Genomic DNA, 72089 nt, shown 5'->3' on the forward strand with positions numbered 1-72089 from the left:
GAGGCTGGTACAATTGCAACATTTAAGAGGCATTTGGATGTGTATATGAATAGGAAGGGTTTGGAGGGATATGGGCCGGGTGCTGGCAGGTGAGACTAGATTGGGTTGGGATATCTGGTCGGCATGGACGGGTTGGACCGAAGGGTCTGTTTCTCTGCTGTACATCTCTATGACTCTATGACTCTAACAGAGTGATAAATATTTGGTAGTAGCTGGGAATGTTGGGAAGGTGCCACAAAGGTTTATGGAATTCTTCATTTGCTAAATAAAATAATGTTTATTGTGTCAGACTTCCCTCTTGTAAGATGTTGCTTTGAGCATTGGAGCAGATTCAATAACTTTCCAAAGAGATTTGGGAAAATACTTAAGGTGGAGATCCTTGCAGCACAACAGGAAAAGAGGATGGAATGAGTGGGACCATTCTTTCAAAGAGTTGGCACAGAGCGTAACAGCCTCGTCTGTGCTGGATTATTCTGTGAAAATTAACCTGGAGACAGTGAGTAGAGAGAAGGATTGCTTTATTTTACTCACATGTGACTCACTGTGCTGCCGGCTAATGCTATCCTCCTTCAAATGGTTAGAGACAAAAAAAATCAGCAGATGCTGGAATCCAAGGTAGACAAGCAGGAGGCTGGGGGGAACACAGCAAGCCAGGCAGCATCAGGAGGGACAGGCAGGAGGCTGGGGGAACACAGCAAGGCAGGCAGCATCAGGAGGGACAGGCAGGAGGCTGGGGGAACACAGCAAGGCAGGTAGCATCAGGAGAGACAGGCAGGAGGCTGGGGGAACACAGCAAGCCAGGCAGCATCAGGAGGGACAGGCAGGAGGCTGGGGGAACACAGCAAGGCAGGTAGCATCAGGAGGGACAGGCAGGAGGCTGGGGGAACCCAGCAAGGCAGGCAGCGTCAGGAGGGACAGGCAGGAGGCTGGGGGAGCCCAGCAAGCCAGGCAGCGTCAGGAGGGACAGGCAGGAGGCTGGGGGAACACAGCAAGCCAGGCAGCATCAGGCGATGGAGAAGTTGATGTTTTGAGTGTAACCCTTCTTCAGGATTGGGGGGTGGGTGTAGGGGGGACCTGCAGTTAAAGGGGATGGGGACGGGCAGGGTGGTGAAGTGGGGGTCTCCTTCAAACAGTGAAGTGTGGGACTGGAGCCAGATTTTCTACATTTTCCAAGCTATCACTTGCAGAGATAATATATTGCAAACGTGTACTTTCAGACTCAGCAAGACGGTTTCTATCTGTTCCGATTTAAAAGTGCACAGGTGAATCTCTAGTTAATGCCCACCTCCTGCATACAATTGAGCACCAATTAACACATAATAAATCATTCAAAACACATTTAACAAGTATCATACATTAAAGCATCCTCCGCACCAGGGATGTACTGGGTGGCGTGGGCGGAGGCTGGGTGCTGTTGCAGGAATTGGCCAGCAGGGCGGTGGTGAATGTCCAACTTGCAGCCAATACCATCCATTGCCAGAAAATGGCGGTGCTTGGACCTGAAGTCGCACGCCAGATGCAGGAGGCTGAGCTGTGCGGTAGAATCCCGTCCGCACGTATTCCCGCTCGGCCTAATTTTCACATTGGCCCCAAGATCCTGAACCTCCCTCAAGCCCCACAGCCTGGGCTGCCTCCTGAATGAGTGCTGGGCGTCTTTCTCCTCAAAAAGAGGTGGTTTTAGTACCGGCTTCTTCAGTGAACCACCCACCTTGGCTCTTACATTGACCGCCCAGGCATGCCTTTTGGTCTTGAATTACCCCTGGGATGGGGGGGAAGGGGGGCAGGGAGTCCCAGTGGGCCTGCCCCTCTTCCGCAGTTAGATTCGTGCCCGAGGGTCCTTGGAGAGGGAGCACTCGGTGTCCATCAATGCTCTAGATGCTTTTAAGGAGACGTGGGGATACAGCAACTTTTTCACACAGCGGGTGGTTTCTGTGTGGAATAAGCTGCCGAAAGAACTGGTGGAAGGAAGCACATTACAACATTGGGAGGACATTTGGGCAGGTACATGAACAGGAAAGCAGTAGAGGGGCATAGGCCAAACGCAGGCAAAATGGGACTAGTTTAGCTTGGGGAATTTGGCTGGCATAAACGAATTGAACCGAAGGGTCTGTTTCTGTGCTGTATGAGTCTATCACTCTATAACTCCATTTTGATTTAATCCTCTCTTGCTCTCCCTCCACGCCCCCTCACCTTTGATGGCTTCCATTGTCCAAAATGGACTTGGCGTGTAAATATTCAGCTGGCTACATGGATGTATTACTGGGGGTGGATTGTAGTTTAAAATAAAAACAAATAAATAATCATGGTGATTTTGGTGATGGGGAGGGCATTCATTTGTGTATGATAACACTTCTGTGTAGAGAAAAAAAATAGGAAAAACAAACACCCTTCAGGTCAATGGGATCCAATAAACTTCCTCTTGAGAACGGACACTTCCCTTTCCGATTGGGAACTCAGTGAAAGCTGACGTCCCCTCCCATCTCCCCAGTGTTTGTTGACTATTCACAAGGAACCAGTCTGACAGAATCCACCACCACACCACACCCCCCTCCCCCACAGCCCTCCACTGGATGAGAAAAGCTCCACCTACGCTTAAGACATTCAAATTAAGACGTCAGTGCAGATTCAATAACTTTCCAAAGAAAGTTGGGAAAATACTTAAAATGGAAGTCCTTGCTGTACAACAAGAAAAGAGAGTGGGATGAGTAGGACCGACTGCCATTCCTTCATCCTGGGCAATGCAGTCATTCTCTACCTTCAATATTCACTCCCTTCATAACCAAGGCACTGTAATAGTGTGCAGTAACTCACTAAACATCCTCAGACAGCATCTTCCAAACCCACAACCACTCCCAGCTAGAAAGACAATGGCAGCAGTTACATGGGAACATTACCACCTGCCAGTTCACCCCAAGTCCCTCACCGTCCTGACTTGGAATAAACTGTCATTTCTTCACTGTCCCTGCGTCAAAGTCCCTAACAGCTTTGCAAATGCACCAACATCCCAACACCTGCAGCGGTTTAAGAAAGCAGCTCACTATCTCCACTGTAATCAGAGTTAGGTCATGAAGGATAGCCCATATCCTGCAAATGTACGTATGAAAAAAACACAGAATGGGAATGACACAGTTGTTTAAGAACAAGTTGCATCCTACAGGTCAATAGGGAATTGCTGACTGAGTGTGAGGCTCCCCTCCCCTGCCCCTGGGAGATGGGGAGAGGTTGTTGAACCTGCACAGTATTTGGAAAAACAGCTTGAGCAATGCAAACACTCCAATTGCTGAGACAGTGCTGCCCCCTCCTGGTTGCACCATGTAATTCCCCCCGACTGACAGTGTAACCCTCCCCAGACTGACGGTGTAAATCCCCCAGACTGACAGTGTAACCCTCCACATACTGACAGTGTAACTCCCTCAGACTGACAGTGTAATCTTCCCCAAACTGACAGTGTAACTCCCCCAGACTGACAGTGTAAATCCCCTGAGACTGACAATGTAACTCACCGTGAGACTGACAGTGTAGCTCCCTCAGACTGACAGTGTAACCCTCCCAGACTGACAGTGTAACTCCCCCAGACTGACAGTGTAAATCCCCTGAGACTGACAGTGTAACTCACCGTGAGACTGACAGTGTAGCTCCCTCAGATTGACAGTGTAACACCCCCAGACTGACAGTGTAACTCCCCTAGACTGACAGTGCAATTCCCCCCCAAGAATGACAGTGTAAATCCCCCAGCCTGACAGTGTAACTCCCCCCCGAGACTGACAGTGTAAATCCCCCAGCCTGACAGTGTAACTCGTCCCCAGACTGACAGTGTAACTCCCTGAGACTGACAGTGTAACTCCCCCAGACTGACAGTGTAACCCCCTGAGACTGACAGTGTAACGCTCCCCACAGACTGACAGTGTAACTCCCTCTGAGACTGACAGTGTAACTCCCTGAGACTGACAGTGTAACTCCCCCAGACTGACAGTGTAACCTCCTGAGACTGACAGTGTAACTCCCCACAGTCTGACAGTGTAACTCCCCACAGACTGACAGTGTAACTCCCTGAGACTGAGAGTGTAACCCCACCCCCACCCCTGAGACTAACAATGTAACTCGCCCCCCCAGACTGACAGTGTAGCCCCCCCAGACTGACAGTATAACCCTCACCGACTGACAGTGTAACCCCCCGAGACTGAGAGTGTAACCCCACCCCCACCCCTGAGACTAACAATGTAACTCGCCCCCCCAGACTGACAGTGTAACCCTCCTCAGACTGACAGTGTAACTCCCACAGACTGACAGTGTAACCCCCCACAGACTGACAGTGTAACTCCCCCAGACTGACAGTGTAACCCCCCACAGACTGACAGTGTAACGCTCCCCACAGACTGACAGTGTAACCCCCCACAGACTGACAGTGTAACGCTCCCCACAGACTGACAGTGTAACCCCCCACAGACTGACAGTGTATCTCCTCCCCAGACTGACAATGTAACTCCCCCAAACTGACAGTGTAACCCCCACAGACTGACAGTGTAACCTCCCCGAGACTGACAGTGTAACCCCCCCAGACTGACAGTGTAACTCCCCCAGACTGACAGTGGAAACCGCACCCCCCCCACCCCCGAGACTGACAGTGTAACCCCCCCAGACTGACAGTGTAACTCCCCCAGACTGACAGTGTAACCCCCACAGACTGACAGTGTAACCCCCCCCCGAGACTGACAGTGTAACCCCCCAAGACTCACAGTGTAATTCCCCCAGACTGACAGTGGAAACCGCACCCCTCCCCCGAGACTGACAGTGTTAACCACCCTGACACTGACAGTATAACTCCCCCCCCCCAAGACTGACAGTGTAACTCCCCCAGACTGACAGTGTAACCCCCTACTGAGACTCACAGTGTAACTCCCCCAGACTGACAGTGTAACTCCCACAGACTGACAGTGTAACTGCCCCAGACTGACAGTGTAACCCCCTCCCGAGACTGACAGTGTAACTCCCCACAGACTGACTTTGCGACTCCACTTTCAAGGAGCTATGAACCTGCACTCCAAGGTCTCTTTGTTCAGCAACATCCCCTAGGACCTTACCATTAAATGTATAAATCTTGCTAAAATTTGCTTTACCAAAATGCAGCACCTCGCATTTAACTAAATTAAACTCCATCTGCCACTTCTCAACCCATTGGCCCATCTGATCAAGATCTTACAATCTGAGGTAACCCTCTTCGCTGTCCACTACACCTCCAATTTTGGTGTCATCTGCAAACTTAGTAACTGTACCTCTTATGCTCACATCCAAATTATTTATATAAATGATGAAAAGTAGAGGACCCAGCACTGATCCTTGTGGCACTCCACTGGTCACAGGCCTCCAGTCTGAAAAACAATCCTCTATCACCACCCTCTGTCTTCTACCTTTGAGCCAGTTCTGTATCCAAATGGCTAGTTCTCCCTGTATTCCGTGAGATTTAACCTTGCTAATCAGTCACCCATGGGGACCCTTCTAGAACACCTTACTGAAGTCCATATAGATCACATTTACTGCTCTGCCCTCATCAATCCTCTTTGTTACTTCTTCAAACAACTCAATCAAATTTGTGAGACATGATTTCTCACACACAAAGCCATGTTGACTATCCCTAATCAGTCCTTGCCTTCCCAAATACATGTACATCCTGTCCCTCAGGATTCCCTCCAACTTGCCCACCACCGACGTCAGGTTCACTGGCCTATAGTTCCATGGCTTGTCCTTACCACCCTTCTTAAACAGTGGCACCACATTATCCAACCTCCAGTCTTCCGGCAACTCACCTGTGACTATCGATGATATAAATATCTCAGCAAGAGGCGCAGCTATCACTTCCAAAGCTTCCCACTGAGTTCTAGGATCCTGGCAATTTATCCACTTCTATGCGTTTCAAGACGTCCAGCACTTCTTCCTCAGTAATATGGACATTTTTCAAGATGTCACCACCTATATCCCTAAATTCTATATCTTCTATGTCCTTTTCCACAGTAAACACTGATGCAAAATACTCATTCAGTACCTCTCCCATCTCCTGTGGTTCCTCACAAAAGTCGCCTTGCTGATCTTTGAGGGGCCCTATTCTCTCCCTAGATACCCTTTTGTCCTTAATGTATTTGTAAAAACTGTTTGGATTCGCCTTAATTCTATTTGCCAAAGCTATCTCATGTCCCCGTTTTGTCCTCCTGATTTCCCTCTTAGGTATATTCCTATTGTCTTTATCCTGTTCTAAGGATTCATTTGATCTATCCAGTCTGTATCTGAAATATGCTTCCTTCTTTTTCATAACCAAACCCTCAATTTCTTTAGTCATCCAGCATTCCCTATACCCACCAGCCTTCCCTTTCACCCTGACAGGAATATACTTTCTCTGGATTCTTGTTATCTCATTTCTGAAGGCTTCCCATTTTCCAGCCGTCCCTTTACCTGCGAACATCTGGCCCCAATCAGCTTTCAGAGGTTCTTGCCTAATACCGTCAAAATTGGCCTTTCTCCAGTTTAGAACTTCAACTTTTAGATCTGGTCTATCCTTTTCCATCACTAGTTTAAAACAAATAGAATTATGGTCACTGGCCCCAAAGTGCTCCCCACTGACACCTCAGTCACCTGCCCTGCCTTATTTCCCAAGAGTAGGTCAAGTTTTGCATCTTCTCTAGTAGGTACATCCACATATTGAATTGGAAGATTTTTTTGTACGCACTTAACAAATTCCTCTTCATCTAAACCCTTAACATTATGGCAGTCTTAATCTATGTTTGGAAATTAAAATCCCTACCATAACCACCCTATTATTCTTACAGATTACCAAGATCTCCTTACAAATCTGTTTCTCAATTTCCCTCTGACTATTTGGGGGTCTATAATACAATCCCAATAAGTGACCACCCCTTTCTTATTTCTCAGTTCAACCCAAATAACTTCCCTGGATGTATTTCTGGGAATATCCTGCCTTAGCACAGCTGTAATGCTATCCCTTATTAAAAATGCCACTCCCCCTCCTCTCTTACCTCCCTTTCTATCCTTCCTGTAGATTTGTATCCTGGAACATTGAGCTGCCAGACCTGTCCATCCCTGAGCCATGTTTCTGTAATTGCTATGATATCCCAGTCTCATGTTCCTAACCTTGCCCTGAGTTCATCTGCCTTCCCTGTTAGGCCCCTTGCATTGAAATAAATGCACTTTAATTTATTAGTCCTACCTTGTTCTCTGCCTTGACTGTTTGACTCTCTTCATTTTTCAACTGTATCAGTCTCAGATTGATCACTTTCTTCACAATCTTCCTGGGTTCCACCCCCCCCACCTTAACAATTTAAATCCTCCTGAGCAGCTCTAGCAAATTTCCCTGCCAGTATATTAGTCCCCTTCCAATTTATGTGCAATCCGTCCTTCTTGTACAGATCACTTCTACCCCAAAAGAGATTCCAACGATCCAAAAATGTGAATCCTTCTCCCATACACCAATTCCTCAGCCATGCATTCATCTGCTCTATCCTCCTTTTCCTACCCACACTAGCTCGTAGCACTGGGAGTAATCCAGATATTACTACTCGTGAGGATCACCTTTTTAAATTCCTGCCTAATTCTCTATATTATCCCTTCAGAATCTCAACCATTTGACTTCCTATGTTGTTGGTTCTAATAGGTACAATGACCTCCTGCTGGTCCCTCTACCCCTTGAGAACATTCTGCACCAGTCTGGTGTTACCCTGTGATGGTCACAGTCGGTGTTCCCATATGATGGTCACTGTCAGTGTTACTCTGTGATGGTCACAGTCAGTGTTACCCTGTAATGGTCACAGTCGGTGTTCCCATATGATGGTCACTGTCGGTGTTCCCATGTGATGTCCACTGTCGGTGTTACCCTGTGATGGTCACTGCCGGTGTTACTCTGTGATGGTCACTGTCGGTGTTACTCTGTGATGGTCACTGTCGGTGTTCCCATGTGATGTTCACTGTCGGTGTTACCCTGTGATGGTTACTGCCGGTGCTACTCTGTGATGGTCACAGTGGGTGTTACCCTGCGATGGTCACTGTCGGTTTTACTCTGTGATGGTCACAGTCAATGTTACCCTGTGATAGTCTCTGTCGGTGTTACTCTGCGATGGTCACAGTCCGTCTTACCCTGCGATAGTCACAGTTGGTGTTACCATGGGATGGTCACTGTCAGTGTTACTCTGCAATGGTCACGGTCGGTGTTACCCTGTGATGGTCACTGCCGGTGTTACTCTGTGATGGTCACAGTGGGTGTTACTCTGTGATGGTCACAGTCGGCGTTACCATGTGATGGTCAGAGTCAGTGTTACCCTGTGATGGTCACTATCTGTGCTACAGTGTGATGGTCACTGTCGGTGTGACTCTGTGATGGTCACTGTCGGTGTTACCCTATGATGGTCAGAGTCAGTGTTACCCTGTGATGGTCATTATCGGTGTTACACTGTGATGGTCACTATCGGTGTTACCCTGTGATGCTCACAGTCGGTGTTCCTCTGTGATGGTCACAGTCGGTGTTACCATGCGATGGTCACTGTTGGTGTTACTCTGTAATGGTCGTAGTTGGTGTAACTCTGCGATGGTCACTGTCGGTGTTACCCTGTGATGGTCACTGTCAGTGTTACTCTGTGATGGTCACAGTTGGTGTTACCACGGGATGGTCACTGTTGGTGTTACCCTATGATGGTCACAGTCGGTGTTACCCTGTGATGGTCACAGTTGGTGTTACTCTGTGATGGTCACAGTCGGCGTTACCATGTGATGGTCAGAGTCAGTGTTACCCTGTGATGGTCACTATCTGTGCTACAGTGTGATGGTCACTGTCGGTGTGACTCTGTGATGGTCACTGTCGGTGTTACCGTATGATGGTCAGAGTCAGTGTTACCCTGTGATGGTCACTATCGGTGTTACCCTGTGATGGTCACAGTCAGTGTTACCCTGTGATGCTCACAGTCGGTGGTACTCTGTGATGGTCACAGTCGGTGTTACCATGCGATGGTCACTGTTGGTGTTACTCTGTAATGGTCGTAGTCGGTGTAACTCTGCGATGGTCACTGTCGGTGTTACCCTGTGATGGTCACTGTCAGTGTTACTCTGTGATGGTCACAGTTGGTGTTACCATGGGATGGTCACTGTTGGTGTTACCCTATGATGGTCACAGTCGGTGTTACTCTGCGATGGTCACAGTCAGTGTTACCCTGTGATGGTCACAGTTGGTGTTACTCTGTGATGGTCACAGTCGGCGTTACCATGTGATGGTCAGAGTCAGTGTTACCCTGTGATGGTCACTATCTGTGCTACAGTGTGATGGTCACTGTCGGTGTGACTCTGTGATGGTCACTGTCGGTGTTACCCTATGATGGTCAGAGTCAGTGTTACCCTGTGATGGTCATTATCGGTGTTACACTGTGATGGTCACTATCGGTGTTACCCTGTGATGCTCACAGTCGGTGTTACTCTGTGATGGTCACAGTCGGTGTTACCATGCGATGGTCACTGTTGGTGTTACTCTGTAATGGTCGTAGTCGGTGTAACTCTGCGATGGTCACTGTCGGTGTTACCCTGTGATGGTCACTGTCAGTGTTACTCTGTGATGGTCACAGTTGGTGTTACCATGGGATGGTCACTGTTGGTGTTATCCTATGATGGTCACAGTCGGTGTTACTCTGCGATGGTCACAGTCAGTGTTACCCTGTGATGGTCACAGTTGGTGTTACTCTGTGATGGTCACAGTCGGTGTTACCATGTGACAGCCACTATAGGTGTTGCCCTGAGGATTGGCATTGGTGAAGCAATGGCAGAAGGGCATCACAGTAACATCAACGAGGTAGGCCCAGCAGCGAGAGATGGGACTGTGTGAGTTCTGTGGGTCCAGTGCAGGCAGTGCTGGCTCCTGGAGATCAGGCAATTTTGATGTTGGTTGAGTTTCGTGTGGATGGTGCTGGTGGAGGGAAGATGGCACAGGTATCATCCAGTCATACACCATGGAAACTATGGTGATAAGCTGCCTCGGGACTAACGGACTCTCTTTAAGCTTGATCTTTTTAAAAAATTTATTCTTAAATTAACCAAAATAACATTGAATCCTAGTGACAAATGAAAGCTTTTCACTGTATTTTATTGTATTTTACTGTAAAATACAGGTGACAATAAAATTATCCATTCATTCAAAATTATTCATTCTCTGTTTAAAAAAGGGGGGAGAGATAAAGCAGGGAATTATCGACCCAGTTTCTAACATCCGTAGTGGGACAAATGTTAAAGTCTGTTAAAGGGTGGCACTGTGGCTCAGTGGTTAGCACTGCTCCCTCACAGCACCAGGGTTCCCCTTTCGATTCCAGCCTCAGGTGACTGTCTGTGTAGAGTTTGCACATTCTCCCAGTGTCTGTGTGGGTTTCCTCCCACAGTCCAAAAGATGTGCGTGCAGGCTAGCTGAATTGCCCATGTTAAACTGCCCATAATGTTAGGTGCATTAGTGAGAGGGAAATGGGTCTGGATGGGTTATTCTTTGGAGGGCTGGTGTGGACTTGTTGGGCTGAAAGGTCTGTTTCCACACTGTAGGGAATCTTTAAAAAAAATGACTTAATAGCAGAGCACTTGGAAAACAGTGACAGGTTCAGACATCGTCAGCATGCTTGACAAATCTACAGGACATTTTTCAGGATGTAGCAATCAGAATTGATAAGAGGGAACCAGTGGCTGTGGTTTACCTCCAGGAGACTTTCAATAAGATGCAATAAGCAGGAAGTGGCCTACAGTCGACCACATTTGCACTGCTTTCCAAAGGATCCTAATAGATCATCTACCTTTGTTCAGTGTTCACACATTATCACCAGATCTCTCAGTTCTGAGTGTATGAAAGTCAATTAATGTCAATCCCAAATATACTGAACGACGGAGCATTCACCACTTTCTGTGGTCAAGAATTCCAGAACACTTGTAAGGAAATGATTTCACTTTTTAATCAGTAATGAATGACTGTCTCCTTACCCTGAGACAGTTAGCTCAAGAATGTGATTTGAAAGTAGTTCTGGGATTTACACATTAATGAATGAAATCTGCAAGCCATTCTAAAAAGGTGACTAAACAGCAATATAAGTTTGTTCAAATTTTTTTTATCAGTTGCAGACATGACACTGTGATCTTTTGCTATAAGTTCTGCATCTTATGATTCTGCTCCACAACCACCTGATGAAGGAGCAGCGCGCCGAGAGCTAGTGCTTCCAAATAAACCTGTTGGACTATAGCCTGGTGTTGTGAGATTTTTAACTTTGTCCACCCTAGTCCAATACCAGCGCCTCCACCTCCTTGGTCAGCGTGAGACCTTGGAAAGGCGAGGCAAAAACAGGCATTTCAGGGAGTGTGTGTGTATTTACGGGGGGGGAGGGGGAAGAGTCCCTGGGGAGTTTGTGTGTGTGTGTGTGTGTGTGTGTGTGTGTATTTACAGGGGGGTCCCTGGGGAGTGTGTGTGTGTGTGTGTGTGTGCATTTACAGGGGGTGTCCCTGGGAAGTGTGTGTATTTACAGGGGGGTCCATGGGGAGTGTGTATGTATTTATAGGTGGGTCCCGGGGGTGTGTGTGCTTGTATTTACAGGGGGGACCCTGGAGAGTCTGTATGTATTACAGGAGGGGTCCCTGGAGAGTGTGTGTTTGTATTTACAGGGGGTCCCTGGGGAGTGTGTGTGTATTTACTGGGAGGTCCAGGGGGTGGAGGGTATATTTACAGGGGGTCCCTGGGGAGTATGTGCATATTTACAGGGGGTCCCTGGGGAGTGTCTGTGTATTTATAGGGGGTCCCTGGGGAGTGTGTGTGTATTTACAGGGAGGTCCAGGGGGTGGGGGTATATTTACAAGGGGGTCCCTGGGGAGTATGCGCGTATTTACAGGGGGGTCCCTGGGAAGTGTGTATGTTTTACAAGGGTTCCGGGGGGTGGGAGGTATATTTAAGGGGGGGGGGTCCCTGGGGAGTGTGACAGTATGATTCATCGCCCACACATTGATGAATATTCCACCCTACTCTATAATTCGTCCTTCCGCGGTCTAATGTAACTGACAGACAAACCATTGCCGTTTCCGTCTCCTAGTCCCACCTTTTATGTCTTTCACTCAGGCAGCTGCTGGTGGAGATTGGTGCAGAGGGGCCCTGAACTGGTTCCTGGTCTCTTGTTGACTGAGAGATTATTGGTGCAATGCTAACAGAGGGAGGGAAGAGTGACAAAAAAAGTCAGGGGTGGAGCACTGGCTAAAATCGAAAGTCGTTTTGCCCCGAGTTTATGAAATTTGCCAAATGTGCTGTGACTGTGTTGGGTCCTTGGGGAAGTGATTGAGTGAAGATGCAGGGTGTGACGGATGAGCTGACCTGCTGTATCTGTTATGAGATGTTCCAGGAGCCGGTAATGTTGGAATGTATGCACCATTTCTGTAAGAAATGCATCCTGCAATTCTGGAGAAACTCCCAGCACAGCTTCAGCTGCCCCCAGTGTCGCCGCCGCTTCAGCTCCAGGAGTTTCCGCAGCAACTACCTGGTGGCCGGGGTGGTGGAGAGGCTCCGGGGGGCCAGCACCCAGGATGTCCGCCTCCGGTTACAGGTGAGCGGCTTCCCCCGGGGGGGACCGGCAGGTGATCTACAGGTGCGCACTCCTCAACCCCGCGCCCATTCGGCCCCGAGCCAATTGCACTCGGTCTGAGAGGCTCTTCCTCCCCCCCCCCCCCCCCCTTCACCACCTCCTCCTCCCCCCCTTCACCTCCTCCTCCCCCCCTTCACCTCCTCCCTCTTCTTCCCCCCCACTCTCTTCCCCCCCACTCTTTTCCCCCCCACTCTCTTCCCCCCCACTCTCTTCTCCCCCCCACTCTCTTCTCCCCCCCACTCTCTTCTCCCCCCCACTCTCTTCTCCCCCCCACTCTCTTCTCCCCCCCACTCTCTTCCCCCCCCACTCTCTTCTCCACCCCCACTCTCTTCTCCCCCCCCACTCTCTTCTCCCCCCCACTCTCTTCTCCCCCCCACTCTCTTCTCCCCCCCCACTCTCTTCTCCCCCCCCACTCTCTTCTCCCCCCCACTCTCTTCTCCCCCCACTCTCTTCTCCCCCCCACTCTCTTCTTCCCCCCCCACTCTCTTCTTCCCCCCCACTCTCTTCTCCCCCCCACTCTCTTCTCCCCCCCACTCTCTTCTCCCCCCCACTCTCTTCTCCCCCCCACTCTCTTCTCCCCCCCACTCTCTTCTCCCCCCCCACTCTCTTCTCCCCCCCACTCTCTTCTCCCCCCCACTCTCTTCTCCCCCCCCACTCTCTTCTCCCCCCCCACTCTCTTCTCCCCCCCACTCTCTTCTCCCCCCCACTCTCTCTCTTCTACCCCCCCCACACACTCTCTCTTTTCCACCCCCACTCTCTGCATTCATCCTCCTTTCCTACCAGTTCTCTCACTCCTGTTCTCCCACCCTCTCTCACCCCCTTCATTCATTCACCCTTCCCCCCCCCGAGGCCAAAACGTTTCAGATCATTCCAGCATGCTATGTTTAAGGTGAAAGTTCTTCCTCAAATACCCCCTGAGACCTTGCCCGGAGACCCCAATCTGTGTCCCCTGGTCCTTGTATCATCCGCTCATTGGAACGATGTTTCTTTGTGTACCTCACTTCACTTAGCCTGCTGGACAACCTTTCCTCATTCTTGATGAAGGGCTTATGCCCGAAACGTAGAATCTCCTGTTCCTTGGATGCTGCATGACCTGCTGCGCTTTTCCAGCAACACATTTTCAGCTCTGATCTCCAGCATCTGCAGACCTCACTCTCTCCCCATCATCTTGCATGGGCTTGTTCAAATTTCCCAGCTGAAAATGTGTTGCTGGTTAAAGCACAGCAGGTCAGGCAGCATCCAAGGCTTATGCCCGAAACGTCGAATTTCCTGTTCCTTGGATGTTGCCTAACCTGCTGTGCTTTAACCAGCAACACATTTTCAGCTGTGATCTCCAGCATCTGCAGACCTCATTTTTTACCCTTGTTCAAATTTCCCTTTAAGCTTATACTAAATAAAAAAAAAACCGTAGATGCTGAAGATCTAAACAAACACTGTCACTGTTGGAGAAATCCAGCAGGTCTGGCAGCATCTCTGGAGAGAAAGCATCGTTAACATTTCAAATCCAGTGACTGTTCTTCAGAACTATCTCGCATCTGCACAAAACTATCACCCATTCCTGGAGCCATTCTGGTAAATCAGCTCTGCACCCTCTCGAGAATCTTTCAATCCTTCTAAATGAGCAGTGACTGGAGCTGGTCATCACACTCCAAGTGTGACCTACTTATGTTCAGTTTAACATCAGCCAAGTCAGAGAATTGTGGGGTCAAGCCCCGCTTTACAGTTAAAGCATAAGCCTGACTGAGGGAGTGCTGCACTGCAAGAGGTGCTGACCTTCAGGTGGGACTTTAATCAAATGCTCCATCTGGTAGGATGTAAATGAGAATAAATCTCCTGCAGTATTGCAGACATAGTGGCATCGTTCTGCAGTGTCACAATTCTGTCTTTTTTATGGAAGTATTGAAGGCCTGTTACAACTGATGTCCTGTTTCGATCCTTGTGCTTCAACCTGCTTTAATTAAGAAAAGAACAAATTAGCGTGTTGTTTGTGGGAGTGTGGTTGTTTTCCATCTGTGCAGAGTCAACAGGCCGGAAGGCCTTTTTCAGTGCTTTAGAGCTTTCTGACTTTGTCCTGATGTTCAAAAATTGACCTTTAGTGTTATTTACTTTGTGACAGTGACCGTATTTTAAAAGCATTGCCATGGTTATAAAGGGGTTTGAGTCATACAGAGGGTTGTGAAAGGCAAGTTCTCCCTTAAATTTTTAAACAAACTGACAGTTTGTGTCTCGATGCTTACTATTTTTGTGACTTTGACTGGGCGAGTGTTTGTTTGAGGGGGCGGGGATTTCTCCCGGTCTGGTGTTTTGTTCAATGCAAGCTCTCTGGAGATGTGCCATTCGGCTCGTTAAATGCAGTTCGCTGCTTCCCACTTTGGACTGCTGATTTATTTGCCTGTGATTGAACATTGTAAAATGATCACAGTCCTGTGGGGTGAATCTAGAACTAGGGGGCATAGTCGCAAAATTAAGGAGGAACAGATTTAGAACTGAGTTGAGGAGGAACTTCTTCACCCAGAGGGTTGAGAGTCTGTGGAGTCCCCTGCCCAGCTGAGGCTACTTTGAATGCTTTTAAGGCAAAGATAGCTAAATGTTTGAACAGTAAAGGAATTAAGGACTATAGGGAGCGGGCAGGTAAGTGGAGCTGAGCCCGTGAAAGGATCAGCCATGATATTGAATAGTGGGGCAGGCTGAAGGGGCTAGATGGTCTACCCCTGCGCCTGTTCCTTATGATCCTGAATCAGAATTCAGCTACGTTACATTTTCTGGTTTTAAAACCCTCAATTTTTTTAAGTGAGGAGGAACTGTATCAGGAGGATACAAATTGACCATTGGCAATAAAGACAGAGATAAAAGGTGGGTTTTTTAAAAAACCGCGCAATCTGAATGCACTGCCCGAAAGGGAAATGGAATCAAAGTCTAAAATAATATCCAACATAGAGTCAGCTCTTGGGGGCAGAAAATATCATTGGGGAGTGACACTTCTATATTATCTTCAAAAAGATAACACGTATACTGCGGAGCAGCCTCCTGCATAATACCATTCTTCAATTTGCAGAAATCCACTGCTTATTATATATGCTCCTTTGATTCAGTGATCAGGTACTTAGTTATTCGCATTGATCTGCATGACTTTGAATTAACAAAGGAGGTGCCTAGCTGTATGTAGGGGAACAAGGTGCAATTGTCCCTCAATGTCATCTCGTCTCTCCCATAGAAAGTCAACTCAAAGCTGAATATTCTGTACTGAAAGGCAGCAAGCTAACCAGTGTTCATGGGTTGGGGTTGTGTCAATTGCTTTTTTTCTTTTTAAAAGAAAGGTTATTTGGAGAATTTTTTTTGCCTCAAACCCACACATTGTGCAGATCTGGGCCAGCCTCACCTGATCTAGGAGAGCGCGGATGCTGAATGTGAATTCTGATTCCGGGACTGTCACTGATATCCTGGATGTGGGCTGGGGCTGGGGCTGATTAGGCCATGGATCTGGACTCGCTTGTAGACCAGACCGAGTTTGGATTGTAGATTTCCTTCCCTCAGACTAAAACCCCAGTGGGTTTTTACAATTGATGATTGTTGTCATGGTCACTCTTACTGAAACCAGTTTTCCATTCCAGAGTTACTGACTGAGTTTTTAAGCTGCCGTGGTGGGGTTTGAACCCATGTCCCCAGAGCTTTAGCCTGTGACTTACCAATCTGCTATCCCCAGTTAGTTTGAGAAGGAAATTCTTGCTCATTATACTATGATCAAGATACACTTGGGCTTATACTTTTGGTTTTCTTTAAGAACGAGCCTGGAGTCATTCACCTGGGATTCTGAGCAGTTTTCCTTGCTGGGTCTCTGTCTGGAGCAGGAGTTGGAGACTATACTGAGTAGTCTTGTTCCCTCAGGCAGAGGAGAGTTACCTACAGATCCTGTTGCTGGTAACTTGTGAATCCCACTGAAAATTCTGTGCATCTATGTGAGCACTTTGTAGATGCTTGACTAAGATTGCGTGGGCCTGTAGGTGTGAGTAGGTGCATATGCATCCCACATGGAAAGTGTCCTGCTCTATTAATTATTAGTGCCTGAGGGTGAATGACTTGTTCACAATTGTTATCTGGGCTTGTCTGTGTGACAGCCAGACCTCTTAAGAACATAAAACATTACAGCGCAGTATAGGTCCTTTGGCTGTCGATGTGGTTTCACAGTGTGATGCAAATCTGAAGCCCATCTAGCCCACACTATTCTATTCTCTTCCATGTGCCTATCCAATGAGCATTTAAATGCTTGTAATGGTCTACAACTATTCCATGCTCCTATTACTTTGTCCTATATCTATCGCCCCTCAATTTGAAGCTATGCCCAATTATGTTAGCCATCCCCATCCTAGGAAAAAGGCTCTTGCTGTCCACCCAATCTAACCCTCTGATTATGTGTCTCAATCAAGTCACCTCTCAACCTTCTTCTCTCTAACGAAAACAGCCTCAAATCCCTCAAACGTTCCTCGTAAGACCTTCACCCCCCCCCCCCCAACCCCCCCCTCCCCCATACCAGGCAACATCCTACTAAATCTCCTCCACATCCTTTCCAAAGCTTCCATATCCTTCCTATAATGTGGTGACCAGAACTGTACGCAACATTCCTGAGTGTGGCTGCACCGGAGTTTTGTACAGCAGCAGCATGACCTCATGGCTCCGTAATTCAATCCCTCTACCAATAAAAGCTAACACACTGTATGCCGCCTTAACTACCCCATTAACCTGGGTGGCAACTTTGAGGGATCTATGTACATGGACACCGAGATCTCTCAGGCATTTTCCACACTGTAGGGATTTAATGGTTTCTATGAGATTGCCTCCCATTGAGTGTACAGCACTGATACTGACCTCTTAGCTGACTCTAGTGGGAAAAAAACAACCAGTAAAGTGGAAGATTAAATAGCTAAAACTGGGTGAGTAAGCGCAAGCCTCCAAAATCCACTTGTTCTGTTTCTCTGCCTGTCTCTTTCTTTCTCTCTGCCACTTCCTGTAGCTGAAACAATTCTTTTGAGGCTAGTTTCAGTCATGAGTCACGTCATTTGTTGATGTATCATGGTTTAAAGCAACTGTCATCCGTCCTCCTGCTTTCTATATTACGCAGAGTGAGCTGAACAATTTAGTAACTTTGTCTTCCCAGAGCTTCTCGTGATCAGTGAATTGTGAAATAAGCAAATATTTCAACTCCTGCTGAAAATGTGTTGCTGGTTAAAGCGCAGCAGGTCAGGCAGCATCCAAGGAACAGGAAATTCGACGTTTCAGGCCAGGCCTGAAAATTCCTGATGAAGGGCTCTGGCCCGAAACGTCGAATTTCCTGTTCCTTGGATGCTGCCTGACCTGCTGCGCTTTAACCAGCAACACATTTTCAGCTCTGATCTCCAGCATCTGCAGACTTCACTTTTTACTCAAATATTTCAACTCCGCCTGCATATCAATCCCGTGCATCTGGGATGGGAGAATATGGAATTGCATTAACGGGAATGAAGCAGGTCAAAATGCCTTGTCCCTGTTCTGCCACCCTTGAAGTGGCTAGTCTTCAATAGTAATTCCACTCACCCAGAATGTCCTGTGATTCCCTTTAGTGTCGAGCAACCTAACAATCTTGGGCTTAAATATCGCCACTATCTGAGCATCTACAATCAAAGTCAAGAGTTACACAGAATTGCAACCTTCTGAGTGTAGAATGTTTTGCTTCTCTGTCCTAAATAGCTACCACCCTGAGTTGAGACTATGACCTCTGGATCTAGGTTCTCCAGCTAGTGAGAAAGAGAATCTACCCTTTCAAAGCTTTCCACAAAGATTCAATAAGTGCGGCACAGTGGTTAGCACTGCTGCCTCACAGCGCCAGGGGCCCAGGTTCGATTCCAGCCTTGGGTCGTTTGGAGTTTGCACGGTCTCCCCATGTCTTTGTGGGTTTCCTCCAGGTGCTCCCGTTTCCTCCCAAAGATGTGCACGTTAGGTGAATTGGCCATGCTAAATTGCCCAAAGTGTTCAGGAATGTGTAAGTTAGGTGCATTGGTTGGGGGTAAATGTAGGATAATATGGTAGGGGAATGGTTCTGGGTGGGTTGCTCTTTGGAGGGTTGGTATGGATTCGTTGGGCCAAAAGGCTATTTCCACATTGTAGGGGTTCTGTGATTTCGATGAGATTGCTTCCCATTGTGTACAGAACTGACACTGGCCATGTACTGTGATCTCTGACTGTTTTGTCCTGTCCAGTTGATGTAGAGAGGATGTTTCCTCATCAGCCAAAGAAGAATGAGAGGCCATAGTTCCAGGTTAAGGAGCGGCAGATTTAAAACCGATGAGAAATTACTTAATAAAAACTAAAGATCTGCAGATGCTATGAATCAGAAACAAAGACAGAAGTTGCTGGAAAAGCTCAGCAGGTCTAGCAGCATCTGTGAAGAGAAATCAAAGTTAACATTTCGAGCCTGGTGACCCTTCCTCAGAACTCCAGCATTCTGAGGAAGGGTCACCGGACCTGAAACATTAACTTTGATTTCTCTTCACAGGTGCTGCCAGACCTGCTGAACTTTTCCAGCAACTTCTGTCTTTTGTTTGAGAAATTACTTCTAATAGGGTGTGAATCTGTGAAATTTACTATCGCAAACTGCAGTGGGTGCTGGGACATTGCATAAATTTAAGGAGGAGATAGACTGACAGATTTTTTTTATTAGTAACGGGGTTAAAGGGTTACAGGGAGCAGATAGGGAAGTGAAGTTGATGCTGTAATGAGATCAGCCATGATCGTATTGAATAGCAGAATAGACATGAGGGACTGAGTGGCTAACTTCTGCTCCTAGTCCTTATGTCCTATATGGATGAGGCCATTCAGCCCCTTCAGAATTTTGTACTAGTCCATTTAGGTCATGCCTATTCTGAATTGGTGAGGCAACACCAACTCTTCTGGGCATCAGGAAGTTACAGTGCAAGGATTTCTTAAATGGATGCCTTTATAATCCTGATGAGCATGAGTTTAAATTGCGCCAGTGCAGTTTGAGAATTTTAATTCTTGATAAAGGTGGATTCAGTAAAAGAGTGCAATGCTGTTGGGTTGTTGTAAAAAACCTATCTGGTTCACTAAAATCTTAGAGGAAAGGGGATCTTCTGTCTTTACTTGGCTTTTGTTACTCCAGGACCACAACAACATGGTTGTTGTCATCGAAAGACTTGGACCAGACATTCAGTTGTGTAAAACCATTGCAGGAAGTGGTATAAAACATCCTGACAAAGTGGCATTGAGATCAGCATCAGAAAAGACACGTTCTGTAAATCCTCATCTCATGACATATGAGGACTGGTGCTACTTTTAAATAAAACGAGATGTGTTTATGGGATGTGTGTGGATCTTTCTTAAACTAACCAGGCAAAATCCTGACACTGTCCTCTTAATTGTAGACCTGTTGAGTGTCGGGCCAGGGACATGGTGGATATTGATTGGTACTTGCTGACCCTCATTTATATTGGAGCAATCTGAGAGAGGGGTTGGGGTCTCTTGTGGTGCAGTGATAGTGTCCTTGATTCTGGACCAGGAGGCATGGGTTCAAATCCCACCACCTCCAGGCATGTGAAAAAAAGTGTTTTTTTTTTAAATCCCCTGAAAGAGGAGTTGTTAGCTGCTAAATCAGTAATTCCACAGACATTGAGATAAGTACATGAATAGGAAAGTTTTGGAGGGATATGGGCCAGGAGCTGGTAGGTGAGTCTGGATTATTTGAGATTATGTTTGGCATAGATTTAGATTCCCTACAATGTGGAAACAGGCCATTCAACCAACAGGTCCACACCGACCCTCGGAAGAGTAACCCGCCCAGACCCATTCCCAGACTAATGCACCTAACACTATGGGCAATTTAGCATGGCTAGTTCACCTGACCTGCACATGTTGGACTGTGGGAGGAAACCGGAACACCTGGAGGAAACCCACGCAGATACGGGGAGAATGTGCAAACTCCACACAGACAGTTGCCCAAGGCAGGAATCGAACCCGGGTCCCTGGTGCTGTGAGGCAGCTGTGCTAACCACTGAGCCACCATGCCACTCATGGACTGGTTAGACAGAAATTTTGGTTTCCGTGCTGTGACCCTGTGAGTCTCTAAGAAGCAGGGAGGGTAGCAAAGGCATGTAATGTCCTCTGGATGGGAGAGATTGATTTCCACCGTCCAGAGTGATTCGTTAACATCACTACTGACTGATCTGGCTAAGTCCTGAAAGTTATAAGAGGGAGTGTGACAGATGGTGAGAGTTAACAAGTGGGGGAGAAAAACCTACTTGAACTCATTCTTGCCAGTCTGCCTGTCGCAGATGTGTCTGTCCATGTCAGTACCGATCCAGGTGACTAGGACACAGCCTGTATACAAGTGAGGCCCTGTCCTCAGGCTGGGATATTCTCCATTGTGTATTCTGTGGCAAGTGGGATGCATTGTACCAAGTGGAATGGATTCAGAACAGGTCTAGCAAGTCAACCCTGGACAGCTCAAACTGTGAGCCATCAGTAGCAGCAAAGTGTTGTTGAAGTCTAGTTTGTCTCTAGTGTTACCATAAAAGCAGGGCACGATCCCTACAGGACAGCACACCTTTGGCAGCACCTTCCAAAGCATAATGTAAAGGAACACAGGTGATAGGTGCTTGGGAATGCCACCATTTGGAATATTTCCTCCAAAACAATCACCAGCTTGACTTGGAATGATAGTGCCATTTCTTGACTGTCAATGGGTCAAAATCCTGACATTCCATCATTAACAGAACAGTGAGAATGCCGAAACCAAATGGACTGTAGCAGTTCAAGAAGTTGGCTACCCACTATCTCTTCAATGGCAATGGGGGATGAACAGTGCTGGCATATCCAGTGATTTTCCTACCATTGACAAAAAGGCCCTATACTCTTAGGCTCTGCTGTCAGCCAATGTCCAGAACAGATCTGCTGTTCATGTATCTCTGAAGCACAATGTCATGCTTGGAATCAAGAAGATCAGTTGACCTCCGTTCCGTAGCTGGCACTTCTGGAGTTCACCACCGGAGAGAGGAACTGAAAGTCTTGTCATCTCGAGAGAAACCGCACACAGAATAAAACTACCTCAAACTTTAACTAGTCATCAGCTTGACTACCATATGACTGAAGGTGAAGATGCACACTGGCAAATTGGATCAAGCAATTGAGAATGAGAAGTTGATTTGATCTGGAAGTGGAACCTGACCTCTTTATCCCAACTTGTACTCAGTCCCATTTGCTCACTAACTCCGTGCTTATTGACTTAGTGGATCCTTTTTGGCAAGGCCTTCATTTTAAAATTTTCGTCCTTGTCTTCAAACCTTTCCGCCGCCTTGTTCCTTCCTATATATGATCTCCTCCAGCCTTACAACGCATTGGGTTCTTTGAATTTCTCCAATTCTGGCTCCTAGCACATCCCAGATATTAATCGCTCTTCAGATGTCAAGGCACAAGGCTCTGGAATTCTCTCATTTAAAATGTTCTCCAGTTTCAGCTGCTTAGAATCTTCTTGCCCAAGTCTGGCCACCTCTCCACATATCTTCAAATGTTTAAAGTGGGAATGGACTGCCAATCAAGTGGGCTGCTTTAGTCCTGGATTGTTTTGAGCTTTTTGAGTCTTGTTGAAGTTGAACTCATCAAGGAAAATGAGGAATATTCCATCACACTCCTGGTTTATGTCTTGGAGATGGTGGGGAGACTCTTGGGGGGGGTCAGGGGGTGAGTTATCATTGCAGGGTTCCTGCTCTTGTAGCACAGTGTTTATATCACTGACCAGAAACGGAATTGGACTAATGTTAAGTCCCAGGATCTTGACTGGGGGCATGTTCAGTGTGGATAATAGCGTTGATTGTCAAGGGGAAATAGTTACGCTTTCTCTTGTTGGAGATGGTCATTGCTTGGTCCTGATGGGGTGTGAATATTACTTTTTCACGTAGTAATCCAGGCATCAAAGTTGTCCAGGTCTTGCTGCATGTGGGGTGGACTGTTTCACTATCTAAGGAGATGAAAAATGCTTTCCTATTTTAAATTGTAGTTAAGAGCCAAGTGTATCAGTGTGAATTTATAATAGTATTTCATGGTCAACTTGTGACTAACTATTAATTCTAGACTTAATCGTAATTCTGGATTATTTTATAGTGGAACTGTTTCTTGCCCACAAAATGGCCATTCCTCCAAATTAAATTAATCGCCACCGTGAATTTTCACAAATTGCGGTTGCTTTCACATAGTCATTCATTTTCTGCCACCTTTTGATTAAAAGGCATAAAGTTACTAAGTTAAAATATATTGAGGAACCTTATTGACAATAGACATAGGAGCAGAAGTGGGTCATGTAAAGCCACAGATGTACAGCAGGGAAACAGACCCTTCGGTCCAACCCGTCCATGCCGAGCAGATATCCCAACCCAATCTAGTCCTACTTGCCAGCACCTGGCCCCTATCCCTTCCTATCCATATACCCATCCAAATGCCTCTTAAATGTTGCAATTGTACCAGTCTCCACCACTTCCTCTGGCAGCTCATTCCATACACGTACCACCCTCTGCGTGAAAATGTTGCCCCTTAGGTCTCTTTTTTTATATCTTTCCCCTCTCACCCTAAACCTATGCCCTCTAGTTCTGGACTCCCCAACCCCAGGGAAAAGATCTTTGTCGATTTATCATCTATGCCCCTCATAATTTTATAAACCTCTATAAGGTCACCCCTCAACTTGCAACTCTGCAGAGAAAACATCCCTGGCCTGTTCAGCCCCTTCCGTTAGCTCAAATCCTCCAACCCTGGCAACATCCTTGTAAATCTTTACTGAACCCTTTCAAGTTTCACAACACCTTTCCAATAGGAAGGAGACTAGAATTACATATAATATTCCAAAAGTGGCCTAACCAATGTCCTGTACAACCACAATATGTCCTCCCAACCTCTGTACTCAATATCACATCTATTCTCCCATTCAGTCAGATCATGTCACAAATGATCATTCTCAACTCCACTTGCCTGCCCTTTCCTCCATAACCCCAATCCCCTGACTGAGCAAAGACCTGTTTATATCTCTGCCTTGAATATACTTAGTGACCGAGCCTCGGCAGTGAAGAATTCCATAGATTCACCACCCTCTGAGAGAAGAAATTCCTCCTCCTCTCTGTCCTAATTGGGTGACTTCTTATCCTGAGATTATGCCTCCGATCCTAGGCCCTCCTACAAGCAGAAACGACCTTTCAACATTTGACAAAGCCCGAAGAACGTTCATTTCAATAAGGTTATCTCTCATCCTTTTAAACTTTGAATACAAGCCCATCCTACCTAACTTCTCCTCATTTGACAGTTCCTTTGTGCCCAGTATAAAGCCTATGAACCATCTCTGGACTGTCTCCAGTGAGGTGTATCTTCCTTTACATAAGGGGCTCAACATTACGTTTGCCTTTACTAGTACCTGCTAAACCTTTGTCTTTTGTAATTTATGCAGCCGGACTGTCAAATCCAGCTATGCTGTGACTTTCTGCAGTCTTTCTTCAATTCAATAATATTCAGCTCCTTTATGCTTTCGTCCAAAGTAGCTGACCTCCAAATTTCCCACAATATAATCTACCTGCTGAGTATTTTTGTTCAACTTGTCTATCTCTCTCTGTAGACTATCTTCCTAACCTTCTCGCCTATTCTTGTAGCAGCTGCAAACTTGGTAATAATAACTTGGTTGAGGAAAGTGAATTTATTAATATATTGTAGACGCTTGGGACCCCAGCTCTGATCCCTGTGGCACTGCACTAGTTTAAGGTTGTCATTCTGAAAATGCCCCTTATCTCAACTCTGACCTCTAATAATTAGCCAATCCTCGATCCACGCCCCAACACCATTTGGTCCTTATCTTGCTAAGTAGCCTTGCTTGAAGTACCTAATTGGATGCCTTTATGAAGTCTAACTCCATTACATTTACCAGCTTCCCTGCATCTATCCTCGTCTATTCAAAGAATTCTAAATGTGTCAGGCGTGATTTCCCTTTGTGAAGCCAGATTGTCTCTGCTTGAACATGTGATGTATTTCTAAATGCTCTGCTATTACATCCTTTTACGGTGGATTCAAATAATTTTCCCAATTACACATTTTGAGCTAACTAGCCTATTGAGTTTTTATCATCCGTTTTTGAATAAAGGGTTTTAAAGACAGTTTTCCAGGACTCCAGAATCTAAGAGTTCCTAGCAGTGCATTTACCATCTCTATAGCTAACCCCTTTAAAATCGCAGAATGCAATCCATGAGATCTAGGGGCTGTATTGGCTTTAGCCCCATTGGTTTCCCTAGAGCTCTTTCTCTAATGATAGTTATTGCATTTATTTCCTCTCTCCCTTTTGCCACTTGATTGTGTATTTTTTGTCACATTATTTGTGCCTTCTACTGTGAAGATTAATGCAAACTATTTATTCAGGTCCTCTACCATTTACTGACTTCCCCCGCTTTGTTCTTGAAGGGGCCCATGCTCACATTGGTCTCTCCCTTTTTATATGTTTAAAGATATAGATTGCTCTCCATCTTGATATTGCTTGCAAGTTTACCCTCAGTGTTTATTTTCTCCCAGATCCAGTTCCCTCTGACTAATGCATCTAATACTATGGACAGTTTCCCATGGCCAGTTGACCTAACCTGCACATCTTTGTGACTGTGGGAGGAAACTGGAGCACCCAGAGGAAACACACGCAGACACGGGGAGAATGTGCAAACTCCACACAGACAGTCACCCCAGGCAGGAATTGAACCCGGGTCCCTGGCGCTGTGAGACAGCTGTGCTAACCACTGAACCACCGTGTCACCTCAGCACTAGTTTGTGGTGGATATGCAAGTGAAGTTTATTCTTCGTGGATGAGCTCTTCTCAAATGGGGCTGGGGATAATTGACAGCAGGAATTGGCCAAAAAGTGGAAACTCCATTCTAATCCTGTCCGCATTAGACCATTCCCATTCTCAGCACCTGGATGCTTGAGTCCAAAAGAGTTGTTTTTAAAGCCTTTCAATGTTACCTTTCAGAAACAACTGACTGATCTCCAGAAATGTCACCGGAACAAGAAAGACATGATTGTGAAGATGAAGAAAAGGGACGAGGAAAAGATTGTGGTAATCCAGGTAAACATCGGATGAATCCCGATGATCCTTCAGATCCTGGACTGAGCTTGTCGTGACGCAAGGGGTGAACTTATCCAGGGTCCAGAAAAGGGAAAAGAAATCGGGAAGTTATTGGAAAGAGCAGCTGGGTGTGGGGCTGAGTGGGCTATCCCATGAAAGGATGGGCTGAATGGGTGTTTTCAGACTCTGTCTTCTTTTGCAGAGGGAATCCGCTGAGCTCCAGCTAAGAGTGAGGAGTGACTTTGAGAGGATGCACCAGATCCTGTGGAAGGAGGAGAGCAGCCTGATGACTGAACTGCAACGGGACTCGGCGTCTGCTCTGGAGAAGCTGCAGAGACACATTGAGCAGCTGGACACAGGGCTAGGGGAATTGGAGCAGCTCATCAGCAGGACCCAGGATTGTCTGGAGCAGCTAAAGACCACTGTGCTGTTTGAGGTAATGGCTGGGTGGGGTGGAAGTAGGATTGGTGAGGAGAGGGGCCACTGAGATGTGACTGATTGGGTGTGAACAGAGGGAGAAAGTGAGGACTGCAGATGCTGGAGAGTCAGAGTCAGGAAGTGTGGCGCTGGAAAAGCACAGCAGGTCAGGCAGCATCTGAGAAGCAGGACAGTCGATGTTTCGGGTGCAAGCCATTCGTCAGGAATGTGAAAAGAAGGGTCTGAACTAACTTCCTCCTGAATATGGCTGGTGGAAAATCGGCTGTGGGAAGGGAAAAAGGATTAAATCTATTTGCTCTCACATTGAGCTGCAATGGGTGCAATCTCCAGGAACCTGAATAAAACAGGGACACTCAGATGGATAATAATGGCTACTGCCATAATGGGCTGCAGACTTTGAGAGTTTGATGTTGAAGGCATACTTCAAACTTGCAATCATTTTTTTTTTAAAAAGCGCTCGGTTGGCCAGACAGCTGGTTTGCGATGCACAGTGATGCCAACCGGCTGGATTCAATTCCCACACCGGCTGAGATGACCATGAAGGAATCTCCTCCTCGTCCTCCCCCCTCCATCCCCCCTCCCCTTGTCCTCTTCCGCCTCCCCCCTCGTCCCCTCTCCTCCTCCTCCTCCTCCTCCCCCCTCCCCCCTCGTCCCCTCTCCTCCTCCTCCTCCTCCCCCTCCCCCCTTGTCCCCTCTCCTCCTCCTCCCCCTCCCTCCTCGTCCCCTCTCCTCCTCCTCCCCTCTCCTCCTCCTCCCCCTCCCCCCTCGTCCCCTCTCCTCCTCCTCCCCCTCCCCCCTCGTCCCCTCGTCGTCCTCCTCCCCTCCCCCCTCGTCCCCTCGTCCTCCCCCTCCCCCCTCGTCCCCTCGTCCTCCTCCTCCCCCTCCCCCCTCGTCCCCTCGTCCTCCTCCTCCCCCTCCCCCCTCGTCCCCTCGTCCTCCCCCTCCCCCCTCGTCCCCTCGTCCCCTCGTCCCCCTCCCCCCTCGTCCCCTCTCCTCCCCCTCCCCATCCCTGAGGCGTGGTGGCCCTCAGGTTAAACCTGTTTGGGTTTGGCCTGTACCTTGGTTCTGTTCCTGTACCCAGCTGTTTGTGGGGTTGAGCTCAGCTGCTGAGGACTAACCGGCTCCTCTCACTTCCTTCGTTTGGAAACCACTGACTGTCTCACGTGACAGAATAGTTCGGCAGTGCCCTGTGAAATGAGAAATGGGGGGCTCATTTTTCTTTCTTATTGTGCTGTCAAAGTGCGCTGTAACGTTTTATATTTTGGGAATATTGCCCTGGAGGCCATGCGGCAGCCAGTGTGTGCACAGAGATCCCTCAACTTAATGGATCACCAGGTTATGTTTACCAGCCCGGTGAAGTTTGTTTGAGGGTTAATAATTGACCAGCTTAATAAATATTAACCCAGGATGTCAGCGAACATTCCCTCCTCGATTTCAAAATACACAATGCAGTAAATAAAAACCAAAAAGAACTGCGGATGCTATAAACCAGAAACAAAAACGGGAATTGTTGAAGAAGCTCAGTGGCACAATCAGTGGAGAGAAATCAGGTAATGTTTTGGCTCGATGAAGGTGTCCTCCAATCTCCATCAGAAGATGGCAGCTCTGACGATGCGGAGCTCCCTCTGTACTGCATTCAGAGTCTCTGTCACAGGGGCCTGCATGAGCCTGAGATTTCCTAACTTGGGGGATATGCTCCCTGGGGAGTTTTGAGCTATTGAGTCACCCTTCAGGTGGGTTTTAGCACGTTAAAATGAGGAGCCTGCTACTGCAGTGAGTTGTTTAAGACAAATAGCATGGATATCACCGAGGGACTGTCTGTGTGGAGTTTGCACGTTCTCCCCGTGTCTGCGTGGGTTTCCCCCGGGTGCTCCGGTTTCCTCCCACAGTCCAAAGATGTGCAGCTTAGGTGAATTGGCCATGCTAAATTGCCCCATAGCGTTCAGAGATGCATAGGCTAGGTGCATTAGTCTGGGGTAAACGTAGAGGAATAGGTTAGGGGGTGGGATACTTTTTTGGAGGGTCAGTGTGGACTTGTTGGGCCAAATGGTCTGTTTCCACACTGTAGAGATTCTGCGAATGCTGCAGAAAGACAGCGGAAGGACTAGAAAGTGCTGCTAATGTGGAAATTGGCTCCTGAGGCATAAATGCCAGTACAGACCTATTGGGTTGAATGACCTGTTGCTGTGCTGTAATACTGTATCACACCCAGCACTGGTGAAATCCTTGAATTAGTGATTCAGTATTATTTTACCCTGAGCCATGTGGCATTCCGAGGGTGTGGATAATGATGCCAGTTAGAGAGGAATATCACAGGAGGATTCAGCTGAATATAACCATCAAACTGCACCTAACTCTACCTCATTCTGTTCTCTTTCCACAGACCCATGGTTTAGCAGACAGGTACGTAAATGCATCTTTTTGTTTAACCGTCTCTCGGTGTGTTTTTGGTTGACGGCAGAGACTGTGTTGAGCTCCCCTTTCAGTTCATCCATTTGTCTAAATCTCTGCAGCTGTGTCCCAGCTTTGATGAAGTCCAATTCACTCGTCACTATGCCAGCCCTTATGCATACAGACCTCTGATGGCTCTAAACCTTGCTAATGGTTTTGGGTTTAAAACTCTCATCGTTGTTTTCACATCCCTCTGCCTTCCCCTTTCTCTGTTGTCACAAAGCTGATCCTTTTTTTTCTAAAAGCCGTTCTGTTTCTGAAGGATAAGGGCTGAATGGGCTACTCCTGCACCTATTGTCTATTGATACTGTGTCCTTGATGTTTGTTTTCGGGGGGGGGGGGGGGGGGGGGGGGGGGGGGGGGGAGTCACAAACCAGCTCCCAGTTCTGAGGTGACTACTTTGGTACAGAGATGAAAAAGGTTTTCAAGAGGCCTTTTTTTATATATGTAAACGAATGAGACTTCAGGCCAAAGTGGTCATGTTTTAGAAGTGACCTGTATAATGAAAGGGGAGCGGGCAGCTCTCTAGCTGAGCAGTACAGTTCAGATCTAGTTAGGAGTTTAGCAGTGTGGAAATAGGCTACAAATCTTTTTCTCTTTTCTCTTCTCTTTTCTCTTCTCTTTTCTCTTCTCTTTTCTCTTCTCTTCTCTTCTCTTTTCTCTTCTTCTCTTTTCTCTTCTCTTTTCTCTTCTCTTTTCTCTTCTCTTTTCTCTTCTCTTCTCACTGCCCTTCTAACTTCAACCTGTAAGCATTTGTTCCATTTTCGGAACAGCATAATTAAGTCTAGTTTGGATAGACTGAGTTCCGTAGGCGATCTTTAGTGTGTTCGTTGTGTAATTTTGTGAATATATTTTTCTGTTTTAAGACCTTGTAGACAACCTAGCTAACCTACTCCGGGTAATTTTCACTGTACACTTAGCAAAACAAATTGCAAAGTTATGGACTGGGCTGCCTGCTTAAGAATGTTTTAAATGGTCTGGCCTAGTCCATAACACAATAACAGCTCACCATGGGAGATCGCCGCACCCCTCCTACACTGTGCAACCCCCAATTTCCCCTGTTCCATCACTGTCAGCCGTCCTAAGACCCTTAGGATCCGGAATTCCGTTAGTTAAACCCTTCAGCTTTCGATTTGCCTCCATAAGATTCTTTTCAGAAACAAACTTCTTTGTCCGAGCACTTGGTCATCACTTCTAATACCTCAAGTGACGAGGTTGATAATACTTCTGTGAGAGATCTTTTGGGCATTTCACTGCCTGATCGGCACTATGTAAATATAACTTACTAATCGTTGTGTTGTGACTTGTGTCAAACGAGTGACTCTGTTTCTCTCATTGTTTGCCCTTTTGTCTTTAAAACCCTTTCTGTGTCCCGGCTGTTTCTCACTGGGTGGGCGTTCTTCTTCCTCTCCAATTCCTGAATTCCTGTTGTCTCTTACTTTGCTCTGCGTGCTCCCTAAGCCCTCACCCACCTCCCCCAGCGTTAGGTAGCTGTCCTGACTGACTTTCTCATTTCCCCCCCCCCTCTCTCCACACAGTGTGCACATCGAGAATGAGCCTGATGTTAGTGGTCACCTTCGTAATGCCCGTTACACTGGGCCCCTTCAGTACATCGTGTGGAAGAAGATGTACAAATCCTTGGAATCAGGTAACGGCAGAATCTCCATCAAACATGGGCTCTTTCAGTCAGGCTGTGTATCTCCAATGCTTTGTGCCGAGGGTAACCTAATCGCTGAATACAAGGTTTTCTGGGGTTTTTTTAAAATTAATTCGCACCAGCAGCTCCTCAACTCCGTGCTCCCAATCAGGAACGTACTCGCCCCCATCCTCTCCAAAACCCACACCCACTCCACGAGCACATGGGGAAAGTTTTCACACTGTCCCATCAAACACTCCCAGGGCAGGTACATCCTGGGGTTAGATACTGAGGGAAGCTCCCTCTGCCCTTGACCCAGTGTTAGTGTCCCTAGCCCTGGACCAGGAGGCCCTTGTTCAAGTCTTACCTGCTCCAGACATGTGTAATAACGTTTTTCAACAGGTTGATTAGAAAAGGGTAAAATTTTTTAAAAACCTGAATTTAAAGTTTCCTCAACACTGTCCCCAGACCTGGTACATCGTGGGGTTAGACCTCTATACTGTCCCCATCAAATACTCTCTATGGTTAGCACTGCTGCCTTACAGCGTCAGGGACCCAGGTTTGACTCAAGCTTCCATACTGTCTGTGTGGAGTTTGCATGTTCTCCCTGTATCTGTGTGAGTTTCCTCCGGGTGCTCTGGTTTCCTCCCACAGTCCAAAGATGTGCAGGCTAGCTGGATTGGCCAGGCAAAATTGACCAGAGTGTCCAGGGATGTGCAGGTGGATTGGCCTGGGGAAATGCAAGGTTACAGGGATAAGGTAACGGGGATGGGTCTGGGTGGGATGCTCTTTGGAGGATTGATGTGGAATCAGTGGCCCGTTTCCACACTGCAGGGGGTCTATGATTCTCGTCTTTGATTCTAAGTCCAGTTGGATAGAGCTCCCTCTGCACTTTTAATCCAAAAGTAAACCTCACTCTACACTGTCCTCATTAACCACTTGCAGGACAGGGACAGGAACTCTGGAGTCAGTACAAAAATGAGGAGATTTTCTAAAACGAAGGCATTGACAGACCGTGAGTCAGTGTAAAGTTGAGAGTGGGACGAATCACAGCAGAATCATTATGGTTCCTTTTCTGAGAGATGAGCAGTTTCTCTTTTGAGGTCCTGACTTGTTTTGCCATGAGAAAGCTGTTTATAACTTGACATAAAATTCCAGGAGTTCCCTCGACCTTGGCACCTTTACGATATTATGCCCTGTTTCTAGGTTTGCCCATTTTTATTATCCTAAGAGGCTCTAATACATTTAATCGTGTTGTTTATTAATATTTGAGTTTCTAATAATGGAGCAATTTTATCTATTACATTCTTGTTTAGTAGCTTACTGATTTTTTAGCCTAATGTCAAATATTGTTTTATAATTACTGCTGTGAAGAGTCTTAAGTTTTGTTAGATTAAAGGTGCTGTGTAAGTGCATATTCAGTTGGGTTTCCTCTGTATCTTTTATGTTTTAGTGAATGAATATTTGTCACATGATTTCAAAATGGTCCTTTATTTTCTTTGTCAGCTCCAACCCGATTGACCTTTGACCCAAACACGGCTCACCCTAACCTGGTGCTGTCTGAGGATCTGCTCAGTGTCCGCGAGGTCGATGAGCAGCAGCCTGTGCCCAATAATCCCGAACGATTCGATAAGTGCGTCAATGTCCTGAGCGCTCAAAGCTTCTCCAGTGGGAGGCACTACTGGGAGGTGGGAGTGGCCGGAAAGACCAAGTGGGACCTGGGTATTGCCAAGGAGTCAGTGGATCGCAAGGTTGTGGTCAAGATCGCACCTTCTAATGGCTACTGGACCCTCCGCCTGAGGGACAGCAAGACGTACTGGGCTGGCACGTTGCCATGGAAACGGCTGCCCATCCAGAAGAAGCTGAAGCGTATCGGCGTGTTCCTGGATTTTGATGATGGCCGCCTCTCGTTCTACGATGCTGAGGACATGTCTCATCTCCTGACCTTCCGCCAGACCTTCTCCGAGAGGGTCTTTGCCTTCTTTAGTACCTGCTTCAGTGACGGTGGGCTCAACTCTGAGCCCCTCCAACTCTGCAGTGGCAGCCTGTGAAAAGGGGCTAGGATAGGAGGGGAGAGGGGCCTGTCCTGGGGGAAGGGGGTGTTAGAATGCAGTGGCCGTTCCCTGCAATATGAACAGTGAAGCTGTGATCTTGCAGTTTTCCTGGCGCTGGGATCCATGACCTATCCTCCCCCACTCCCATCCCCCTTCAGTTCCCAAGATTGAGAGGATGCATCAGAGATCTCGACCTTCTGCTGTTCTCTTCATGACCCTCTCCTCCTCCTCCTCCTCCTCCTCCTCCTCCTCCTCCTCCTTCCTTCCACCCCCGTCTTCCCCCAATCTTTGCTTTCTCCCTCTCTCCCTGGATCCCACATTAACTAGAAGTGGGGGCAGGGTGGGGTAATGACCCTTTCACCAGTTGCACAGTCGCCCCCTGCTGATGGTTAAGGGTCTATGGGAGAGTTTTCCCAAATTCACCTTCTCTTGGAATAATGAGGTTCCTACCATCTAGTGGTGACTTTTAGAAGTGCAGCTACAAAAATCTGCTTTGACATTAATCAATTTAACCTATTAAATTCAGTGGATTAAATCGGAAATTTCTGTGGTTTGGAAAGTTGGGTTTACCTTTTCCTATGTTAAACTTTCTATAACTTTAAACATTTTGATGACGAGGAAAATTTGTCAATCTCCCTCTTGTGTATCTCAATTTTTTTTCTCAGTTCTTGTATTTCTGTCGTTCTTGCTCGAAGGCTCTGTCTCTCGCTCTCTGTCTCTCGCTCTCTGTCCGTGTGTGTATACCTCTATCATGTGCTCTTTTGTACTTGTTTATCTTGTGGTACCTATCTCCTCCTCCTTCCAAACACAGATCTTTTACACAGCAAACAGTAATTTCTTTAATTTTTTTTCACTTATAAATGGATAGATCATAAGTGGATGGTTTATAAATAATCTTTTGCAGTTGATTTATGTTTTCCTTCAAATTGAATAATCAGAGCTCCTATAAGGTTTTATTGAAGCAAATAGTCAACTTTTTATTTAGTTAGCAATGTGTAGTTTTGGAAAATTGCTGAAATCATTGAGCCATTCCTCACTGTCCGTGTGTCTGAGAGATACACCGAGTGGAACATGTGTCACTTACACATTTTATGGTCGGGACATTGTCTCGGAAAGGTCAGATGTTGAGCAACCAGGGAACAGGATAAAGGATATTGTCCATGCTTTGTTATGAACCGTATTTTGAAAATTCTGCTTTATTTTCTGATTTCTGCTTTTTTTTTCTGTATTCCATATTAAAAATTAAAACCTGCATTGTGAAAACTGAGATGCGTTGGGACTGATTTTAGTTCTAAATGATTTTAGGTTCAGAGCCAGCATGGAGTTGATGGGCAGAATGACATCTTCCTGTGCTGTCTGTGACCGAGTGAGTTTTCAGCGGTTACCATTACCATTTGGTCTGTCAGTCATCCTCCGAACGCAGAATCGAAATGGTGTTGCGCTTATGCTGTGAGGTTGTTCAAACTCAGCGGCTGTGTCCAATTGGCTGGAGAGTGATTAATCAAAAGCTGAGGTGGTTCTTCTGTCTTTGGGTTCCCCCGATGTATGGGTAAGCACCTTCCAGCAAAGACGGTAAATTAAATGGAAGGATGTACCTTCACCTGGATGCTTCACCTGGAACAAGTATTTGCAGTCTTGGTGAGTGAAGGGTAGGAGATCAAAGGGCAGCTGTACCATCTCTCAGGCTGACACTGTTACGGAATCGGGGGGGGGGGGGGGGGGAAATGAGCCCATTCAGCTCATCATGTCTGCACCACCTCTGAGCCATTCTCCTGCCTTTTCCCCTTCCCTTTGCACGTTGTTTTCATGTGAACAATTGTCTCATGCCCTTTCTCAGTTCCTCAATTGAATCGAACTCCACTGCAGTTCCAGACAGTGCATCTCTGATTCAAATCACTCGTCACACTTGTTTGCTTTGCCAATCCTAGCTATGGGCCAAGTGTTGGCAAATGGGACTGGATTAATTTAGGGTATCTGGGCGTGCTGGACTGAAGGGTCTGTTTCTGTGCTGTACATCTCTGTGACCTTCAATCTGTAGCCACTCATTCTCATTCCTTTTAAGAGTAGGAACAGTATTTCTCTATCCACTCTATCCAGACCCCTGAAAACTTTGGAAGCTCCTGTCAGATCCCCTCTTGGCCTTCTCTCCAAAGAGAAGAGTTTCCGATCTGAGTGACCGACTGAAGTTTCCCATCCCTGGAACCTTTCTTGGAAATACCTCTGCACTCTCTCCAGTGTGGTGTGGCTTGCAGAGCTGTACACTATATTCCAGCTGAGGTTTTAACCAGTGTCCTGTGTAAGTTCAGCATAACCTACTTCTGTACTCAGTTGTACTGAGAATACTCTATGCTTTATTAACTAGTCTACCTATCTTACCATGCTGTGCACACTTACACCCAGCTTCCTCTGCGCCTGCACCCCTTCAGAACAGTATCCCTAGCATTGTCAGAGCAAAAAGCTTCACTGAGCGTCCCACCATCACTTACAGCTGAAATAGACCTGATACATCAAAGCTCTGAGATGTGCAGAATAAGTGCTCTGTGTTAAGTAGCACAGTTCATCCCACAGTGTTTCTGCTGTGTCTTTGAAAGGATTGAATCGTGCATGTGTTAGCTGCCTCACAAGGGAGTGCTGTTGTTCCACAAATGGGTTGCTCTGGTATATGGCTGAAATTCCAAAATCCCAGAAGGAGCCTGGAGCTGCAAGAATTTTGCAAAGTTAAGTTGAACATGGACCATGCTATGAGCACCTCTGTTCATTGATTCAAAACATGAGAGAAAGCTCCTGGAGAGAGTGCATAATGGATTTGAGATTGCAGCTGTGAGTTCATTACTGTCCGGATAAGACTGGAGCATGACATGATATACGTCTTTTAAAATTGTGAAAGAATTTGTTAGGGTAGATGTAGAGAATAGCTAAGCTAAGAGCGTTGATATAATCACCACAATATTTAGTAGATATTCAGGATAAACCTCTTTGTCCGGAGAATAGGGAGAAACTGGAACTGGGAACCGCTAGGTCTAGTTGAGGTGTATCATGTTGATATATTTAAGGGGAAGTCAGATAAATATCTGACAGAAGAGCTGAAGGATGTACTGACGGGCGGCAGGAGGCTGATGTGCAGCATAAAAATAGCACAAGTGAAATGGTTCATTTCAATGATGTAAATCTGTCATTGTTTTTAGTGTGGGATGTGTTACAGTAGATGAGGGATTAGTAACATCACTGGGCTACCTAGGCTGAGGCTAATTCACTTTGGAGAGGGTGCAGAGAAGGTTTTCGAGGATGTCGCCTGGTATGGAAGGTGCTAGCTATAAAGAGAGGTTGAGTAGATTAGAATTGTTTTCACTAGAAAAAAGGAGATTGAGGGGGGACCTGATTAAGGTCTACAAAATCATGAAGGGTATAGACAGGGTAGATAGAGATAAGCTTTTTCCCAGGGTGAAGGATTCAAGAACGAGAGGTCACGCTTTCAATGTGAGAGATTGAAAAGTTTAAAGGGGGATACACACGGCAAGTACTTTACACAGAGGGTGGTGGGTGCCTGGAACATGTTGCCAGCAGCGGTGGTAGAGGCAGGCACGTTAGATTCATTTAAGATGTGTCTGGACAGGTGCATAAGTAGGTCATGAGTAGAAGCTTAGGAATTGGGCGATAGGTTTAAACAGTAGATTTGGATCGGCCCAGGCTTGGAGGGCCGAAGGGCCTGTTCCTGGGCTGTAAATTTTCTTTGTTCTTTGTAATGCCAAACTAACTTAGTCCCACCTGCCTGCAGTTGGCTCATATCCCTCAACATTTCTTATTCATGTACTTAATTAATTTTTAAACATTGTACAGTTGGTTCTGCTATAACACGTGTTTCTTCAATGTGAATTGGCTTTAACCTGATTGATTGAAGAATTTAGCTTGTTATTTGTAGAATGCGAAGTTTCCCTACCTGTAGTGGCTATAACATGATTCCAGCCCCATGGTTTAAATGGTGCTATTATTACATGGTTTCCTTCTAACATGGGATTGCTCAGGATCAGAACCATCTTGTTAAGTCAGAACAGACTGTAACTGCACTCGCAAACACAACTTCCTCTGGAAGATCATGCCACACATGAACTGCTCTCTGTATTAAACAGCAAAACTGCCCCTCATGTCTTTCTCCTCTCACCTTTAAATTCTGACCATTATCATTTCTGGAATGTGACGTTGTCCGACTTCTCCCCCTTCCCCCTATTCCTTCTGCACCTGAAACCTTCCTCCTTGCCTTTATGACCTCCACACCTAACTCATCCAATCTTCCTCAAAGTCAGAGCTTGTCACAGCAAGGAAGGAGGCCCTTCGGCCCATCATGTTTTCACTGGTCATCAAGCCCCATTTCCCAGTAATTGTCCATACCCTTGTACCCTGCAGTGTTTCAAGTGTTTCTCTAAATAGTTTTTAAATGTTCTCCTGGTTCCTGTCTCTACCACCCTTTTAGGCAAAGTTCCAGATATTCATCACCCTCTGAGTGAAAATACTTTCCTCATATTCCTTCTAAACTTCCTTACCTTAAAACTTGTTATGGAGTCATGCAGTCCTACAGCACAAGGACAGGCCTTCAGCCCGAACTGGTCCATGCCGACAAAAATGTTTACCCACATTAACCCTATTTCCCTGCACTTGGCCCAGGTCCTCCTAAACCTTTCCTATCTATGTATTTGTCCAAATACCTTTTAAATGTTAATGTTGTTAACGTAACCACTTCTGCTGGCTGTTGACTCCTGTACTCAGGGGAAACATTTCTCCCTGTTTATGTCCCTCATAACTTTATATACATCTCCGTCAGGTCTGCCCCTCAGCCTTCTCCATTCTAACCCCAGATCATGGCTGATCTTTTTGTGGATTCGGCTCCAATTATCCGTACGCTCACCCTAACCATTGATTCCTTTACTGTTCAAAAATCCATCTATCTTTGCCTTAAAAAAATTTCAACATGGTAGCTTCATCTGCTTTATTGAGTAGGGAATTCGACAGACTCACTGTTTGGGTGAAGAGGTTCCTCCTCAACTCTGTCATAGAGATGCACAGCACGGAAACAGACGTCTAAATTAATCTAGTCCTATTTGTCAGCACTTGGCACATCCCTCCAAACTCTTCCTATTCATATTCTCATCCAGATGATTTTTAAATGTTGCAATTGTACCAACCTCCACCACTTCCTCTGGCAGCTCATTCCACACAGGTACCACCCTCTGCGTGAAAAGGTTGCCCCTTAGGTTCCTTTTAAATCTTTCCCCTCTCACCCTAAACCTATGCCCTCTCGTTCTGGACTCCCTCACACCAGGGAAAAGACTTTGTCTATTTATCCTATCCGTGACCCTCATAATTTTGTAAACCTCTATAAGGTCACCCCTTAGCCTCCGACGTTCCAGGGAAAACAGCCCCAGCCTGTTCAGCCTCTCCCTGTAGCTCAGATCCTCCAACCCTGGCAACATCCTTGTAAACCTTTTCTGAACCCTTTCCAGTTTCACAGTCCTAAATCTGCACCCCCTTATTTTGAGGCAATGTCCCATAGGTCTAGGTCATTGGTTCCCTATTCAGCAGCATTTCAATTTTACAACTTGAAGGTAGACAGGATTTATCCGGTGAAATTTGAGACTGAGCCGCATAAGAGAAAATCAGCATGTATCAAAAGCTTGGGCGTGGATGAGGGTCTTCGAGATGGTGACTGAGGCGGAGAGGTTGAGGGAGGGGCTTCCAGAGGATAGGGTGAAGCAACTGAACAAGGGACAATGAAAATCAGGATGGACAAGAGGCCAGAAGGAGAGAGCTACAGTTTTTGAAGAGTTGAGGGGCTGGAGGAGATTCCAGAGATGGAGGAGTGAGGCGTCAGAGGGGGTGGAAGACAAAGATGAGATTTTGTGGGAACGCAGCATTGGCAAAGTCAATGTGGATCTGTGAACACAACAAGGTAGGCGATGGTGCAGAAACATCTCGTTGTTTACACTTCTGAAGCAGTGACAGGTTGGGCGTTGCAGGTCAGTCTTTGTTGAGTTATTGATGGCTCCTCAGAGTGGAGCGAACAGGAAGTCTTTCCATCCTGTGACATTCTCTGATGCCTCATCTGTTGCAAGAGAAGGAACGTCAGAGATTTAAATTTAACCAGGATGAAGAAAATGTTAAAAAGGTTGTCGGCCACCTGGACTTCGATCTTCAAAAGGGCTTTGAATTTTATTGTGGCGTATCAGTCAGGAATGTTAAAACGACAAACTTGCATTTCTGTTTGTGCCTTTCCCCAGATTAGGACTACCCCATGCAACAATTGTGAAATCTAGTCACTGTTGTAAAAACAGAACGGATAAAGGCACGCGCTCAGTACTGTCCCTCCAACAGTGTGATACTCCCTCAGTACTGCCTCTCCAACAGTGTGACCCTCCCTCAGTACTGCCTCTCCAACAGTGTGACCCTCCCTCAGTACTGCCTCTCCAACAGTGTGACCCTCCCTCAGTACTGTCTCTCCAACAGTGTGACCCTCCCTCAGGACTGTCTCTCCAACAGTGTGACCCTCCCTCAGTACTGCATCTCCAACAGTGTGACCCTCCCTCAGTACTGCCTCTCCAACAGTGTGACCCTCCCTCAGTACTGCCTCTCCAACAGTGTGACCCTCCCTCAGTACTGCCTCTCCAACAGTGTGACCCTCCCTCAGTACTGCATCTCCAACAGTGTGACATTCCCTCAGTACTGCCTCTCCAACAGTGTGACCCTCCCTCAGTACTGCCTGTCCAACAGTGTGACCCTCCCTCAGTACTGCCTCTCCAACACTGTGACCCTCCCTCAGTACTGCCTCTCCAACACTGTGACCCTCCCTCAGTACTGCCTCTCCAACAGTGTGACCCTCCCTCAGTACTGCCTCTCCAACACTGTGACCCTCCCTCAGTACTGCCTGTCCAACAGTGTGACCCTCCCTCAGTACTGCCTCTCCAACACTGTGACCCTCCCTCAGTACTGCCTCTCCAACAGTGTGACCCTCCCTCAGTACTGCCTCTCCAACACTGTGACCCTCCCTCAGTACTGCCTGTCCAACAGTGTGACCCTCCCTCAGTACTGCCTGTCCAACAGTGTGACCCTCCCTCAGTACTGCCTCTCCAACAGTGTGACCCTCCCTCAGTACTGCCTCTCCAACAGTGTGACCCTCCCTCAGTACTGCCTGTCCAACAGTGTGACACCCCCTCAGTACTGTCTCTCCAACACTGTGACCCTCCCTCAGTACTGCATCTCCAACAGTGTGACACTCCCTCAGGACTGCATCTCCAACACTGTGACACTCCCTCAGTACTGCATCTCCAACGGTGAAGTGCTATTTTTGAGGCACAAAGAGCAGTGGTTGTACTTGTTTGAGGGAAGTCATCTCAGTCCCAGAAAATGCTGTGGTGATCTGTTGATTGATAGATCCTTATTTAATCCACCAGTGCACACATGCTATGAAAACAACTCAGGAGGAGATGGGACTTGAACCCAGGCCTTCTGACTCAGTGATAGGGACAGTACCACTGCTCGACAAGAGTCCCAGGTGCTCATTGTGGATATTTTCAAACCGACTTGTTCAGAGATGATATGACACACGTCTGGGGCAGGTGGGGCCTCCTGGACCAGAGGTAGGGACACCGCCACTGCAACTCAAGAGCCCTTCCTCTGGCAGTGTTGCGCGGCCAACCACTTTCAGCTGCTTCATCAAAGATCTCTCTGTTATAAGGAAAGAAGTGGGGAAGTTCAGCACCATTCACACCTCCGCAGATGCTGAAGCAGTCTGAGTCTATTTAGAACAAATCCTGGTGCACATTCAGGCTTAAGCTGAGGTCAAAGGGACATGATCCACTTGGACATAGTGCACTGATAGTCAAGATCCTACTATTCCTCAAGATATCACTAATGTATAATCAGTTAAATAAAAAACACCAGACTGACTGATTTTCAGAACCAAAGGAATCCACATCAGATTATAGCAGCTTCAGAAATATAATGGTTTATCTATTCATACGATGCATGTACAGATCTGTAACAAACTACAGCTGGACCGATCCACAGACTGCCATTAGGTGTTTTTCCTTAACTCAGGAATTCTCCACACAACTTTGTTTCATAAAGTACCCACCTCACGTCCCTAATTACACACAACCCCAAATCTCCGAGTTGTTAAATCTCTCCTGCTACGTGTGAGCTGTATAACAGGACAACTTCAACTTTCCAGCTTATTGTCCAAAAGGAAACGATGTGGTCCCTTATAAAAGTAAACTCACACCAAGCAGGAGCCAGACAATGACCATCCCAGCAAGAGAGAATTTAATCATCTTCCGTTGACATTCAAAGGCATTTACCATCTCTGAAAGTCCTTTGATCAACATCGTGGCATTTATTACCATAACCAAAAGCTGAAGTGAACCAGCCACATAAATACTGTGACCACAAGGAACCTCAAAGGCTAAGAGTTCTGAGGCAAGTAACTCACCTTTTGACAGCGCAATGCCTGACCACCATCTGGAGGCCAGAACTCATGAATTTGCCAAAATATTGATGGTGTGGCACTCCCTCAGTACTGACCCTCTGACAGTGCAATACTCCCTCAGTACTGGCCCTCTGGTAGTGCAGCACTCCCCCAGCACTGACCCTCTGACAGTGTGGCACTCTCTCAGCACTGACCCTCTGACAGTGCAGCACTCCCTCAGTACTGATCCTCTGACAGTGCGGCACTCCCTCAGTACTGACCCTCTGACATTGCAGCACTCCCTCAGCACTGACCCTCTGACAGTGCAGCACTCCCTCAGCACTGACCCTCTGGCAGTGCAGCACTCCCTCAGCACTGACCCTCTGACAGTGTGGCACTCCCTCAGTACTGACCCTTTGACAGTGCAGCACTCCCTCAGCACTGACCCTCTGACAGTGCAGCACTCCCTCAGCACTGACCCTCTGGCAGTGCAGCACTCCCTCAGCACTGACCCTCTGACAGTGCAGCACTCCCTCAGTACTGACCCTCTGACAGTGCAGCACTCCCTCAGTACTGACCCTCTGATAGTGCAATACTCCCTCAGTACTGACCCTCTGACAGTGCAGCACTCCCTCAGTACTGACCCTCTGATAGTGCAGATCTCTCTCAGTACTGACCCTCTGATAGGACAGCACTCTGTCTTAGGATTGTCAGTCTCGATTTTGTACTGAAGTTTCTAAAATGCAATTCAAGTCTGGAATCCTCTGTCTCGGGGGAAGAATGCTACCAATCGAGACAAGCTGTTGCCCCTCTTTATTACATTGTTTGATTTAATCTCAGTGACATGAACAAGTGGGAAGTGTAGCTCTGAATATCGATGAACATGTTGGCTTTCAAGTGTACAATTTGCTTCATACTGTGGTCTGTCCCAGGCCTGGCCTGAGTTGGACCACAGTATGGTCCTTTTGGACCAATGGCTGAGATACTTTAATATTTGTCGGTGACCCTGAGCTGGGAGGGAGAGGTATCTGCTAACGTCCTACCTTCGAGTAAAAAATGAGGTCTGCAGATGCTGGAGATCACAGCTGCAAATGTGTTGCTGGTCAAAGCACAGCAGGTTAGGCAGCATCTCAGGAATAGAGAATTCGACGTTTCGAGCATAAGCCCTTCATCAGGAATAAGAGAGAGAGAGCCAAGCAGGCTGAGATAAAAGGTAGGGAAGAGGGACTAGGGGGAGGGGCGATGGAGGTGGGATAGGTGGAAGGAGGTCAAGGTGAGGGTGATAGGCCGGAGTGGGGTGGGGGCGGAGAGGTCAGGAAGAGGATTGCAGGTTAGGAGGGCGGTGCTGAGTTGAGGGAACCGACTGAGACAAGGTGGGGGGAGGGGAAATGAGGAAGCTGGAGAAATCTGAATTCATACCTTGTGGTTGGAGGGTTCCCAGGCGGAAGATGAGGCGCTCCTCCTCCAGCCGTCGTGTAGTTGTGTCCTGCCGGTGGAGGAGTCCAAGGACTTGCATGTCCTCGGTGGAGTGGGAGGGGGAGTTAAAGTGTTGAGCCACGGGGTGATTGGGTTGGTTGGTTCGGGCGGCCCAGAGGTGTTCTCTGAAGCGTTCCGCAAGTAAGCGGCCTATCTCACCAATATAGAGGAGGCCACATCGGGTGCAGCGGATGCAATAGATGATGTGTGTGGAGGTACAGGTGAACTTGTGGCGGATATGGAAGGATCCCTTGGGGCCTTGGAGGGAAGTGAGTGTGGAGGTGTGGGTGCAAGTTTTACATTTCCTGCGGTTGCAGGGGAAGGTGCCGGGGGTGGAGGTTGGGTTGGTGGGGGGTGTGGATCTGACAAGGGAGTCACGAAGGGAGTGGTCCTTGCGGAATGCTGATAGGGGAGGGGAGGGAAATATATCCTTGGTGGTGGGGTCCGTTTGGAGGTGGTGGAAATGGCGGCGGATGATACGTTGTATGCGCAGGTTGGTGGGGTGGTAGGTGAGAACCAGTGGGGTTCTGTCTTGGTGGCGGTTGGAGGAGCAGGGCTCAAGGGCGGAGGAGCAGGAAGTGGAGGAGATGCGGTGGAGGGCATCGTCGATCACGTCTGGGGGGAATCTGCGGTCCTTGAAGGAGGAGGCCATCTGGGCTGTGCGGTGTTGGAATTGGTCCTCCTGGGAGCAGATGCGGCGGAGACGAAGGAATTGGGACAACCCCGCACCGCCCGTTTCTACCTCCTGCCCAAAATCCACAAACCTGCCTGCCCCGGCCGACCCATTGTCTCAGCCTGCTCTGCCCCACCGAACTCATCTCCCAATACCTCGACACGGTCCTGTCCCCTTTAGTCCAAGAACTCCCCACCTACGTTCGGGACACCACCCATGCCCTCCACCTCCTCCAGGATTTTCGCTTCCCCGGTCCCCAACGCCTTATTTTCACTATGGACATCCAGTCCCTGTACACCTCCATCCCCCATCACGAAGGACTCAAAGCCCTCCGCTTCTTCCTTTCCCGCCGCACCAACCAGTACCCTTCTGCTGACACCCTCCTTCGACTGACTGAACTGGTCCTCACCCTGAATAACTTCTCTTTCCAATCCTCCCACTTCCTCCAAACTAAAGGAGTTGCCATGGGCACCCGCATGGGCCCCAGCTATGCCTGCCTCTTCGTAGGATATGTGGAACAGTCCATCTTCCGCAACTACACTGGCACCACCCCCCACCTTTTCCTCCGCTACATCGATGACTGTATCGGCGCTGCCTCGTGCTCCCACGAGGAGGTTGAACAGTTCATCAACTTTACTAACACCTTCCATCCCGACCTGAAATTCACCTGGACTGTCTCAGACTCCTCCCTCCCCTTCCTAGACCTTTCCATTTCTATCTCGGGCGACCGACTCAACACAGACATCTATTATAAACCGACTGACTCCCACAGCTACCTGGACTACACCTCCTCCCACCCTGCCCCCTGTAAAAACGCCATCCCATATTCCCAATTCCTTCGTCTCCGCCGCATCTGCTCCCAGGAGGACCAATTCCAACACCGCACAGCCCAGATGGCCTCCTTCTTCAAGGACCGCAGATTCCCCCCAGACGTGATCGACGATGCCCTCCACCGCATCTCCTCCACTTCCCGCTCCTCCGCCCTTGAGCCCCGCTCCTCCAACCGCCACCAAGACAGAACCCCACTGGTTCTCACCTACCACCCCACCAACCTGCACATACAACGTATCATCCGCCGCCATTTCCGCCACCTCCAAACGGACCCCACCACCAAGGATATATTTCCCTCCCCTCCCCTATCAGCGTTCCGCAAGGACCACTCCCTTCGTGACTCCCTTGTCAGATCCACACCCCCCACCAACCCAACCTCCACCCCCGGCACCTTCCCCTGCAACCGCAGGAAATGTAAAACTTGCACCCACACCTCCACACTCACTTCCCTCCAAGGCCCCAAGGGATCCTTCCATATCCGCCACAAGTTCACCTGTACCTCCACACACATCATCTATTGCATCCGCTGCACCCGATGTGGCCTCCTCTATATTGGTGAGACAGGCCGCTTACTTGCGGAACGCTTCAGAGAACACCTCTGGGCCGCCCGAACCAACCAACCCAATCACCCCGTGGCTCAACACTTTAACTCCCCCTCCCACTCCACTGAGGACATGCAAGTCCTTGGACTCCTCCACCGGCAGAACACAACTACACGACGGCTGGAGGAGGAGCGCCTCATCTTCCGCCTGGGAACCCTCCAACCACAAGGTATGAATTCAGATTTCTCCAGCTTCCTCATTTCCCCTCCCCCCACCTTGTCTCAGTCGGTTCCCTCAACTCAGCACCGCCCTCCTAACCTGCAATCCTCTTCCTGACCTCTCCGCCCCCACCCCACTCCGGTCTATCACCCTCACCTTGACCTCCTTCCACCTATCCCACCTCTATCGCCCCTCCCCCTAGTCCCTCCTCCCTACCTTTTATCTCAGCCTGCTTGGCTCTCTCTCTCTTATTCCTGATGAAGGGCTTATGCTCGAAACGTCGAATTCTCTATTCCTGAGATGCTGCCTAACCTGCTGTGCTTTGACCAACAACACATTTGCAGCAACGTCCTACCTTCCCCCTACATAAACATCAGCTCCCCCATACCAAGTTTCACCCAGCCAGCACCCACTGTGGTCTAAGCCCAATGATCAGCAACAAGCTTAAAACTTCCAATCCTTGTTTCCAAATCCCTCCACGGCCTCATATCCAGTCCCTACACCCAGCAATGCTCCAACATCTTAATTTCTGACCTCCTGCGCATCCTGGTTTTCATCGCTCTGCCATTGGCAGCCCATGCCTTCAGCTGCCTGGGCGCCCACTCTGTGGTATTGCCTCCCAAAACCTCTCTGTCTCTTCACGTCTCTATCCCCTTTGAATAGACACCTTAATACCCACCTCTTTGACTAACCTTAAGATCCTCTGACCTAATATCTCTGTGTGTAGCTCAGTGTCGCACTCTGTTTTGTTTTGCTTCTGCAAAGCGCCTTGGGAAATTCCATCGAAGTTAAAGCCGTTATATAAATATAATTTGTTGTTGTTATTATCCTGCACTGTTGAGATCCTGGTCCAAATTGGATCTCTACAAACTGCACTGCAAGAGGATAAACGTGATCAGGAACATTATGAACCCAGAGTGATAATGAAACTTAGAACTGTGGATGCTGGAAATCTGACACCAAAACAGAAATTCCTGGAGAAACTCAGCAGGTCTGGCAGCATTTGTGGAAAGAGGTACAGAATTAATGTTTCAGGTACAGTGACCTTTCTTCAGACCATCTTCAGTTAATGAGTGATCTCAGTTAAACATTTAAGGAAACGAGGATTAACCCTATCTGTCAAACCAGTAACTGACGAGGGTATTAAAATTTAATTTTACGGAAAAGCTAAAGTTCTGGACATAATGTGGGACATGTTTGAAGCTGGAGTTGGATGGAATTCTTGATTTCTGGTGTGGACTTTACAAATACACAGCAGCACATCTCTCTGCTAACAGAAACCTAACTCCCTCCAAACATTCCATGTGAGACAGACATCATTGGATCAAAAATGCAAGGGTTTGCATTTAGTTTGCAAGAGCGACAGATTTTTTTTTAACAATCCGTGCCTATTTTTCCTCTCTCACTCCTGTTTTTTTTTGGAAGCATCCTCAGGGACATTGTCTGTGTACAGTCAGGAAGCTCTTGTTGTTTTGCTGTTTCATCCTCTGGGTCAGAAGGTTAGGAAACAGATCAGTAACACACTAAACGTATCCGCACCAACAAGACTGACAGCAGCCCTGCAACTGCAGTGAAGTGGTGGAAAAGTCAATTTCTGCCCGTTTTTGCATTCCTTTGTCATTTTATGAAGTGTGGTGTGGTGGAACAGTTGTTTGCAGTCTATAGATTTAAGAGGAATCTAAACTTGGACTCCGATTCCAGAGGATAATGTCCCACTGTGACATTCTGAATGTTTCAGAAGCTCATTGAATCTAACAGTGCAACATGAGACCATTCAGCCTCTCATGCCTGCACCTACTCTGGACAGACAGCCATGTTTATAATCCTACAGCCCCAGAGGGGGAATGTAGAACAGAGGGTCCCAGTACCAGAATAAAAGATTCACCATTTCAGAGTGAGGTGAGGAGAAAGTTTTCCTTCAGAGGTTGGGTGTCATTGAAATTCTCCAACCCAGGGATGCTTCAGTACGTTGACCCAGAATCCGATGGATTTTCGACCACTGTGGGAGAAAAGGAAAAAGGGTGGGAAGGTGAGGCAGGGGGTGTAAGCAGTAAGTGGTGGAGCTGTTTTCATAGGCCGACTCCAGCTCTCATGTCCTGTGTTGTTGTGTCATTGTCAGTAACCCTGTAGGTTCCTTCCCCTCAAGTTTCTATTCAACAGCTCCTTTGCATTATTTGTGAAGTCACCTTTCTTGGGTAGACTGCGCTCGAATTGGAATAAAGGTTATTAATGAGTTTTGCGAAGATTTGTAGCTCAGGTTGAGGTACTGGATATAGGTTTGCTCATTGAGCTGGAAGGTTTGTTTTCAGATGTTTCGTCACCATACTAGGTATTGCATCAGTGAGCCTCCAGATGAAGCACAGGTGATGTAGTCCGCTTTCTATTTATGTGTTTGGGTTTCCTTGGGTTGGTAATGCCATTACCTGTGATGATGTCATTTCCTGTTTTTTTTCTCTGGGGTAGTAAATGGGATCCATGTCAATGTATTTGTTGATAGAGTTCTGGTTGGAATGCCATGCCTCTAGGAATTCTCATGTGTGTCTGTTTGGCTTGTCCTAGGATGGATGTGTTGTCCCAGTCAAAGTGGTGTTCTTTCTCATCTGTATGTAAGGATACCAGTGAGAGTGGGTCATGTCTTTTTGTGGCTAGTTGATGTTCATGTATCCTGGTGGTGAGTTTTCTGCTTGTTTGTCTAATGTAGTGTTACAGTTCTTGCAAGGTATTCTGTAAATGACATTCGTTTTTCTTGTTGTCTTTCAATAGGGACAACACATCCCTCCTAGAACTAGCCAAACAGAACTCTATCAACAAACACATTGACTTGGATCCCATTTACCACCCCTTGAGAAAAAGAACAGGAAATGACATCACTCATAGGAAATGATGTTACCACAGGAAATGACATCACCAATCCAAGGAAACCCAAACACATAAATAGAAAGTGGGCTACACCACCAGTGCTTCATCAAAGGCTTATTGAAGATGTTACCTAGTATGGTGTCAAAACGTCTGAAAATGAACCTTCCAGCTCAATGAGCAAACCTACATCCAGAAAGATTATTAAAAACAGAAAATGAAATAATGACCATGAATAAGTCTTATCAAACCCCCTCTCCCAACTCTCCCACTTTCCAATTCTTAGGCACCTTGAGGCAGCTCCTTATCCACCCAGGTCTGGCACTAGGTAGTGGGAAACACTTCTGGTCAGTATCCCGGTCAGTCTGTACTGGTGTCAGGCGTGGGGGGGGGGGGGGTGGGGGTGGGGGGGGTGTTGACGTCAGTGCATTGTCAGAACTGGAACTCCCAGCCAGACCTGTGTTTCCTCCAGACTCAACTATCCCAACCTCCACTGTTGGATAACCACCTAGACCAAGCTGAGCTCACCCAAATCTCCGCCTTCTGTGTGTTAGACACATTGAACCCCAACCTATCACCATCGGGATACTGTGTTACAGTAATAATGCCACAGGGGGACATAGCGACCAAGAAATGCCAACTTAATGTTCTTGATACATAGCTTCAGCATCCACCGTGGCAGATGGTGAAATTTAAATGGAATTTTAAACAAAAGGCTAGCCCTCTGGTGGTTGCCATTAAAAAGAAACCCTACCTGGCTCATTACTGTCCTTTAGGGAAGGAACCTGCCATCCTTACCTGGTCTAGCTTATATATGACTCCTGTCCCACTGTATTGCGGTTAACTCTTACCTGCCCTCTTGGCAATTAGGGATGGACAATAAATGCTGAGCTAGCCAGCGATACCCATGTCCCATCAACAATTTTTTTAATAAAGCTCTCACCCACATCCAACACGCAAGTCCCATTCAGTCACTAACCTCTCCCCTCCATTGCCAACTGACCCACATTGACTCCCAGACAAGGGACACCTTAATTTTTAAAACTCCCATTCTTGTATTCAACTTCCTCCTTATGGCCTCACCTATACCAGCCTCACAACCCTCTGACAAATTCACCTTCTTTGTCTTTTGACCTCTTGCATACCCTCAGTTGTTCCCTTGGTGGTCATAACTTCAGTTGCTCGGGGTCCCAATCTCTAGAATTTCCTCCATAAACACCGTCACCTTGGTCTCCTCCTTTACAGCACTTCTTATAATCCAGCATTTCCACCAGTCTTTTCACTGCTTGCTGTAATCTTACTGACTTGTTGCCTGTTTATCCTTTCCATTGCCTCTTTCATGCACCTTGGGTTTTTTACTCCATTAAAGACACTCTCTGTGTTTTCGATTCTGGCTCCACTTTGCCTGGAGTATATTAGGGCAGGAAATGGTGCCTTGTGCTACTGCATCTGCATTACCCACTTCAGGGAAAGAGCCATGAATCCTAATCAGAGAAACCATCGTCTGATCTATGTTTCACTGGGGCAGGGCAGTGGGTGGTAATTGGTCAAAAGGCCATGGATTCAAAGCCTATTCCACAGTAACAGGTCAACACTCTCTACGCATTGTTGCTCTCATAAACTTGGGATTTCCATGAACTCAGATTTCTCCAGTTTCCTCATTTCCCCTCCCCCCACCTTGTCTCAGTTGAATCCCTCGAGCTCAGCACCGCCCTCCTAACCTGCAATCTTCTTCCTGACCTCTCCGCCCCCACCCCACTCCGGCCTATCACCCTCACCTTGACCTCCTTCCACCTATCGCATCTCCATCGCCCCTCCCCCAAGTCCCTCCTCCCTACCTTTTATCTTAGCCTGCTGGACACACTTTCCTCATTCCTGAAGAAGGGCTTATGTCCGAAACGTCGATTCTCCTGCTCCTTGGATGCTGCCTGACCTGCTGCGCTTTTCCAGCAACACATTTTCAGCTCTGATCTCCAGCATCTGCAGTCCTCACTTTCTCCTCGATGATAAAATATATGTTTGGGGAAGTAAAAACTTTCTCTCCTATTCTAAAACATCCTCTCTTTAAAAATGCCTGTGGCACAAATTGATAATTTCAAAATTGAGATTGATTATTTTTTATTGGGTGGGTGTGTAAAGGGTTACAGAGCGAAGGCAGGTAAATGGATATAAGGATATAAATCAACCAAGTTCCAATTCAATGGTTCAGGAGTCTTGAGGGCTGAATAGATCCCTCCTGTTCCAACGTTACTAGGTCAGAACTGGTCCAATCAAATGGTTACAATCCTACCTCTGTTGCTGCATGTTTGGTAAATAATCAAGTCAATTTGTGTGGAGATTATGTAGCTGTGTGAATTAAAATGCCTTACTTACAGAGCTGGGATTCAGGACTAGTCTCCCACTGACTGAGCTGGAATTCAGGGCTGGTCTCCCACTGACTGAGCTGGGATTCAGGGCTGGCCTCCCACTGACTGTGCTGGGATTCAGGGCTGGTCTCCCACTGACTGAGCTGGGATTCAGGGCTAGTCTCCTACTGACTGAGCTGGAATTCAGGGCAGGTCTCCCATAGACTGAGCTGGGATTCAGGGCTGGTCTCCCACCGACTGAGCTGGGATTCAGGGCTGGTCTCCCACCGACTGAGCTGGGATTCGGGGCTGGTCTCCCACTGACTGAGCTGGGATTCGGGGCTGGTCTCCCACTGACTGAGCTGGGATTCAGGGCTGGTCTCCCACTGACTGTGCTGGGATTCAGGGCTGGTCTCCCACTGACTGAGCTGGGATTCAGGGCTAGTCTCCTACTGACTGAGCTGGAATTCAGGGCTGGTCTCCCACTGACTGAGCTGGGATTCAGGGCAGGTCTCCCACAGACTGAGCTGGGATTCAGGGCAGGTCTCCCACAGACTGAGCTGGGATTCAGGGCTGGTCTCCCACTGACTGAGCTGGAATTCAGGGCTAGTCTCTCACTTAGATAGATAATGAAGGTTTGGCACTAAGTCTGACCAGAGGACTAGCTGCTTTCATTCTTAACTCCATGCTGCTGAATTCATGGACTTTACTGAAACTGGAAGCTCACTGAATGGTGGAAGCATAGACCCTGATTACTCTCCATACCCAAAGTCCCCTTCCATTTCCTCCCTCTGCCATTACCTTCAGGGAGAAACATTCTGAGGGGGACTTATGGAGACCTGAATTCGACAAAGATAATAGTGAATGGCACAGTGTGAAATTAGTGAGTCATAACTAATAACGGTGTGCACCCAACCTCCTGACTGGATGACTGATGAATGTGTGGGTTGTGTTAAATCAGATGAATGAAATAATGAGTAATTCTCTGGACAATGGCTTACAGGACATCCTACTGCAAGGACACAGGGACAGATGTCCTCTCTATGTCCTTGCGCAGAATTTTCAAAGGGAAACATTCCAAATCAACCTGGCAGCTAACAACATAAAGGAGAGTGGGGCCACTTCCCTCCACTCTCTTTCCTCTGTAGTTATTTTTAAGCAGAGCAAACCAGGGGAAGGAATCAATTCTGGGAATGTCAGGAGAAAACTAGCTGCAGTTACATTTCTGGACATCACATCGGCATTACAAGACGGAAGCAGGTCACTTAGCCATCGAGTCATAATTTCTTACACACTCCTAACTCAGCAAATTAAAGGTTTTCCAATGAATCACAGAATTATAGAGCACTTTGATGCTTTGTTACTGTCTGTAACGGTTCTTTGAAAGCACTATTCAGTTAGTTCCACTCCCCCTGCCTTTTGTTTTTGGTCCTCTACAAGTATTTATCCAACTCCCTTCAGAAAGTGACTATCGAAACTTTGTCTCAACTCCCTGTGGCAGTGCGTTATAAATTAAACCCCACCTTTCCCAGGATTGACCAAAATGTGAAAGCTTGATTAAATCTCTAAATTGTACAAGTCTACCTATCTCTATATTTCAAAGAATATGCAGAACCGGTTTTATTCCCCATTCACAAGTAAATATTTATTGCAAATAACTTGTTTAATCAATTGACAAAAAAGAAACATGAATCACTAGCTTATAACTCTGTACCTTAAATTACAAAAATTCCCATACACATATCGATTGGCAGATCAATAGAAACAAGACATGAATATTAAGATAAGGAATGGGTAAAAAACGTCAGGGAAGCACAGTTCTGGCACCATTCCAGATTATAGTTGTTGATGAGTTGTTTTATTTGGGTTCTTCTTGACTTCTTTCCATTCTAGTCAAGATCAAAGTGGTGCTGGAAAAGCACAGCAGGTCAGGCAGCATCCGAGGAGCAGGAAAATCCACATTTCAGGCTGGAATGACGCTGGGAGCCTCCGGGTGGAGAGATAAATGGGAGGGGGTGGGGCTGGGGAGAAGGTAGCTGAGAGTGCAATAGGTAGATGGAGGTGGAGGTGAAGGTGATAGGTCGGAGAGGAGGGTGGAGTGGATAGGTGACAAGAAAGTTTGACAGGTGGGACAGGTCACAGGATGGTGCTGAGCTGGAAGGTTGGAAGTAGGGTAAGGTAGGGAGAGGGGAAATGAGGAAACTGGTGAAGTCTACATTGATGCCATAGCATGTAAGGGTCCCAAGGTGGAAGATGAGGCATTCAATTCTTCTGTCAATTCTATCTGAGTCTTTGCTGATAACACACGGATGTGGACACACTGATTCTCAGTCTTTCTGGTTGAGAATTCAGTCTTTCAGTCCTTCTGAGGGTGACATTCCCTTTTCCCTGTTAAAGGGGATTTACAGAGAGAGCCGCTCACAGAGATCCAAACTAATTCTCTAGAGTTATAGGTTCAAACCCACTACATTGAATTTGAATCGAATTTAAAAGATGAAGGAGAATAGATAGGGAATTTCTTTTAATTCTGCACAAGGGAGAGAAAGAGAGATGCTTTATCTGTCTAGGCTGGATGTTTCTGCTGTATGTTCCACCTGCCCAGGAGCCAATCACAAGGTGATTACTCTGATGAGCACTCCGGAACCCACATTAATGGGTGCCAGTTGAAAAGACAATCAAGGGACTGTCTCTGAGCAGAGTTGTCCTGAACACATACAGCATCACTTTTTCTGGAATTTTCTCTCATTGCTCCAATAAGGCAACATCATATAAACAATTCCCAATGTGCTCCGGTAACATATTTTTAAAACTGTAGACTCCTTCTTACATGGCTCCATTGATCTTTTCCTAGTTTGAATCCACAGTGTAAAATAAAATACAAATGGTCTTTACAATCAGCTTCCATCAAATTTTCAGGCAATACATTTCAGGTCACAACAACTTAGTTATTCCCAAATTATTTCTGGCAATTACATTGAGCATAATTAGAATGTGGTGGTATAGTGGGAATGTCACTAGACCAGAGATCAAAACTAATTCTCTAGAGGTATAGGTTCAAATCCCACCACAGCAGCTGATTGAATTTAAAAGTCTGGTTACAATGAAGCCTTTATTGAAAAATCCATTTGGGTCACCCTTTGAAGAAGGAAATCTTACTTGAGTTGGCCCACATTTCCTTCCGTGGTTATTAATTGATTTTTATAAAACATCTTTCATGTTTAAGACACAAACTGAAGTGGAAAATGGACAGCTATAATTGAAAAACTGGAAAGTTCTACAACTTGAAAAAGAAGTATTGTTGCACTCTGTAATACAATGTTGTTTTTGGATGTGATAAAGAGGGAGAAATTGAGTCTAAAATTCTGTCAAGGCAGGATAATCTACCTGGCAACAGCTTTCTGATTAGTTGAGCTGCAGAGCATTACAAAGCTGTAAATGACAAGGTTAAAAATCACACAACACCAGGTTATAGTCCAACAGGTTTAATTGGAAGCACTAACTTTCTAAGCACTGTTCCTTCATCAGCAGTGCTCCAAAAACTAGTGCTTCCAATTAAACCTGTTGGACTATAACCTGGTGTTGTGTGATTTTTAACCTTGTACACCCCAGTCCAACACCGGCATCTCCACATCGTAAATGACAAGAGCAGTAAAGAGTAGAAACTTCTAAAGCCTACAAACAGCATCTCTCTCTCTCTCTCTCTCTCTCTCAGCAAAGCTGGAAACCTCAACACAAATAACTCACACAAGAAAATTCCTAAGTCCAACTGATCAACCATCAAATCGAGGGAGGACCATCATTCTACAGATAACAGCGTCTCATCGTTACAAAAATCAAAAACGACTGTTGGAGAAAAATCACTTCCTACTTTACTACTTTCAGAATTTTGTTTGCTGTTTTTATGTGTATCCAAATATAGTATATATATATGTTAATCATTTTGTCTGTCTTAATTGTGATTGGGTGTTTGTGTGCTTGGGTATTGACAGAAGAAAGTTTCAGTTGCATATATTAGAAATCCATTTTTTAAATTGTTATTGTTAAAGTTAAGAAATTTGTAATAAATGGGGTTATTTTTGCTGTTGTTGGAGTAAACTGGTATCATTTACCTGGTTAGCTGTTAACTCGGTTTTGAGGTCTCATTGGGAATTTTATCTGTTTACACATTTTGTGATGGCTGGTAGAGCAGTTGGGTTGTGATTATCTGTGCACTGTTCCCTGAAAGGTCGTGACACACGAGACATGAGAATTACTGATGCCATCATTTATTATCCCGTCCTAGTTGCCCTTGAGAAGGTGGTGGTCAGATGCCTTCTTGAACCATTGGAGACCATGGGAGGGCTGGTGAGGTACTCTCAAACTTTGGTTCTGCAATAGGAGCAGAATAGAATCTTGAATTCTTCAAAACCGCAAATCACTCGGAACACATCTATCAAATTCCTACCACTACTCTCTGTTCTCAGGAGATAAATTCCAGCATCTCCGGTCTCATCCCATGACTGAACTCCCTTATCCCTGGTACCACAAACAAAATCTCTTCTGTCCCATCTCTGAGATTTTGACATCCTTCAGAAAATGTGATGCCCAGAGTTGGACACAATGCTCTAACTGAGACCAATCCAGGCAATGACTGCATCATAGAATACAGAACATGCCCCTTCCAGCCATTGCATCTATATTGACACTACTAAGGAGCAACGGAATGCCACTATCTTGTCTCTCCCTACATCTGGGCCCTTCTGTTGGTAACTGGTATTTTAAAATTAGAATTGATTACTAAAGAGCTTACAGCAGTGCACTTTTATACAGCAAAATGATCAGGAAGAGTCAGCATTGTTTCATCAAAGGGACACCATTTTTAATCAACATATTGGAGTTCTTTGAAGGAGTAACAGGAGCTGTGGATGACGAGGAGCCTGACGACACATGCACATGGGCTTTACAGAAGGCATTTGATAAAATACCACATCAAAAGATGTTACAGAAAATAAAAGCTCCTGGCACATGAGATGATGGGAGGGAAGACTGACTGGATTGTCTGAAATCTGACAATAAGTGTAAATAGCTATTTGTCTGATTTGATCTGGGATGTGATAAATGGGTTTCCACAATGAGTATGTGCTGGGCTGTCAACTCTTACAGTTTACATCAATGACTTAGATGAATGGAGCAGAGGTATGGTAGCTAAAGTTGAAGACGATATAAAAATAGGTAGGAAAGTGTTGTGACGGGGGCACGGAAACTTGCAGATGGATATAACTAGATTGAGTGAGTGCAGAAAAATCTGACAGATGGAGTGTAATGTGGGAAAATGTGGAATTGTTCAATATGAAGGCATTGATGAGACCACATCTCGAAAACTGTGCAAAATTATTTAAGGAAGATGCACTTGTTCTGGGTTGTTTTATATAGATTGGGACAGATTGGCCTCACTTCTACTGGAGTTGAAGAGTGACAGGTGACTTGATTTGAAATTGTTAAGATCCTGAATGGTCTTAACAAGGTGGATATGAAAGGGATGGTTCCTCTCGTGGGCCAATCCTGAACTAGGAGACACTGTTTTAAAATTGGGGGTTACCATTTCAAGGCAGAGATGAGGAGAATGTTTTTCTACTAGAAGGCTGTGCAAGTTTGGAACTCTTTGCGCCAGAAGGCAGTGGAAACGGAGTCATTGGTGGTGGTATCGGTTAAGGACAGCATTACAACATCAGACAAAGAGGATGAATGAGGGGTTTGAGAATAGAATTATTTGACTGGAGCTAAGAACCCAAGAGGGATGCAACTATACTGCTCAGCACAGCCTACAGACAGACAACTTGTGGGAAGGACGTACAGGAATCAATCTAGAAGGAAAATACACGGTGATCTAAACATTATAAAGGTGTTATAACCTTATTTAGCAGAGGTATTACAAGAATATTTTGCAGCTGAAAATGTGTTGCTGGTTAAAGCACAGCAGGTTAGGCAGCATCCAAGGAACAGGAAATGCGACGTTTCGGGAAGGGCTTATGCCCGAAACGTCGAATTTCCTGTTCCTTGGATGCTGCCTGACCTGCTGTGCTTTAACCAGCAACATATTTTCAGCTCTGATCTCCAGTATCTGCAGACCTCATTTTTTACCCGAAGAATATTTTGCATCCAACTTTACCAAGGAAGCAGATACGACTCAAGTCATGTTGATCGAGAAGGACACTAAGGCATTGGAAGGTTTTGAATTTGATATGGAGGTGGTATTGAAAGGTTTAAAGGAATATGGGCCAAATGCAGGCAGATGGGACTGGTTCAGTTTAGGAAACCTGGATGGTATGGACGTGTTGGACCGAATGGTCTGTTTCCATGCTGTATGATTCTATGAATACATTGTTGATATTCAAGTGGTGATAAGGCATCTGATGCAGAGGTATAGAGTATTTTTAAGCCAGCAGTGAATTGAATCTTGTTAGACAATGGAATCATGGGTTATCATGCATAGGTAGGAATGTGAAATTCAAAACACAAACAGATCAGCAAGATCATCTTATTGTGTGGTAGAGCAGGCATGAGAGACTGAATAGTGTACATCAGATCCTGGTTTGAACGTTTGTATGCTCACATGTTCAGTGTCTCAGGGGTGGCACGGTGGCTCATTGTTTAGCACTGCTGCCTCACAGCACCAGGGACCCAGGTTTGATTCCAGCCTCGGGCGACTGTCTGTGTGGAGTTTGCACATTCCCCCCGTGTCTGAGTGGGTTTCCTCCGGGTGCTCCGGTTTCTTCCCACAGTCCAAAGATGTGCAGGTGAAATGGTTGTGCTAAATTGCCCATCGTGTTAGGTGCATTAGTCAGAGGGAAATGGGTCTGGGTGGGTTACTCTTCGGAGGGTCAGTGTGGACTTGTTGGGCTGAAGGGCCTGTTTCCACACTGTAGGGAATCTAAACTAAAAACTAGTTGATTCATCTGCTAACACTGTAAACTAAACAGGCCCCTTGACCTAATACAGAAGGGGAGATTCCTGGAACACTGTCTCCAACCATTGTCTGGTAGTCGTTGGTTTCTCAGCTGTGCAACAGATGAGACGTTAAACTGATGTCCCCTCTGGCTTCTTGCGTGGACGTTAAGGATCCCACAGCCACTATTTGGAGATGGAATGGTGAGCTCTCCTTTAACTGCTCAAAACAGGTAAGCTTGGCGCTTTTGCAGAAGCCTTCTGTGTGAAAATTGTCTGTCATTTCCTGGATTACATCATTGAATTCTTCAAATATTACAGCACTTTATCGACCGTGAAGAGCTTTAGAGAAAAGGTGTCATGGTGGCTCAGTGGTTAGCACAGTTGCCTCACAGCTCCAGGGACCTGGGTTCAATTCTAGCCTCTGGTGACTGTCTGTGTGGAGTTTGCACATCCTCCCTAGGTCTGTGTGGGTTTCCTCTGGTTTCCTCCCACAGTCCAAAGATGTGCAGCATGAACTGGCCGTGCTAAATTGCCCAAAGCGTTCAGGGGTGTGTTGACTAGGTGCATTAGCCACTGGAAATGTAAAGTAATAGATGTAGGGGAATGAGTGGGATACTCTTTGGTGTGGACTTGTTGGGCCAAATGGCCTGTTTCCACACTGTAGAGATTCTAATAAATGCAAGTCTATCCTTGGATGTTGGTTTAGACAATGATGGGCTGGGTATCCAACTGAAAAACCTCTCACATTCTCATTTACTGACCAGATGCATTTAAGACCATAGCTGACCAGTCTGCCTGACCAAGGGTGACCACAATAGTCCCACAAACATTATGCTGACTGAGAGTAGCTAACACAGCAGAATGCTGGCTTGCTGGGAGAAAAGGAGCTCCCTGTTCTGTCTAGTGAGCCTCTTTAGCAACTGATCCTCTCGGAGCACTTGGCCAATGGGCATTAATGTTAAGATATAGTTTAGTGAAGCAAAAACAGATTGTGCTGGAGTCTTGGATGAATGCCAGTTCAGCTAAGTCACAGACAAGCACAGATGCATGTGTCTAACACTGAGCTTCTGTACTGACTCATGGTCTGTGATACGTTCCCATCAACCTCACTCCCCCTCCCCCATATAGTTTGCTATTCATCTCATTCCTGAGCTCAACTAATAATAGTCTGCATTTCTGCCATTGAACAGTTTTCCATTTTGATCAGTGTATCTTCTTACCCCCACAATGTGACTGGCATTGGCAAGGCCAGTATTTATTGTCCATCCTTAGGGCACAAAAAGCTCATTTTAATCTAATCACTGGGTCAGAAAGCGATGGGTTTGCATAGAAGGCTTATTTTACGTGCAATTCAATATAACTCTCTAATTACTCCCTGCTGAATATCACTCACCAGCAATTGTCGAAGAGTAAACTTGGACGGATGTAAAGCCAGCATTCCACCCACTCACATCAATCTCCCACCCAAGGGATTACATTAGATTTTCTACTCAACAGCTAACCATGCAGAGTAGGACTGGAGTCACATGTAGTCCAGATCAAGCAGGATTCTTTCCTCGATATCATATTGACATTCTGAGAATTGGGCAACAGAACATTGTCACAGATAACAGTTCCCTATTGAACTAAAACTCTTAAACAGCGCAAGGCGATATAAGACAATGGTCTTTACCAGTTCAATTCCACTGGCTGCTTTAGTTCATTGCTGTACTGTGCTGCACTGATTACAACCAATGGGTCAACACATTTTTACACACAGTGGAACCGAAATATGAGAATGTTTTCACTTTTCTATAGAGAATGTGCTCGAGTTCAGCGTTAAAATCCATGGAATGCTGGGATTCAGTGAAAAATAATTTGTAGTAACTGCAGGACATGGTCAGGTTAACGATGGCAGCATGGTGGCTCAGTGGTTAGCATCGCTGCCTCACAGCGCCAGGGACCCGGGTTCGGTTCCACCCTCTGGCGACTGTCTGTATGGAGTTTGCACGTTCTCCCCGTGTCCCCTTTGGGTGTTCCAGTTTCCTCCCACAGTCCAAAGATGTGTACGTTAGATGGGCAGGCCATGCCAAATTGCCCCATAGCGTCCCAGGGTGTGCAGGCTAGGTGGGTTAGCTGTGGGAAATGTAGAGTTACAGTGGGGTGGGATGCTCTTCAGTGGTGTGGTGTGGACTCAATGGGTCGAATGGCCCGCTTCCACACTGTCAGCATTCCATTGTTTGGGCAATGATTTTTAGATTAAATTCCCTACAGTGTGGAAACATGCCCTTCAGCTCAACAAGTCCACACCGACCCTCCGAAGTGCAACCCACCCATTCCCCTGCATTTACCCATGACTAATCCACCTAACACTATGGGCAATTTAGCTTGGCCAATTCACCTGACCTACACGTCTTTGGACTGTGGGAGGAAACCGGAGCACCCGGAGGAAACCCACGCAGACACGGGGAGAATGTGCAAACTCCACACAGACAGTTGCCCGATCTGGGAATCGAACCTGGGTCCCTGGCGCTGTGAGGCAGCAGTACTAACCACCGCATTGGAGGATAATGCTGGTCACTATCAAAGTGAAGAGAGTTGGAACTAAATCAGTCATGAATGATCATGGGGATGTGTTTGATAGCTCATAGCCTTTAGGAGGAAGGGCAGGATATTACCATAGACTGACACAGCACAGAAGGAGACCATCTGGGCCTCAAGCCTGTGCTGGCTCTTTGAAAAAGGTATTACTCTCAAGATGAAATCAGAGGTTGTAACTCTGAAGAATGGCTAAACGGACCAGGGCTCTGAAGCCTGAGAGGTGACCAGATAAATGTCTTTAAAATTATGAAATAGTACGAGACGGTAGCTGTGATGAAGATGCATGCAGTTCTGCCAAAGTTCAAGCATAAGATATTATGATTAATTTCAGGAGGGAATTCGAGAGAAACATTTTAACCCAGAGAATGGTGAGAAAGTGGAACTTTCCATCACAAGGAGAGGTTAAGGTGAAAACAATCAGCTGGATAAGTACACGAGAGAGAGAGGATTGGAGGGATATGCTGATGAAGTGAGGTAATGTAACTAAGGAGGAACCTCAATTACAGCGTGGCTGAATGGTTCATTTCTGTGCTGTAAAGTCTGTGGATGAATCTCAAATTCAATGCAATGATAACTCAGAGTCAGAGAGAGGAACAAGAGAGGACTATTCAGTACAGACCTGCCCACAGGCATTTTTATAGCACCCTTATCAACTCAGGATATCATCAAGGGCCTTTCAGCCAATGAGGTACTTTTGAAGTAGAGCCATTCCTAAGGTAGGAAACTCAGCAGTTAACTTGCACACAGCAAGATCCCACAAACAACATAGAGGTAAATTACCAAATAATTTGTATATTTTTCAGGCATGTTTGTTAAAAGGTGATGGCAAGAAAAATTGCGATGGAAAGTGGGAGACTTGGGAGTTCAGGCAATCCCAATCAGATGCCATTTTCCTTTACCCAGGAATGTTAGAGTCGGGTGTTAGAAAAATCTGGAAAATAGGATTGAAGATCCAGGCAGATTTGGGACTTCAGAGACAACAATGAAGGAAGCAGCCATGCGTGTAGGAAGCATTTATTTGAAGGAGGAGATGTGGGGGTAGTCACCAAGTTCAGAGACAACAATGAATCAGGAGACATAGGGGTTGGGAAGTTGGGTGTGAATCAGTCTGACACATGTGGACTATAACTCCTGGAATTCACCAATTTGTCACTGTGTCATTCTGTGCCCCTCATGTCTCTTTGTATCTCTTTCAGTATCCCTCTGCCTCCCCAGTCACTGCTCTCCTTTCCAATTTCCATCTTTCTGTTTCTGTCCCCTGTTTCTCTTTTCCTGCATCTCTTTCTCTCTCTCTTTTTCTCTCTCTCTCGCTTTCTCTCGTTCTCTCTCTCTCTCTCTCTCCCTCCCTCTCTCTCTCTCTTTCTCTTTCTCCCTGTCACTCTCTAAACCTCTCCTCCTCTGATTTTCCTTTATTTCTTCCACATGGATCCTATTTGCAAAGTGATAAATCTGCAGTCCGACAGCTGTTTGCCTGAGCCCAGGTATTAGTTTGTGGGAATCGTGATGACAAATGGAAATAAATCTCTCTCTGTGGGCTTCCCTCCCTTCCGCACCATGTACCTCGAGGGTCTTAATCATGAGTTCAGTCAAAGAATAACAAGGCAGGAGAACTTCAAAATGACTTATTTGCTCTTGTCAAAATTGCCATGAATGATAAATCAGGAATTACTGAGAATAATTGGTTCAAATATTGTACAATGTTGAGGCAGGCGAAAATATCAGTGTCCTGTACCACACAGGTCAGTAGTGCCTCCAGGTTGGTGGTATACTATGACGGTGTTGGTGGATCCTCTGTAAGGAAGTGTTGATAGGTGGGGTGGGGTGGGAGGGGAAACTTCTTCAATGGCTTCAGTACCTCAGAAATCATCCAACAATCTTAACCAAATAGTACCTCAGTGTGAATGCCAGGTCAGGGCAGCTTTCGCTGAATGCAAGGCCAATGATTGATGTCTGGGCACATATAGGAACAGCAATCGATTAATTGAATTAAGTCAATTCCCGGAATTTGTTGGGTTCATTCAGTAGAATCGCAAAGGAGAGCTGAATAGGAAATAAATTGAACATTTGTGAGAAAAATCCAAGAACAAAAATGAAATATAGAAACATGGAAACATAAAACCTTGGAGCAGGAGTAGGCCATTCAGCCCTTTGAGCCTGCTCTCCCATTCAACGTGACCATGGCTGATAATGATTGGAGCTGGAAAAAGCACAGCAGGTCAAGCAGCATCAGAGGAGCAGGGGAGTCAATGTTTCAGATTAGATTACAGTGTGGAAACAGGCCCTTCGGCCCAACAAGTCCACACCAACCCTCCAAAGAGTAACCCACCCAGTCCCATTTCATTCTGACTAATACACCTGACATTATGGGCAATTTAGCATGGGCAATTCACCTGACCTGCACATCTTTGGATTGTGGGAGGAAACCCATGCAGATACGGGGAGAATGTGCAAACTCCACATAGACAGTCACCCTAAGCTGGAATCGAACCTGGGACCTTGGTGCTGTGAGGCAGCAGTGCCAACCACTGAGCCACCGTCCCACCCTCAGGTTGGAACCTTTCATCAGAACTAAAAGTGATGAAAGGCTCTGACCTGAAACGTCACCTCCCCTTCTCTTCTGATGCTGCTTGAGCTGCTGTGCTTTTTCCAGTTCCACTCTTTATCCACTCTGACTCTCCAGTATCTGCAGTCCTCATTATATCCAACATGACCATGGCTGATTGTCCAACTTAGTATTGTTATGGACCAGACCAAACCCCCTCAAAATATATTTAAAAGGATATCCTGGACCCTAACTTTATTTTAAAGGCAAGTGTCAGGCATTGTGTTCCAGATGCAATTCAATTGGTCAAACTTTGGATTTAAAGCAAGACACACTTTATTCATCCACTATCGTTAAAATATAAAAGAAAAAAGGAATTGGAATAACGTAACTCTTTTGGAAAAATTAACAGAATAATAGATTGTTCAACTACTAAACAGCAACTATTCCAATATCGTAACATCTCATAAACACACCCTTGGCAAAGGCAAGTTCAGTAAAATAGATTATCTCTCGCAATTCTAGCAGCAGGAAGAGAACCCCAGCTTTTAGCTGTAACAGGGAGGAATAACAGCTTCCACATCCAGCTTCAAGACCCCAGCGGCAACTGCTGCTGAGAAACTAAAATTAAAATTCCTGCTTCTGTGGGAACTTGACAGCACCCATTCAGGCTGCTTCTATTGTTCTGACTTTTAAAAAAAATCCAGGACTTCACAAGCTGTTTACTTTGTCAGAATCAAATAGGCAGCTCGGTATCTCTGTCTTAAAATCTCTCTTCAAAAGAAAAAACAGGACGAAAGCCATAGTGTCGTCACAATGCCCTGTTCCAGCTTTTGCCCCATACCCTTTGATCTCTTTAACCCTAAGAACTACATCTAACTCCTTCCTGAAAACATTCTGAGACTGGAATTCTGCTCGCCACTCTCTAGTTGAAGACTTTCTCCTCATCTCAGTCCTAAATGGCCTACCCCCTGTCCCTAAACTTTGATCCCTGTTTCTGGCCATCAGGCACATCTTTCCAGATGTTAATTCTGTTTAGTTCTGTTCAAGATTCAATGTCCCATTAAATCCCAGCTCACATTTTTAATGAAATCAACATTCTTCTTAAAATATATTTATCTCCTCTGTGAATAGAACACACTCTGCTAATATCCTGAATCCATAAAACTTTGCCAAAGAGAATAGGAAATGAGGTGATATTTTGAGTGCTTCGTGCTTCCGCAGTGATTGGAAACATAAAGATATCTTTCAAACCTATGAAGATAGATTGTGACTTTAAAACCTACGAAGATAGAGTGTGACTTGAATTCTGGTTGTTAAAGAAAGAGAGAGACATAAACATAGAAAGAAGACGAGAGATTTTGAGAAACAGCTGAATTAGAGACACCAGCGAATATCCTACATTGCTCGGGGTCAGCACTGACTAGAATTCCAATTGGATCAAATAGATAAATGGTTTGGATGCAAGGACAATCCAGAGGCTAGGAATCTTGCAGTGAGTAACTCATCTCCTGATGCCCAATAGCTTGTCCATCATCTTTAAGGTAGGTGTCAGGAATGTGATTGAATGCTCTCAATTGAAGTGGGTGATATAATTCCAACCACACTCAAGAAAGCTGACACTAGCTAGAGCAAGGTAGCCCATTTGATTGACCCCTTATTCACCACATTCAGCATTCACCCTCTCCAGCACTGTTGCCCCAGAGCTGTAGTATGTGCCATTTACATGATGCACGGCAGATACTTGAAGTTTCTTTGGGAGCAGCCTCCAAACCCATGACCTTGATGATCTCAAAGGACAAGGGCAGAGGATCCCAAACTGGAGGTTCCCTCCAAGCCACACACCATCTTGACTCCAAACTAAATTGCTACTCCTCACTTCTGCTGGGTCAAAGTCTTGGATGTTCCTTCCTAATGCACTGTGGGGATCCCTACATTGTATGGTCGCAACAATCTGAATAGAAGGTCCACCGGTCACCTTTCATGAAGGCTAGGTATGGGCAATAAATGCCAGGCTTGCTTCTGATACCTATACTCCATAAGCTGTTTGGAAGAGCTTCCTCTTATGTTAAAGTCCTGAATTTATTCTTTCATCAGAGTTTGTGCCTCTTCGTTGTCTCATTCTCTCCTAATCATCAGTAGAATTACCTTGCTGTCTTTTCAAAAGCACAACAGTTCAGGCAGTATCTGAAGGCCAGGAGAATCGACATTTCCGGCATAAGCCCTTCATTCCTGATGAAAGGTTTATGTCTGAAACATCGATTCTCCTGTTCCACAGATGCTATCTGACCTGCTGTGCTTTTCCAGCACCACACTTCTCAACTCTGATCTCCAGCATTTGCAGTCCTCACTTTCTCCTTGCTATCCTTTCAGTCAAACTATCAGATTGGGAAATCCAACCTGCATCAACAGACTGGATTTTTTTTAAAAGAGGGTGGTGAAGGTGGGGTAGAAAGTGAGGGGTTCGCACGATCCCACCCCCAGTGTCTCAGCTCTGTGAGTCACTCATTAGAAGGCCAACTGTCTGGTAAGAAAGGAGCCCAGATCAGGGTAGCAGATGGGAGACAGGTCATGCTGTGAACAAGTAATCAGTCATGGCCACCAAATTAAAGCCACTCCCGCCCTTTCAATCTCCCTTTATTTCTTATGGCAAGCTCAAAACAATTAAAAAAAGTATAGATTTTGCTGCATTCACTGCTGCTACATGCAGTTAATGTCCTCTTCATCTGTTTAAGTATGTTATCTTGTCAGACCAGTTATAATGCACCCTGAAATGTTTTCATGTTCAATGCAAGGAAGACAAAGTGAGCAACTAAATATTGTATAAGACATTCGTGAAAAAACTGCTTGTCAATTGGGTATTTTACAACGATAAGTAGATTCTAATTTCTGCACCCAGGCTCCTTCTGCAATATCAGAGACTGGCATTAACGAGGTCAGATTGTAGTGTGTGGTGCAATGGTCACTGTTCAAGGCAGGTACATAATTGTTTGAAATTTGTGTCACAGGTAGACAGGATGGTTAAGAAGGCATTTAGCATGCTGGCCTTCAATGCTTAGGCCTTTGAGTATAGAAGTTGGGACGTCATAGTGAAGTCATCCAGGATGTTGGTGCTCTTTTGACCCTATTTCTAGTCGCCCTGTTAGAGGAAGGATTGTATTAAACTGGAGAGAGTTCAAGAAAAATTCACTTGGATGTTGCCAAGACTGGTGAGTTTGAGTTATAAACATAGGCTGGGACCTTTTTTTCACTGGAGTGTAAGAGTTTGAGGGGTGACCTTAAAGAAGTTTATAACATTATGAGGGGCATAAATAAGATGGTAAAGGTCTTTTCCCTCAGGCAGGGGATTTCAAAACTAGGGACATATTTTTAAGGTGAAAGACTTAAAAGGGACATGATGGGCAACATTGGGTTCAATTCCTGCCTCAGGCAACTATCTGTGTGGAGTTTGTACATTTTCCCAATGTCTACATGTGTTTCCTCCGGGTGCTCCGGTTTCCTCCCACAATCCAAAAATGTGCAGGTTAGGTAAATTGGCCATGCGAAATTGCCCATAGTGAAGGGGTAAATGTAGGAGAATGGGTCAGGGTGGGTTGCTCTTTGGAGGGTCAGTGTGGACTTGTTGGGCCGAAGGGATCAAGGGATCAGTTAAAGTGTGTTTGCTTTAACTCGAGGAGTATCAGAAATAAAAGTAATGAACTTAGAGCATGGATCAGTACCTGGTGCTATGATGTTGTGGCCATAACAGAGACATGAGTTTCTCAGGGCCAGGAATGGTTGCTGGATGTCCAGGGTTTAGAGCATTTAAAAAGAATACGGAGGGGGGAGAAAAGAGGAGAGGGTGTAGCACTACTAATCAGAGAGGGTATCTCAGCTACAGAAGCTTCCATTGTCGAGGAAGATCTGCCTACCAAGTCAGTATGGGTGGAAATTAGGAACAGTAAGGGAGCAGTCACCTCTTTAGGGGTTTACTACAGGCCCCCCAATAGCAGCAGGGAGATTGAAGGAAGCATAGGTCGGCAGATTTTGGAAAAGTGTGGACGTAGTAGGGTTGTTGTAATGGGTGACTTTAACTTTCCCAATATTGATTGGAACCTCCTTCGAGCAGAAGATTTGAATGGAGCTGTTTTTGTAAGGTGTGTTCAGGAGTGTTTCCTAACTCAGTAAGTTGACAGGCCGACGAGGGGAGAGGCCATTCTAGACTTGGTGCTCGGAAACAAGCCGGGGCAGGTATCAGATCTTGTGGTGGGAGAGCATTTTGGAGTTAGTGACCACAACTGCCTCACATTCTACGTAGCTATGGAGGAGGAGAGGATTAGGCAAAATGGGAGGATATTTAATTGGGGAAGAGGAAACTATGATGTGATTAGACATGAGTTAGGAAGCATGGATTGGGAGCAATTGTTCCATGGTAAAGGCACTATAGACATGTGGAGACTGTTTAAGGAACAGTTGTTGCAAGTGATGAATAATATGTCCCTCTGAGACAGGCAAGAAGTGATAAGATAAAGGAACCTTGAATGACGAGAGCAGTGGACCTTCTCGTCAAAAGGAAGAAGGTAGCTTACATAAGGTGGAGGAAGCTAGGGTCAAGCTCAGCTGTAGAGGATTACAGGCAGGCGAGGAAGGAGCTCAAAGATGGTGTGAGGAGAGCCAGGAGGGGGCACGAAAAAGGCTTGGCAGAACAGATTAGGGAGAACACAAAGGCATTTTACACTTATGTGAGGAATAAGAGAATGGTCAAAGAAAGAGTAGGGCTGATCAGGGATAGTATTGGGAACTCGTGTGTGGAGTCTGAGGAGGTAGGGGGAAGCCCTAAATGAGTTTTTTTGCTTCTGTCTTTACGAAAGAAACAAACTTTGTAGTGAATGAAACCTTTGAAGAGCAGGTGTGCATGTTGGAATGGATAGAGATAGAGGAAGCTGATGTGCTGAAAGTTTTGTCAAACATTAAGATTGACAAGTCACCAGGCCCAGACCAGATTTGTCCTCGGCTGCTTTGGGAAACGAGAAATGCAATTGCTTCGCCACTTGCGAAGATCTTTGCATCCTCGCTCTCCACTGGAATCGTACCTGAGGACTGGAGGGAGGCAAATGTAGTTCCTCTCTTCAAGAAAGGAAATAGGGAAATCCCAGGCAAGTACAGACCAGTAAGTCTCACATCTGCCGTCTGCAGGGTGTTAGAAAGGATTCTGAGGGATAGGATTTATGACCATCTGGAAGAGCATGGCTTGATTAAATGCAGTCAGCATGGCTCTGTGAGGGGCAGGTCATGCCTCACAAATCTTATTGAGTTCTTTGAGGATGTGACTAGAAACGTTGATGAGGGTCGAGCAGTGGATGTGGTGTATACGGACTTCAGCAAGGCATTTGATAAGGTTCCCCATCGTAGGCTCATTCAGAAGGTCAGGGGGAATGGGATACAGGGGAACTTAACTGTCTGGATACAGAATTGGCTGGCCAACAGAAGACAGCGAGTGGTAGTAGAAGGAAATTATTCTGCCTGGAAGTCAGTGGTGAGTGGTGTTCCACAGGGCTCTGTCCTTGGGGCTCTACTGTTTGTAATTTTTATTAATGACTTGGATGAGGGGTTTGAAGGATGGGTCAGCAAGTTTGCAGACGACACAAAGGTTGGAGGTGTCGCTGACAGTATAGAGGGCTGTTGTAGGTTGCAGAGGGACATTGACAGGATGCAGAGATGGGCTGAGAGGTGGCAGATGGAGTTCAACCTGGATAAATGCGAGGTGATGCATTTTGGAAGATTGAATTTGAAAGCTGAGTACAGGATTAAGGATAGGATTCTTGGCAGTGTGGAGGAACAGAGGGATCTTGGTGTGCAGGTACATAGATCCCTTAAAATGGCCACCCAAGTGGACAGGGTTGTTAAGAAAGCAGATGTTGTTTTGGCTTTCATTAACGGGGGATTGAGTTTAAGAGTCGTGAGATCTTGTTGCAGCTCTATAAAACTTGGGTTAGACCGCACTTGGAATACTGCGTCCAGTTCTGGTCGCCCTATTAGAGAAAAGATGTGGATGCTTTGGAGAGGGTTCAGAGGAGGTTTACCAGGATGCTGCCTGGACTGGAGAGCTTATCTTATGAAGAGAGGTTGACTGAGCTCGGACTTTTGTCATTGGAGAAAAGGAGGAAGAGAGGGGACCTAATTGAGGTATACAAGATAATGACAGGCATAGATAGAGTCGATAGCCAGAGACTATTTCCCAGGGCAGAAATGACTAACATGAGGGGTCATAGTTTTAAGCTGGTTGGAGGAAAATATAGAGGGGATGTCAGAGGCAGGTTCTTTACACGGAGAGTTATGAGAGCATGGAATGTGTTGTCAGCAGCAGTTGTGGAAGCGAGGTCATTGGGGACATTTAAGAGTCTACTGGACATGCATATGGTCACAGAAATTTGAGGGTGCTTACATGAGGATCAGTGGTCGGCACAACATCGAGGGCTGAAGGGCCTGTTCTGTGCTGTACTGTTCTATGTTCTATGTTCTAATGCACCTAACACTATGGGCAATTTAGCATGGCCAATTCACCTGACCTGCACATTTTTGGATTGTGGGAAGAAACCAGAGCACCCGGAGGAAATCCACACAGACATGGGGAAAATATGCAAACTCCACACAGACAGTTGCCCGAGGCAGGAATCGAACTCTGATCCCCTGGTGCTGTGAGGCACCATGTGACCCATTTGGATAATTACATGAATAGGAAAGGTTTAGAGGGATATGGGCCAAATGCAGGCAAGTGGGACTAGTTTAGTTTAGGAGCATGGACTGGTTGGACCGAAAGGTCTGTTTCCATGCTATGACTCCATGACTGTACGACATGGGTTAGGGAGGTTTGCCTGAGTTGTAGCTGTAACATTCAGTCCAGAGCACTTATTTTCCAAATGTTCCTATCAGGTAAAAGCTACCCCACCTCCTTCTTTATTAGGTCTGTGCTCCTTACATACTCAAATCCCTCTCATGGGTCATCATTCACTAATGGGATTCAATTACCTTTCTGAGATCTCTCTGAGTGACAAAATAATCTTGATTCAACTCCCTCCAGCATTCATTCATTTGCACCTCCATATGTTAAGTTCTAGAGTCTCCAGTCAGGACCCTCAGTCTCCCACTGTCTATCCACATTTTCAACTAATCCCTCTGAGAATTTTATACCTTTCAATGAGATCACATCTCAATCTTCAAAATTCCAAGGATTGTAGATCCATTGTCCTGAATCTCTCCTTCGAGTGCCATTTCATACCAAGAATCAGTTCAGTAACGTGCCCGCAATGGAGAATATCACTAAATTCCTTTCTAGTGACTGTTTTTGACTACAGCTCCCTCCCTTTTCAGATTAATGTGCCCACCTCAACCCGACGATGACATTGTGGTATAAATCCATCTTGGTCACCAGTGAATCAGCAGCCTGTTTTATCTCCTGCAAATTTTCTTTACCCAGTAGAATGTTTTTGTTAAATACTTTTGCAGGATGTGGGAGTCACTGAAGAGGTCATGGTACACTGTTCGTCCCCGGTTGCCCTTGAGAACAACATGGTAAGCCATCTCAAATGTATGCAACTGAATGGTTTGCTTGGTCATTGCAGACACCAATTAAGAATGAACCACAGTGGACAGACCAAGTAAGGACGCAATTTCCTACTGAAAATGTACCAGATGAGTCTGCACAACAATCTGTAGTTTCATGATGTATTTTTACTAGATTTTTATCCCAGATTTATTTAATTAACTAAACTTAAGTTTCCCCGGCTGTTGTGGTGGGATTTGATCTTATATTTCCGCACATTAGTTGGGGATCCTGGATTGCTAGTCTATTAACTACCATTTTGTCATCATACCGACCAAATAAAGCATTACTTTGTTTTCTAGTTTCCCTTGAGATAATTTCCATGAGCTTTTTTTGTTTACTTTCTGTAATTGATCTGGTTAATTAATCAAAAGCATGCAATTGAACCAGGGACGTCTCTGATCCGAATGGAGGAGATGTCGGGTCACACAGTGTTTACCAAGTGAGTCTGCAGGGCACTTAAGGAAAATACTGTGAATTCTGAATGAAAAACAGAAAATGCTGGAAATCCTCAGCATGTCAGGCAAGGTTTGGTGAAGTGAGTTGGAAATGTTCTGAGGAAAGATCATTGATCTTTATGACCCAACTGAGAACATTTAAGAGTCAACCGCACTGGTGTGAGACTGGAGTCACATATTGTCACAAACTGACAAAGGACAACAGCGTAAGAGCTTGAGGAGGTAATTCAGCCCCTCAAACCTGCTCTGCCATTTAACATGTTCATGGTTGATCCCATCTTGGCTTCAACTCCACTTTCCTATTCATTCCCCATAACCCATTGTTAATTGTAGCGGTACGGTGGGTCATTGGTTAGCACTGCTGCCTCATAGTGACAGGGACCCGGGTTTGATTCTAGCCTTGGGCGACTGTCTGTCTGTGCGGAGTTTGCATATTCTCATCATGTGCGTGTGGGCTTCCTCTGGGTGCTCCAGGTTCCTCCCACAGTCCAAAGATGTGCAGGTGAGGTGAATTGGCCATACTACATTTCCCATGGTGTTCAGGGATGTGTAGGTTAGGTGCATTAGTCAGTGGAAAATATAGGGTGGGGGAATGGGTCTGGGTGAGTTACTCTTTGGAGGGTCGATGTGGACTTGTTGGGCCGAAGGGCCTGTTTTCACACTATACCAATTTTATGATTCTATGAAAAATCTGTCTATTACCTCCTTAAGTTGAACCAGTGTCCTTGTGTCCACTGCACTCTGGAATACTGAATCTCACAGATTCACAACCTTTTGAGAGAAAGAATTTCTCCTCATCTCTGTTTTAATCTGTTACCCCTTCTCCTAAAACTATGACCACTTGTTCTAACAAAAGAAAATGAAGAACTGCAGGTGCTGGAAATCTGAAAACAAGAATAGAATTTGCTGGAGAAACTCAGCATGTCTGGCAGAATCTGTGGAGAGAAAGCAGAGTTAACATTTTGGGTCCAGTTATGGATGAGATCCAAATTGACATTCTTGTCCAGGAACAGAAGTTTCTCATTGAGAACTGAAGTTTCTCATTGCTGGAACTATGTTTCACAATCACTACTGCACTCTCTTCAATGTGTTGACATCTTTTCAATAATGCAGTGCCCAGAACAGCATCCAAAACTTCAACTCCGTCTTACACAAGTTCAACATCACTTGCTTGTCCTTGTATGCCAAAGCTGTACTAATAAAACCAAATACATTGTATGCTTTACTAGTTGGTCTCTCAACCCATCCTGCCAATTTCAATGGTTCAAAGCTATAAATTTAGAGGTTAACCCTTCTGGTTTACTAATGTTCTCTCAGGAAAATAACATCTGCCCTCTTTACCTGGTATGGTCTACAGAAATTCACCAAGGCTAGACAGCACATTCCAAACCCACGACTACTACTATCTAGCAAGACTAGCACAGGTTGGAGAAATTACTGGTGCTTACACTGCATATAAACAGGAAGTCTAAGAGTGTGGTCTTCCGTTGACAAGTACCCATTTCTGATATAAAAAGGAAATAAAGACATAAGCATTCATGTGGCAAGTTTCACAACCACTGGGTGTTTCAAAGCATTCTACAGTCAGTGAAGTATTTTTTATTGAAGAGTAGTCACTGTTGTTTCATAGAAAATGTGATTGTCAAAACATGCTCAGTAAATTCCCACAAAGATTATATAAATAAGGGCAGGCCACTCACCCCTTCTAGCCTGATTGCCCATTCAGTAAAATCAGGGCTGACCTGATTTTTAACTTGAATTCTACATTCAACACAGAAGTACAGCATAGGAAGAGGCCCTTCGGCTGTCTAAGCCTGTGCCAATCATCACCCCTAATTAAACTAAAAATCAAAGCTTCTGCCCATATTCACTCTGTATCCCGCTATTCCCCTCTATTCATGTAGCCATCCAGATGCCTCTTAAGTGTCAGGGTTTAGATCAGAGTGCTGGAAAAGCACAGCGGGTCAGACAGCATCCGAGGAGCAAGGAGGTTTTTTTAGGGCAAAAGTTCTTCATCAGGAATAGAGGCAGGAAGCCTCCAGCGTGGAGAGATAAATGGGGGGTGTGCTGCTAAGGAGAAGGTAGGGAAGAGTACAATAGGTGAATGGGGGTGGGGGATGGAGGTGCTAGGTCAGAGGGGAGGGTGGAGTGGATAGGTGGGAAGGGAGATTGGCAGGTAGGACAGGTCATGAGACTAGTGCTGAGCTGGAAGGTTGGAGCTGCGGTAAGGTGGGGGGAGGGGAAATGAGGAAACTGGTGAAGTCCACATTGATGC

At 46.2% G+C, this 72089-nt stretch overlaps 1 protein-coding gene across 1 annotated transcript; it reads left to right on the top strand.

The window, feature by feature from the left end:
- The first annotated feature begins 12180 nt into the window (after positions 1–12180).
- On the top strand, positions 12181–33598 carry LOC132823285 (zinc-binding protein A33-like). Its single transcript, XM_060836943.1, has 6 exons — positions 12181–12596; positions 25657–25752; positions 25955–26188; positions 28574–28593; positions 30180–30289; positions 31784–33598. Exons 1-6 carry the CDS (start codon positions 12342–12344, stop codon positions 32326–32328), a joined length of 1260 nt encoding a protein of 419 aa, XP_060692926.1. The 5' UTR covers positions 12181–12341; the 3' UTR covers positions 32329–33598.
- The last annotated feature ends 38491 nt before the right edge of the window (positions 33599–72089 follow it).

Source organism: Hemiscyllium ocellatum, chromosome 16 (genome assembly GCF_020745735.1).
Source record: "Hemiscyllium ocellatum isolate sHemOce1 chromosome 16, sHemOce1.pat.X.cur, whole genome shotgun sequence".
Taxonomy (NCBI): domain Eukaryota; kingdom Metazoa; phylum Chordata; class Chondrichthyes; order Orectolobiformes; family Hemiscylliidae; genus Hemiscyllium; species Hemiscyllium ocellatum.

Excerpts from the sequence above, each read along its gene's own strand:
- LOC132823285 (XM_060836943.1), top strand. The coding sequence starts at position 12,342 with ATGCAGGGTGTGACGGATGAGCTGACCTGCTGTATCTGTTATGAGATG. Across the intron at positions 28,594-30,179 it reads ACCCATGGTTTAGCAGACAG|TGTGCACATCGAGAATGAGC; the intron begins GTACGTAAATGC and ends CTCTCCACACAG. Across the intron at positions 30,290-31,783 it reads GTACAAATCCTTGGAATCAG|CTCCAACCCGATTGACCTTT; the intron begins GTAACGGCAGAA and ends TTTCTTTGTCAG.